We start from the raw sequence: 65228 nt of genomic DNA, 5'->3' as shown, positions 1-65228 counted from the left end.
GAATCTGCTAGACTTACAATTTCCTATACCTACCGGAATAGCGTGAGTCGGATTCTGAGGAACGTTGCATCTTGCCGTCTCCTGGGTGGCTTATCTCGCTATTTGCGTTTGGAGGACGGACTAATCTCTTTTTTTTTTTTACTATGGAGTGCATTATCAGGTATGCTTAAAAACACTCACAAATACCCTACGTCCTGTAACGCATTCAGAACTACACGGAAAGAACCCAGAAAATCAAATATAAGCATGCAATCTTTGGCATTCGCAAGTGGAGTCTTTCATTAATGCTCCAGCGTTCCATACTAATATTTTTTATTAAATTATTCCGTTGGTACGGTGAACTAATGGTATCGTGTTATATGAGACAAATCGCTGTCGAGAATTACACATGCTGATGACGTAACGACCGAAATATCTGTTTCCTTTCCGCTGTTATTCGACGGTCCTATAGCTTGGCATCCCGCACAATTGTACTGCTCCAACTGTTCGCGTCATTCACGCCGTCTGCTCGAAACTGCGCCACCAAAGCGAAGCAGACGACAGTAATTATAAGGGCGAAAGACTATCATGGAAGAAAAAAGAGGGAGGGGGGGGGGGAGCTTTTACACGCCACCGCGCGGATAGTCGACCATCCATAATCCGGTAAAGCGTGTCACGGCCAATCAAGGGAATATACTCGCATACGAGGGGCGCGGCGCTTAAAGGGCAGCTCCCCCAAGCGTATCCGTCACGTCCGATCACCCAGAGCGACCAATGAATGCGGAGGTGCGCGATATGGCATACAGAGAAGAGGGCGCCACCGTCACTCACTCCCTTCCAGCTCTGGCTGCGGCTGGTTTGCTGCGGGTGCTTGCACGAGGCCATTTAAAGGGCTCGCAATACGCGGTGAAGCACACAGATCATTCGGTTAATATGACACCTTAGTGCTCTTTGCGAGGACCATTGGGTATGCTGGATTACATAACAAAAGAGCAGAAGCACAAAGGGCAACACAATCGTACAAAAGCAGAGAGGGGGAATATACGAAACAAACAAAGCTGAATAAGGCAAGGAACGCCAAGATATACGGCGCTATAGCACAATATCTCATCACAGCTGCGCATTCTGGTAGAACCCGAAGTTGGCTTCAAAACGCAATCAGCGACCGCATTCACCAAGCTTTCTGTCGCGTAAAAGGCAGTACTGATTGCGCGGCACATTGTCTATCGCGGTTGGCCAATCGGTGGATAAGCATGCCGTCCAATCACAGAGCGCGGTTACAGGCGAACGACTTCGCGCATTCGGACTGTGATTGGCTGAAGTACGTGCCTGCTGTATCTTTCACAGCCCAGCAGTTTTCGCAAGACAGGAGGATGACGAAAACATTTACTAAAAAAAGGAATAGGGGTTGGGGCTAGGGGATAGGTTGGCCGGATCCTTAGTCCGGGACACGATTGGCAAAAACCGCCGCCAGGGCTTTTTCGCGATGAGAGCACGACGGTCTTCAAAGAGGAGGAGGAAGGAGGAAAAAAATATTTGAGGCTATAGCACTAAGGATCACTGAGCTAGAGCGCTTGCTCCGCCAAGGCCCGCTGATGATCTGCCGAGCCTGAGTGACGCCAAGCACTCCACGTAGGTAGGGGAGGGTAATGGCAGTGTTACGTGAGTAGTGTATGTGTTGTGTGTCTGCCTCGATCTCTGGACAGTTGGGACAGTGAGCTGTGTCACGCCCGACCGCTAATGCATCTTTTCTCTTATCCTCAGTGCCACGCTCAGCCAATCATTGATTTTACAGACGATGGGTTTTGCCGACACGAGAGCCTTTAAAGAGACAATGACCACAACTCCATCCAATAATTGTTCTCAGTAAAAATTGTTTCACTGGCTCTCTTTGGCTATGTTGAGGTTTGTCCGGAAGAATTTATCGGCGAGAAAATTGTATTTGAAAATATTACCGCCAGTCGATTAAAACTCATGACGTCATTACCGAGAAAGCTTCTGGGATCCGCGCTGATTACCGGTGCCAACACACGCATTTTACCTGCGGAATCGTCAAGTGATGGCGCCACCTGTATTTCGCATTTTGTTGTTTTCTAGCTTTTTATAAAATTTCTATTTGCGGCAAGAGCTGCTTACTTTGAGATTAAAACGCTGTAGCCTATCGATACAGTCCAACTTGTATTTGTCCTTAGTCACCCTATAAATGCAGCTGTTAGATGCGACCCTGCATTAAAATGCATTCAACAAATCAGTATGTGACAGAAACTGGGTGGTGGCGCATATCGCTTCGGCAGGATACTTCCAAAGTGAAAAAACTTGGGGAAACGCTTGTTGGAAGCCCGTGCCTTGCCGAAGCCTCGACTGAAACTTGAGAGGTTTTGAAGGTGTCGAGGCACATTCTTGGCGGGAGTTAAAAGAAAAGGGGAGTGGGATATAATAATAATAATAATAATAATAATAATAATAATAATAATAATAATAATAATAATAATAATAATAATAATAATAATTGGTTTTTTGGGGAAAGGAAAATGGCGCAGTATCTGTCTCATATATCGTTGGACACCTGAACCGCGCCGTAAGGGAAGGGATAAGGGAGGGAGTGAAAGACGAAAGGAAGAAGGAGGTGCCGTAGTGGAGGGCTCCGGAATAATTTCGACCACCTGGGGATCTTTAACGTGCACTGACATCGCACAGCACACGGGCGCCGTAGCGTTTTGCCTCCATAAAAACGCAGCCGCCGCGGTCGGGTTCGAACCCGGGAACTCCGGATCAGTAGTGGGATATCGGCCTTGTGCAGGTTTCTCCAAACAAGTGCACGCCTCCACCTCCTTCCACCATCACGTGTGCCCACTCTCAGGTCAACCTCGATCACTTGGCCGAACATGGCACATTTCCCAAATACGCCGGGTGAGCCACATGTAAATACTACAGCGCTTTAACCGCCACCACCATCACTATCACCACGGCATTCATATTTAAAAACCGGCAGCAAGATACATTGGTTTCAGTCAGACCTTTCATGAGGAATGGAGCTCCTTTTCCTCACAAGTCGCCGACAACTCGACAACTGTACCACTGAAAGAATACATCTACTAGACCAACTCCAGGCAATTGTACAACCTCAGGTGTGAAACGAAAAGTGCCGAAAGACAACTTTAATAGTTTGTCAGAGGGCGTAGCAATATCTGTGGCTACTTGAGACGTTAGCTTGGGGTAAGTAGAAAGGTTGCTTTGGATAAAAGAGGTAGTTTCGGATCACAGGACTGTTACCGCCTGCTTGTGAAAAGCAAAGCTTGCTTTATAGATACTTGGAAAGATTTCGCGCAAAGAGCTAGCAGCGCGTTTTTTTACTGTTTTGCCCTATGCATCATGCACATTATAGTACAGAGTCTACTAACGCCAACAGGTGCCGTTTTTGCGCGCAAAAGAATTTAAAAGCAAAGCAGTAATAGCCAAACTGCCTAAATCGCAAAGCAAAGTGTCGAGTGCCAATTGACAGAGATGGAGGGGGAGAAGGAATGTTGTAAGATCACTCACTGTACAATATAACCCTCCTGACAAAGCAGCCAGAAGTTTCCATTCGATCAGCGGTTAATGGAATTTTCCTGAATTTCTCTGTTGTTGTGGACGTGCTTGAACAAGTGTGCTCCGTGTTAGAACTTTAATACATCCAGAAATTAGCGTAATTTTAGTTTTAATTACGCAGCACATTTTTTTCTCCGCCTATTAACAATCTTTCTACTACTTCTAGATTTTACTAATCGTAAAATGAGTGAAGTTCAGAAGTTGTTTGAGCATTACACGGTTCACGATGACATTTACCGGCAGACTGCCGATAAGATTCGCGTCCGCGTGTGACGCAGGCATCACCGCTCGCTGAGAAACTCTTCGGTGCACCGCAGCCGCTGGGGGCGCTCACCGCTCCCAGCGCTGATGGATGGGACACCGCAGCTCCTCGCGCGCACGCTACGCAGCGAAGGCCGCGTGGCGGTCGAGGCCCTCGCGCATGCGCCGTGCACCCTCGGGGGCGTCAAATCTAAAAGTCGTTTTCATTTAAACGAGAGAGATCTGGGCGCGGCGCTTCGCCATCGTGGGATGCGGGGCGGCTGGAATGCTGCCGATCGACGGGACGGCAGCGCCACACCGCGGCGGACGGACGCGACGCACCAGACCAGCCTCTTCGCTGAGCAACAGAAGCAACAGCTGCTGGCGTTGCCCCGGCGCCGCTGCGTCTTCTTCGGCCCCCTTTTGTCTCTCGTCTATTAAGTTAGGTCGACCAAGAGAGCTCAGACTCAGACAAGAAGAGGCAGACGAATGCATAGAGCTTCTGTTTATTTTCTTCTCGTTATTTCTATCATCATTCATAGATCCCCGCCTCTCGATCGCTAAGCTGGATATTTCATCTCTCATCTCCGCCGCTTTCTTGTATGCTTGTTTTCATCTTCCATCAACGCAGCCGCTTTCGCGCCTGCAGTCGCGCCTCCTCGTAATCTGCTTTCGGGAGCCGCCGCCTCGGCGTTCTTCGCCAGGAGAGGCGAAGTGCTAATAGCGCCCGGGCACATCCTCCTCCTCCTCCTCCTCCTCCTCCTCCTCCTCGGAAGGCTTTCGTCCGACGTCCGAAAGAAGGCCCGGTTTCTCCCTGCCCACTCTTCTTGGTTCGTGTCTTCTTTTCCTTGCCTTACACTCTCACCGATCCAATCTTGCACCCAGCCAGCAACATCGCCATCACCGCTGTCCGCCGCTGCATGCCCCTTTGGTGCCTCTATTTCGACGCGGCCCAGCTTTCCAGAGGCGTGGCAGACAGAAACCTTTCACTTGTTTCTTGACCATCTGCTCCGGGCTCGCAGATAGAGTAGAAAGAGCGGAGAGGGTATCGATATATAAATGCAACATTATCTTACGCTCCGTCTCGCGCCATCCACGTAGTGCTGTAAACGCTATAGCCGTACTCCACCAATCAGCAGCCCCAAAATTCGCAAACCGGCCACCCCGTAGTAAGACCGCTCCATGACTGGCCGGCACTTTGTCCGTTAAGTCGAGGACCCCTGTTGTACCGCGCGAAACAAATTTGAAAATTCCGCCCCTTATTAGCTGCCAGCGCCTCTCGCTAGCTCAGGCTTTGCATGGCTTCAGCTCTCCACTCTCTCCACTTTCTGGGCCTCTCCCATCTCATTTTCTCTTCACGCACCCTCTTTCCTAAGCATCGCGCACCGCGGGAGAGCGCGCAGCCGGTTAATAGGCGGCGAGAGAGGCATAGGGCACCGTCGGAAAATGCGGATGACAAGTAGTGGCGACTGAGCGTATGAAGCATCGAAGAGCGGCCGCACCCAGGGCTCCTTCGCGCAGGGGCGCGGCCGCGGCGGCGGCGTGCTTGTCCTCGAGATTGGCAGCGTCATCTCTACGGTGTATTACCACGGCTCTGCCCCTTTCTTACGTCTATGGGAAGAGCCACTGTGGGAAATTCCTGCTCCATGCGCGATAGTAACGACCGCCGGCGCGTCGCAAGTGCATGACGCGAGCGCGAGGAAACAAATAAATAGAGAAACAAAAAATGGAAAGGCAAATGATGCGCGGCTACGCAGAGCAGACGGCAGCATTCTTCCACCATCATTTTGCTTTGCTCATCCCGCATGCGTTATGGGGAGCCATCTTTGCAATATAGTGTAGCTCGCTGCACCAAGGCGGGGTACAGAGAATAAGATCCCCTTCAGCTGTATGCATATCAGCTGCCCGTAAGAAAGTAGTACGCACGTCTGCTAGCACGCGCAAACAGCGCGCGGCGCAATGCAGCGGCAAAGCTTATCGGAGCTAACTCGGATCGAGATTATAGCTTTAAATTACGGAATACCAAGACCACATTAGATCACCTCCGGCAGCGTATGCTGAATGAAGGGAGTGTTTCCTGCCTGTAGGGTTCGCCCCTCCTACGGGCAGGGGTTTGGGATACGGCCAATGATTGTCCGTGCAACTTTATGCTTATTTGATGTACTTAAGCATTATAAGCCATCCGAGATTTAGGTTTTTCAAGTGAGAAGTCGATGAGAACCGATCACCGCGTTATCATCGTCGTAAATATGGCGATAAGCATTTGTTTGTATTTTCCTGTTGCCTTGTACGCGTGCGCACGCGCAAAGGTTTCGGAAGGGTATATATGTCGGTCGTTTCCACCTCATTAAACAGCTGTGAGCAAGCGCCCGTGTTGTCTTCTTTCTTGTGTGTTGGGCGTCTTGGCGCTGGAATCCTTTTATTATGTCTTACAACCAACTAGCCCCGCAACTAACTCTTTTATTGCATGGTTTTTGATGCGGGGAGAAAACCGCTCGTGACTGCTAAGCGTAGGATACAAGAGAAATGTAACTTGCTCCCTCTTCTTGTACACTCTCGTGTTTGTGAAGTTTAGGAGCGACCTCTTCAGCAGCACGCTTGGCAATGCTGATGTTGCCTTGATCAGCCGTCACGCTTTTGCATGAAATTGCAAAAAAAAATATCCACAGGGTATGTCTCAATTCAAGCAAGTTTTATCCTGCCAATTTGCATTGAGAAAGCGTCTGTAAAATGGAGCAGAATAGGAAACAGATAAATAGAAAACAAAGCAGGGTAGAAAAAGCAGTATTAAACTTGCGAAAGAGGCTTGCTTTATTGCCTGGCGTCACTATCTGGAATCCTGTCCAGCGGAAAGCCCGTGTGCACACAGTTACTCGTTATCATCTCTTAGTTTTGGACCTGCCCCTCTTTGCGTGCTATCCGACATAAACACCTGCTCCGGTGCGGACCGCCCCCGGGCCGTTTACCATATGTAATAATAATTGGTTTTTGGGGAAAGAACGAAATGGCGCAGTATCTGTCTCATATATCGTTGGACACCTGAACAACGCCGTAAGGGAAGGGATAAAGGAGGGAGTGAAAGAAGAAAGGAAGAAGAGGTGCCGTAGTGGAGGGCTCCGGAATAATTTCGACCACCTGGGGATCTTTAACGTGCACTGACATCGCACAGCACACGGGCGCCTTAGCGTTTTTCCTCCATAAAAACGCAGCCGCCGCGGTCGGGTTCGAAACCGGGAACTCCGGATCAGTAGCCGAGCACCCTAACCACTGAGCCACCGCGGCGGGTTTTACCATATGTAGAAGAATGAATTTTTGGACCGCATCACTGGATGCTACTGGGCTTTCTTCGAGAGTCCAGTGTGTACCTACATTTGTAAATAATACTTTATGCTAACAGGCACACTGTCGCAATAAAAAAAATCTCTTAGTGATCTCTCTGGTTTGATGACGGATATAAAAATAACCTGTTTTATTGAGCCCTAACTTATTGTGAGTAATATCTGTCATTTAATTAGGTTCGGCTTTTGTCATTACCTCGCTATAACGGAATGGTTTGCAACGAGGTGATGGATATAACGAAGGAATTGCTGTTCCCCTTGTAAGCTACCTTAGAAGCCCGCGTATTTGAAACCTCGTTTTTGTAAAGTAAAATTTTTCGGCATTATATCGAAGCCCAAGCGAGTCCCACTTCGGCCTCGGCGCTGAACTATGTCACTGAGAGTAGCGCGCGTGGGCCCTCGGGCCGCGACAGATTTACCAAGATGATTGGATTTCCACCAATCACCAACCTCCTCCAAGCCCCCTTCGAGCGCGGTGCGCTTCACAGGTGCCGTGTGCAGCGTGGATTCGTTCAGATGTGTGGTACTAAGATGAAACTTCTCATTCTCCACCGCAAGACATTTGTGTCTTGCGGTGAAGCTGTGTAGTAGTACAGCTATGATCAGCTTGATTTCGCGTCATGTGAGGAAGCTATCAAAAACGAATACTCACGATGCAACCGCCACTGCTCGTCCGTTTTCACCGCGGCCTGTATCAGCTTCAGCGGCGAGAAAAAATTGGCTAAAAATTCGAAAAACACCCTTGTACACGTCATAAATGGCTTCTCTGCATGACGCAAGATCACTGTGGCCAAAACGACACCAGCACACACAGGCGGCGGATTAAATACCAGCAATGTGGTTCTATGCCTACACGGCGTCAGCTAAGCCTGCTGGCGCTCCATTTTTGGCAGGGGTCACCTACACATATATAATGAAGCAACGCAATAGCGAATAAATCGCTGGGCCCCTTCGATCTCGTTATAACGAGGTTCAACTGTACAGACAAAGTGGAACGCTGCAGTTTACTGGGAGTGTACAAGAGACTGTATGCTGTGTGCTCAACTTCTACGTACAACATCGTGTTGCTAATAAGTACCATGTTGCAAAGAAAGGAAAAAAAAGCCGCTGTGTTTCAGTGGCTTTGGCGTTCAGCGTGCCGTAATGGTGTTTGTGGAGTTGCGAATATGCTAGGACTTAAGCGACTTTTAACGCTGTCGCATTCGGCTCCCCAAGGGTTGGTTAGAGTATTGAAATTTTGCTCCTGACGCTTCTAATGCCACCAGGAAAAATTGATTACACTCGGAGGAGGATAGGGATAGCACAGGCTCTCGCCAAACATCTTATCCCTGCATCCTACGTGAGCTGGGACCGTATTCTTTAAGGATCCATTACCCGTTTTCCATTTCATCTGGCGTGACGTCATCGTGACGGCAGCATCAGACGAAAGCAGCAAGCGGCCAATCGCAGAAATCAAAACGTAGCCTGTGTCCACGTATAGATGGCGGCGAAAGAGTTCTTTAAAGAACAAATGAAAATAAAATAAATACACAAATATAAAGTAAAAAGAAACGAAACAAAATAGGAAACTACACGAAAGAAAATAAAGAAAACAAAGAAGAGAATTGACCATTGCCGGCGATATGCAGCCAATGATCAGGTCAGGTCGCCAGCCAGCCAATGGTTGCTTCCAGGGACGCTTGATAGCCGGGGCTACATCATCGAACAACACTGGCCACTGCCAGTTCAATGACCAAATGGATTCGAAATGGTCACCGCTGCACCACCAGATCCATTTTTTTTTCCGCGGTCATGGCAGCCTATAGTTACTTTTGGCAAAGACTGTACATAAGCTATACAACTGTGGGGTAAATTTAAGCGGCAATAATGGCCAGTGTGCAGCTGTTAAGAGGACTGTCAAGCGGAAAGTTACTACCTAGCGATCTCCTGTCTTATCTCTCATCTTCAGCATCATATGGAAAGAAGCCCGCCGCGTTCAGTGACTCGCAACACCCTGGAACAAGGATTATTCCCGCTACACGTCTTATCAGCGCCGCTGCAATTTGTAACGGCCCAAAGATGCCGTAAAGGCGCCTTCAGCTAAGCGAATGGCTAAGAATTTCCCTCGAGCAGCCGCAGCGAACGTGGGACACACATTATAGAGAACGAATGATGAAAAATGATGGAGAAAAAAGTGCAGCAGTTCGGTGAAGCCTAAATGGCACTTTTAAAAATCTGTTAAGAGTGCATTGGAGAACTGTTTTAGCAGAAAATGCTGTGCAGTCCAGGTTTTTGCCGGAGGTTAAAATATTCGATCGTTCTGTCGTTTACTCGGCATAGGTATATGCTTGTTAAGGCTTGCAATATTGGAAACACAAGGTAGCCAAAATTTCTGCTTTAAACGACAAATATGCGGTAGGGCAAAAACTAAAAGGTAAGAAAAGCAAGAAGAAAGAAAGCACAGCCACAGGGACTCCGAAACCTTTTTTAGGAGGGGGGGGGGGGGGGGGGGGGACTGCGAGTTTGTTTTGTTATTCATTTAGTTCATATTTTACTTATATAATAAATTTTGCATTTCTGTTGACATTTTTTTTTATTTTGCACTGTTGAAAGGCGTCTTTGTTAATACACAGTAACTTGTAATAGGCAGCTATTGATAGGATGGGAATACAAGGAGTGATCGATTGCATTAAAAAAAGTTTGCGCGTAGCCTGTTTCAATTATGATAATAGCGCTTATGAACGGGGGTTAGTCAGTCAACGGCTTCTGTTGGGACGTGATTGGTTTAGGCTGCTCAAACGAAATGCTTTACGACTGGCTACGAAGCCAGCTAGCTCGGCTCGACAGTTATTTACATTAATGACGGCCAAGAATTGAAGCATTTGTAAGCAATTTAATTTGAGTGCAGGAACTTAGACACTGAGGCCGGGGCACTGACCAGTCTAGAAAAATGTTAAGGAAGCAACCCCCCCCCCTCCCCCCCACCCCTGTTCCGGGGTCCCTGCAAAAGCCACGTTATCGGTTTATTTAAAACTTGGGTAGGAAAGAATAACTCACTGAACTGTCGGCTTCGTCCGTAACAGCGCCTGATCCTGAATACTGAACGGTGAATAAAAAATTGCTGAAGATCTCGCTTACGAGGTAAGGAGAGGCGCGAATGCTGTCGCGTCTAGGTGGACACCCAAACGTGCCGTGATGTATAACGGACGGAGAAGGGGGCAAAAGAGAGGAGAGAGTTTTAAGAGCGTTAGCTCACGCTTTCTAGATTTCGTGGGGTCTGCTACCACCCTGAGATCAGCGCCATCTGTGGCAGTAACTACTCATCACGTTTCACCGCATCTCGCATTGTTTGCAGCGTCATCTATAGAATTGTAGAAACAACCACCTGCCGCGTGCCAATGATGACGTCACGGTCAAATATGGTGGACAGAGGTGGAAATATGTGATTATGACATCAGGGGACTAAATGACGGCATAGTTTCGATGTCTGGAATCCAAGATGGCGGCTAATAAAATTGGCTGTGCCCTCCAATCATTTTCCTCCATCACCCCCTCACCCCTCTCCCCCCCTCAAATATTCTATAAAGGGTAGGAAAACTGTCTAGTTTATATATATAATTAAACATTTGTCCTGCTTTATATATTCCGACAACAAGGGGCACCCATCCGGGGAAAGTTGTGTACCGAATATGGAAGGCAAATAAAACCCATGGGTTGTGGTATAGAAACAAAACAACAATTGAATAATAGGTAAACATTGTATACATGCAGTTACTACTTGAAGCGTTACCATATCGCACCGCAAGCCTAATTCTAGGCCCACCTTGACCCCCCCCCCCCCCCCCCCCCCCCCAAACGAAGCAAATTCCGTTTGGGACGTGTCTTGAGGAGGTGTAACTGACAACGGGTACATGTGCGTCGTAATTTCTCTGATAGATGGCGCTATTCGTCGATCGCTCCGCTAGGTGGAAAAGTTATGTTACTTTTCCGAACCACTCAGGGCTTTCCTCACTGGCCCCGCTGGATGCGGAAACACTTTCGTTTTACGCATCGTCAATAAAGCTGACGCTCGTTACTTCAACGTCTTCCAGACGGTGGCGGCCTTTTTCTCTGTCTCTGCTTCCTTCAGCCGCGGTTCGAACTCGACCTCAGCGGCTGCGTTTTTATGGAGGAAAAACGCTAAGGCGCCCGTGTGCTGTGCGATGTCAGTGCACGTTAAAGATCCCCAGGTGGTCGAAATTATTCCGGAGCCCTCCACTACGGCACCTCTACCTTCCTTTCTTCTTTCACTCCCTCCTTTATCCCTTCCCTTACGGCGCGGTTCAGGTGTCCAACGATATATGAGACAGATACTGCGCCATTTCCTTTCCCCAAAAACCAATTATTAATTATTATTACTCCTTCAGTCCTCAGCACTCCCTTCGCGGCTGTGTCCGCCGCTTAGGTTGGGAATAATAGTGTGCCTTTCCTCCAAAATAATTCTCATCTTTACGGCACGGTTCCAAGTCACTGCAACTTTCCTGTATTCAGCAACAGTTTGTTCTCATTTTTTTTTCCGTTGCTTCCTGTCACAGCTGGGTTCAACTGTTCGCCCACAGCATTGCAGGAATACCTGTGCGCTCTCTTTTTCGTAGGGTTTCATTGCAATGTTGTCCCATTATTTCCTTCGTTTGCACACGGTCCTCAAAAACAAAGCCGTGCTATATCCCAAATGGCATGTCGTGAATGAGGCAAAGTGGGCGGCATTTGAGTGCTTTCAAATATAAGGGAAAGTAAATTGAAGTATACTGCCTACTTTCTAGTGTGTTTGTGAAAGTGGCATTCTTCGCCTGAGTGTAGCGCAATCGGCACTAACGCAGGCAGTTCACTCCATTCTCAAGCATAGGCGACTGGAAGTCGCGCGTAATTCGCAAACACGTATGTGCGCAATATGATTTCGAAACGACGCAATGCCAATACGAAATATTGTGTGAAAGCACGGTTTTCTTAAAGCGGACACCACCGCCACACACCTGATAGCGCGATTGAGGTGTGTACTGGCCTGGTGTTATGCACCTTAATTTGCTTAAAATGTCGACGAAAACGTGTCCCCAAAATGTGAAAGCAAAATGTAAAAGAAGACGAGACCTTACAGCTTCTGCGCCCTTGCCTTTGCTCAAAAACATTTCGTTTCCTCAAAACACATGCTTCAATACACATGCTTGCGCAGGGTTGAGGTGTCCACCGATATGTCGAGATCTGAGAGCTGCTGCGCCCTTTCCTGTCGTCAAAAAATTGCTGATGGTTTAGCCCTGGTTAACCATGGTCGAAAGAAAATCTATATATTGAATATTGGCTTTTGGGGAAAGGAAATGGCGCAGTATCTGTCTCGCATATCGGCGGAGACCTGAACCGCGCCGTAAGGGGAGGGGTAAAGGAGGGACTGAGAGAAGAAATGCAGAAAGAGGTGCCGTAGTGGAGGGCTCCAGAATAATTTCGACCGCATGGGGATCTTTAATGTACACTGACATCGCACAGCAAAGCTGCATCTCCCTGGCTGCGTTTGTGGTCGGGCGACTGGCGGTCTCCACGGCAGGCGTCGCCTCGAACACACCTAGCGTTACGCTGAATGCATCAAAGTGCACCAGCGTTTTATGCAGAACCCACTTTCATGCCATGCGCATGCGATTTTACCCGCCGCGGTGGCTCAGTGGCTAGGGCGCTCGGCTACTGATCCGAAGCACCCGGGTTCGAACTCGAACGCGGCGGCGGCTGCGTTCCTGTGGAGGCGAAACGCAAAGGCGCCCGTGTGCTCTGCTATGTCAGTGGGGCACGTTAAAAATCCCCAGGTGGTCGAAATTATTCCGGAGCCCTCCACTACAGCACCTCTTCCTTCCTTCTCTCAGTCCTTCCTTTATCCATTCACTTACGGCGCGGCTCAGGCGTCCGCCGAGGTGCGAGAGAGAGAGATACTGCGCCATTTGTTTCCCCAAAAACCAATTTTCTTTCCTTTTTCCTTCTTTCTTTTTCCACCAACTCCTGACCCTGACCCGGCGCGGTGGCTCAGTGGTTAGAGCGCTCGTCTACTGAACCGGAGTTCCCGGGTTCGAACCCGGCCCCGCCGCGGTGGCTCAGTGGTTAGGGCGCTCGACTACTGATACGGAGTTCCCGGGTTCGAACCCGACCGCGGCGGCTGCGTTTTTATGGAGGAAAAACGCTAAGGCGCCCGTGTGCTGTGCGATGTCAGTGCACGTTAAAGATCCCCAGGTGGTCGAAATTATTCCGGAGCCCTCCACTACGGCACCTCTTCCTTCCTTTCTTCTTTCACTCCCTCCCTTATCCCTTCCCTTACGGCGCGGTTCAGGTGTCCAACGATATATGAGACAGATACTGCGCCATTTCATTTCCCCAAAAACCAATTATTATTATTACTCCTTCAGTCCTCAGCACTCCCTTCGCGGCTGTGTCCGCCGCTTAGGTTGGGAATAATAGTTCGCCTTTCCTCCAAAATAATTCTCACCTTTACGGCACGGTTCCAAGTTACTGCAACTTTCCTGTATTCAGCAACAATTTGTTCACATTTTCTTGCGTTGCTTCCTGTCACAGCTGGATTCAACTGTTCGGTGGTGGTGGTAGTGGTTTTATTAAAAATAATAGTAAAAAGGAAGGAAAAGATTTTTGCTAGCCCCGGCATCTGCCATCGATACTGAAGCACCTGAGCTGGGGCAGCGGAAATAAAGGACAGCAGGCAGAATGGAGAAATGAAATGAAAGAGGTGAGGGGACAGGAACAGAGGACAGGGGGAGAAATAATATGTACGAACTATTTACACAATAAGAAATGTGTCCAGGTTGTGCGCGTGATTAATTCATTTTAGAGGAATTAAATCACACACGCGCACAGCACTGTGTAGGTTACAACTGGAGTGGGGCGTCCAGTTATTAATCGTTCAAGGTAGAACTCGCGGAGCGTTCGGTCACTGCGTGTAACTACCTGACGGAGAACAGACGGGACGTCAAGCCCGTGTGTTCGAGGAATGCACAGAGGCTCACCAAAGTTCGCTCACGAGTGCGCGCACTGCCCTGCGGCCACAATAGCGTCTTGATGGAGTCTGGTAGTATGCCCTGCGCCCTATAGGCCGCGAGCATATCGCGACGAGCATCGGCGAACGCCCACAGCATTGCAGGAATACCTGTGCGCTCTCTTTTTCGTAGGGTTTCATTGCAATGTTGTCCCATTATTTCCTTCGTTTGCATACGGTCCTCAAAAACAAATCCGTGCTATATCCCAAATGGCATGTCGTGAATGAGGCAAAGTGGGCGGCATTTGAGTCCTTTCATATAGAAGGGAAAGTAAATTAAAGTATACTGCTTACCTTTTAGTGTGTTTGCGAAAGTGGCATTCTTCGCCTGAGTGTAGCGCAATCGGCACTAACGCAGGCAGTTCACTCCATTCTCAAGCATAGGCGACTGGAAGTCGCGCGTATTTCGCAAACACGTATGTGCGCAATATGATTTTGAAACGACGCAATGCCAATGCGTAATATTGTGTGAAAGCATGGTTTTCTTCAGGCGGACACCACCGCCACACATCTAATAGCGCGATTGAGGTGTGTACTGGCCCGGGGAGCCTGTTATGCGCCTTAATTTTCTTAAAATGTCGACGAAAAGGTGTCCCCAAAATGTGAAAGCAAAATGTAAAAGAAGAGACCTCACAGCTTCTGCGCCCTTGCCTTTGCTCAAAAACATTTTGTTTCCTCAAAACACATGCTTCAATACACATGCTTGCGCAGGGTTGAGGTGTCCACCGATATGTCGAGATCTGAGAGCTACTGCGCCCTTTCCTGTCGTCAAAAAATTGCTGATGGTTTAGCCCTGGTTAACCATGGTCGAAAGGAAATCTGCATATATATATATATTGAATATTGGCTTTTGGGGAAATGAAATGGCGCAGTATCTGTCTCGCATATCGGCGGAGACCTGAACCGCGCCGTAAGGGGAGGGGTAAAGGAGGGACTGAGAGAAGAAATGAAGAAAGAGGTGCCGTAGTGGAGGGCTCCAGAATAATTTCGACCACATGGGGGTCTTTAATGTACACTGACATCGCACAGCAAAGTTGCTTCTCCCTGGCTGCGTTTGTGGTCGGGCGACTGGCGGTCTCCACGGCAGGCGTCGCCTCGAACACACCTAGCGTTACGCTGTATGCATCAAAGTGCACCGGCGTTTTATGCAGAACCCACTTTCATGCCGTGCGCATGCGATTTTACCCGCCGCGGTGGCTCAGTGGCTAGGGCGCTCGGCTACTGATCCGGAGCACCCGGGTTCGAACTCGAACGCGGCGGCGGCTGCGTTCCTGTGGAGGCGAAACGCAAAGGCGCCCGTGTGCTGTGCGATGTCAGTGGTGCACGTTAAAAATCCCCAGGTGGTCGAAATTACTCCGGAGCCCTCCACTACGGCACCTCTTTTTTCCTTCCTTCTCTCAGTCCTTCCTTTATCCATTCACTTACGGCGCGGTTGAGGCGTCCGCCGAGGTGCGAGAGAGAGAGAGATACTGCGCCATTTGTTGCCCCAAAAACCAATTTTCTTTCCTTTTTCCTTCTTTCTTTTTCCACCAACTCCTGACCCTGACCCGCCGCGGTGGCTCAGTGGTTAGAGCGCTCGGATAGGATAGGATAGGAAAACTATCAATATCCAACAGAAAGAGGGTAGCCAGAGGGCTACCCGCCTAGACGACGGCCGAAAGGTCTTGACTCTCGGCGGCGGCTTCGGCCAGTCGGACGAGTTGTAACTGAGTCGCCGGGTCGGAGCTCAGTAGTAAGGTCTCCCATTGATCTTTTGTGTTAATACCTCGTCCCTCCCGGGGAGCATGAGGACATTCCCATAGTATGTGGTCCAAGGTGGCCCTAAGTTCGCAGTTCGCGCATTTTTTCTGAAAATTGCCCTGGGTACATAAGACTCCAGAGGGCCGGGTTTGGAAATGTGTAAGTTTGTAACCGGCGCCAGTTGATGGCTTGGTATCTGGACAAGGATCTATCCGCTGGAGGAAGTCTAGCTCGTTGCAAACGATAGTGTTGTGTAATTTCTCTGTAGGTCACCATGCGATCCCTGTCTGTAAAGACCACCTCGCTCGGGTCCGCCCGGAAAGAAAAGCCTCGGGCGAACTCGTGGGCCGTCTCATTACCAGGCAGGGATGCATGTGCTGGTGTCCAGACTAGCATAATTTTCCGGTCTATTACATGACGGCTTAGAATTGTATTCGTTAGAAGGGAGACCCGGCCCCTGCTGAAATTTAGTATGGCAACTTTGGAGTCACTGATGATGTATCTCGCTTTTGTGCCTACACAAGCCAGTGCTATGGCAGCTTCCTGTGCAGTCTCTGGGCTACCCGAGAGTATGGAGGCACTTATTTTGAGGAGTTGTTTATTATTGACGACCGCGACGGTCATCGTGTTCTTACCATACTCAGCGGCATCCACGTAGACCACGTCCTCGTCTTTGTAGGAGCGGAAGCGTTTCTCTAGCGCCTCTGCCCGCTTGGCCCGCCGCACTGAGTGATGAATAGGGCGCTCGGCTACTGATCCGGAGTTCCCGGGTTCGAACCCGACCGCGGCGGCTGCGTTTTTATGGAGGAAAAACGCTAAGGCGCCCCTGTGCTGTGCGATGTCAGTGCACGTTAAAGATCCCCAGGTGGTCGAAATTATTCCGGAGCCCTCCACTACGGCACCTCTTCCTTCCTTTCTTCTTCCACTCCCTCCCTTATCCCTTCCCTTACGGCGCGGTTCAGGTGTCCAACGATATATGAGAGAGATACTGCACCATTTCATTTCCCCAAAAACCAATTATTAATTATTATTACTCATTCAGTCCTCAGCACTCCCTTCGCGGCTGTGTCCGCCGCTTAGGTTGGGAATAATAGTTTGCCTTTCCTCCAAAATAATTCGAACCTTTACGGCACGGTTCCAAGTTACTGCAAGTTTCCTGTATTCAGCAACAATTTGTTCTCATTTTTTTTTTGCGTTGCTTCCTGTTACAGCTAGGTTCAACTGTTCGCCCACAGCATTGCAGGAATACCTGTGCGCACTCTTTTTCGTAGGGTTTCATTGCAATGTTGTCCCATTATTTCCTTCGTTTGCATACGGTCCTCAAAAACAAAGCCGTGCTATATCCCAAATGGCATGTCGTGAATGAGGCAAAGTGGGCGGCATTTGAGTCCTTTCATGTAGAAGGGAAAGTAAATTAAAGTATACTGCTTACCTTTTAGTGTGTTTTCGAAAGTGGCATTCTTCGCCTGAGTGTAGCGCAATCGGCCTTAACTCAGGCAGTTCACTCCATTCTCAAGCATAGGCGACTGGAAGTCGCGCGTAATTCGCAAACACGTATGTGCGCAATATGATTTCGAAACGACGCAATGTTAATACGAAATATTGTGTGAAAGCACGGTTTTCTTCAGGCGGACACCACCGCCACACATCTGATGGCGCGATTGAGGTTACTGGCCCGGGGAGCCTGTTATGCGCCTTAATTTTCTTAAAATGTCGACGAAAAGGTGTACCCAAAATGTGAAAGCAAAATGTAAAAGAAGACGAGACCTCACAGCTTCTGCGCCCTTGCCTTTGCTCAAAAACATTTCGTTTCCTCAAAACACATGCTTCAATACACATGCTTGCGCAGGATTGAGGTGTCCACCGATATGTCGAGATCTGAGAGCTACTGCGCCCTTTCCTTTCGTCAAAAAATTGCTGATGGTTTAGCTCTGGTTAACCATGGTCGAAAGGTCGAAAGAAAATCTATATATTGAATATTGGCTTTTGGGGAAATGAAATGGCGCAGTATCTGTCTCGCATATCGGCGGAGACCTGAACCGCGCCGTAAGGGGAGGGGTAAAGAAGGGACTGAGAGAAGAAAGGAAGAAAGAGGTGCCGTATTGGAGGGCTCCAGAATAATTTCGACCACATGGGGATCTTTAATGTGCACTGACATCGCACAGCAAAGCTGCATCTCCCTGGCTGCGTTTGTGGTCGGGCGACTGGCGGTCTCCACGGCAGGCGTCGCCTCGAACACACCTAGCGTTACGCTGAATGCATCAAAGTGCACCGGCGTTTTATGCAGAACCCACTTTCATGCCGCGCGCATGCGATTTTACCCGCCGCGGTGGCTCAGTGGCTAGGGCGCTCGGCTACTGATCCGGAGCACCCGGGTTCGAACTCGAACGCGGCGGCGGCTGCGTTCCTGTGGAGGCGAAACGCAAAGGCGCCCGTGTGCTGTGCGATGTCAGTGGTGCACGTTAAAAATCCCCAGGTGGTCGAAATTATTCCGGAGCCCTCCACTACGGCACCTCTTTTTTCCTTCCTTCTCTCAGTCCTTCCTTTATCCACTCACTTACGGCGCGGCTCAGGCGTCCGCCGAGGTGCGAGAGAGAGAGATACTGCGCCATTTGTTTCCCCAAAAACCAATTTTCTTTCCTTTTTCCTTCTTTCTTTTTCCACCAACTCCTGACCCTGACCCGGCGCGGTGGCTCAGTGGTTAGAGCGCTCGGCTACTGATCCGGAGTTCCCGGGTTCGAACCCGACCGCGGCGGCTGCGTTTTTATAAAGGCAAAACGCTAAGGCGCCCGTGTGCTGTGCGATGTCAGTGCACGTTAAAGATCCCCAGGTGGTCGAAATTATTCCGGAGCCCTCCACTACGGACCTACTTGTTCCTCTCTTCTTTCACTCCCTCCTTTATCCCTTCCCTTACGGCGCGGTTCAGGTGTCCAACGATATATGAGACAGATACTGCGCCATTTCCTTCCCCCCCCCCCCATAAAAAAACAGTTATTATTATTCGAACCAGACCGCGGTGGCTGCGTTTTTATGGAGGAAAAACGCTAAGGCGCCCGTGTGCTGTGCGATGTCAGTGCACGTTAAAGATCGCCAGGTGGTCGAAATTATTCCGGAGCCCTCCACTACGGACCTACTTGTTCCTCTCTTCTTTCACTCCCTCCTTTATCCCTTCCCTTACGGCGCGGTTCAGGTGTCCAACGATATATGAGACAGATACTGCGCCATTTCCTCCCCCCCCCCCAAAAAAAAACAATTATTATTATTCGAACCCGACCGCGGTGGCTGCGTTTTTATGGAGGAAAAACGCTAAGGCGCCCGTGTGCTGTGCGATGTCAGTGCACGTTACAGATCCCCAGGTGGTAGAAATTATTCCGGAGCCCTCCACTACGGCACCTCTTCCTTCCTTTCTTCTTTCACTCCCTCCTTTATCCCTTCCCTTACGGCGCAGTTCAGGTGTCCAACGATATATGAGACAGATACTGCGCCATTTCCTTTCCCCAAAAACCAATTATTAATTATTATTATTCCTTCAGTCCTCAGCACTCCCTTCGCGGCTGTGTCCGCCGCTTAGGTTGGGAATAATAGTTCGCCTTTCCTCCAAAATAATTCTCACCTTTACGGCACGGTTCCAAGTTACTGCAACTTTCCTGTATTCAGCAACAATTTGTTCTCATTTTCTTGCGTTGCTTCCTGTCACAGCTGGGTTCAACTGTTCGCCCACAGCATTGCAGGAATACCTGTGCGCTCTCTTTTTCGTAGGGTTTCATTGCAATGTTGTCCCATTATTTCCTTCGTTTGCATACGGTCCTCAAAAACAAAGCCGTGCTATATCCCAAATGGCATGTCGTGAATGAGGCAAAGTGGGCGGCATTTGAGTCCTTTCAAATAGAATGGAAAGTAAATTGAAGTATACTGCTTACCTTTTAGTGTGTTTGCGAAAGTGGCATTCTTCGCCTGAGTGTAGCGCAATCGGCACTAACGCAGGCAGTTCACTCCATTCTCAAGCATAGTCGACTGGAAGTCGCGCGTAATTCGCAAACACGTATGTGCGCAATATGCTTTCGAAACGACGCAATGTTAATACGAAATATTGTGTGAAAGCACGGTTTTCTTCACGCGGACACCATCGCCACACATCTGATAGCGCGATTGAGGTGTCTACTTGCCTGGGGAGCCTGCTATGCGCCTTAATTTTCTTAAAATGTCGACGAAAAGGTGTCCCCAAAATGTGAAAGCAAAATGTAAAAGAAGACGAGACCTCACAGCTTCTGCGCCCTTGCCTTTGCTCAAAAACATTTCGTTTCCTCAAAACACATGCTTCAATACACATGCTTGCGCAGGGTTGAGGTGTCCACCGATATGTCGAGATCTGAGAGCTACTGCGCCCTTTCCTGTCGTCAAAAAATTGCTGATGGTTTAGCTCTGGTTAACCATGGTCGAAAGAAAATCTATATATTGAATATTGGCTTTTGGGGAAAGGAAATGGCGCAGTATCTGTCTCGCATATCGGCGGAGACCTGAACCGCGCCGTAAGGGGAGGGGTAAAGGAGGGACTGAGAGAAGAAAGGAAGAAAGAGGTGCCGTAGTGGAGGGCTCCAGAATAATTTCGATCACATGGGGATCTTTAATGTGCACTGACATCGCACAGCACACGGGCGCCTTAGCGTTTATATGCAGAACCCACTTTCATGCCCTGCGCATGCGATTTTACCCGCCGCGGTGGCTCAGGGGCTAGGGCGCTCGGCTACTGATCCGGAGCACCCGGGTTCGAACTCGAACGCGGCGGCGGCTGCGTTCCTGTGGAGGCGAAACGCAAAGGCGCCCCTGTGCTGTGCGATGTCAGTGGTGCACGTTAAAAATCCCCAGGTGTTCGAAATTATTCCGGAGCCCTCCACTACGGCACCTCTTTCTTCCTTCCTTCTCTCAGTCCTTCCTTTATCCATTCACTTACGGCGCGGCTCAGGCGTCCGCCGAGGTGCGAGAGAGAGAGATACTGCGCCATTTGTTTCCCCCAAAACCAATTTTCTTTCCTTTTTCCTTCTTTCTTTTTCCACCAACTCCTGACCCTGACCCGCCGCGGTGGCTCAGTGGTTAGAGCGCTCGGCTACTGATCCGGAGTTCCCGGGTTCGAACCCGACCGTGGCGGCTGCGTTTTTATGGAGGCAAAACGCTAAGGCGCCTGTGTGTTGTGCGATGTCAGTGAACGTTAAAGGGAAGCTGAAACGGTTTTCAAATCGTATGAAACGCTGTGGGTGGGAAGAAGGGACCTTGAAAATCATGTGTGTGATTTTTTTGCAGAGGGAGAACTGGTGGAAGTGACGCCATTCGCGGAGAGAGGGCCGGCCGTCCGGCTGCGCGTGCTTCGCTGCGGCCCGGGCTTTGGCGAACCACAGATCAACGTAATCTTCTCCTAGTTTTTATTTATTTAATTTAATTGGTTTTTGGGGAAATGAATGGCGCAGTATCTGTCTCGTATATCGTTGGACACCTGAACCGCGCCATAAGGGAAGGGATAAAGGAATTAGTGAAAGAAGAAGGGAAGAAAGAGCTGCCGTAGTGGAGGGCTCCGGAATCTCTTCTCCCAGTGCCGTTTACTTTCTCTCGTTCGGGCGTTCCGTGTAATCCTCGAAGCCTGTATGTAAACCAGGAACTTCTTTCGAACAGCCCACAGCACACAGCTTGGTAGAATCCGTCGGTTGTTCTCCCCCAGCCTCTTCCACGTTAACCAGACAATCTGGCGGTACGCAGCATGCCGAAACTGCCTGCACAAAATATGTGCATCAATATTTCTCTTTTCGTTATATTGCTGTCTTACCTGTTTGTGAATTTTTTGCCTTTTCTAGCTGGTTCAAATCCATGCTGAGCTAAAGCCACTTCCAGCACTGCCTTTGAGCTCTTGTACGCCCAGTGCGTCTCTTTGTTTCTTCCCGATTTTTTTGCACCTCCTGGCAGCACAAGCAATCCTTTTAATCTTTCATCAGCGCGCAGCACATGCAGCTGCACCTAACTGAATAAAAACTGGTTATATCAACCTAGTATACTTGAGCAATGCAAACATTTGCATTCATGAACGGACCCGCCGCGGTGGCTCAGTGGTTATGGTGCTCGACTACTGATCCGGAGTTCCCGGGTTCAAACTCGACCGCGGCGGCTGCGTTTTTTGTGGAGGCGAAACGCTAAGGCGCCCGTGTGCTGTGCGATGTCAGTGCACGTTAAAGATCCCCAGGTGGTCGAAATTATTCCGGAGTCCTCCACTACGGCACCTCTTTCTTCCTCTCTTCTTTCACTCCCTCCTTTATCCCTTCCCTTACGGCGCGGTTCAGGTGTCCAACGATATATGAGACAGATACTGCGCCATTTCCTTTCCCCAAAAACCAATTATTATTGTTATTCATGAACGGTTTGTCATGAATGACGATCTACAATGGCGCCAAAATTCATGCAAATTAGTGCTTGAGTCAGAACGGCAAAGTCATCGAGCCGCAGTGCGCATATATCTGCCACAGTAGTTCTGCAGGTTATCTCGATACGCAACAGCAGCAACTATATCTCGCAGTACACTAGTTTTGATGAGCAGCACTGCGAGCTCCGAAACGCAGGCATAATTATTGCTCAAAAGCGTGTTCAGCATGCAAAAAAAAAAGAAAAACAACGCAAGGGGGTAAGTGCAGAAGTTTCATGTTTGAACAGTCGGCCGAACATGCGACAGAAGGAAAGCGCACACGGGAACTTCCTCTCGGTCGCCTCGTCTCTTCGCGCTGCAGTATATACAGCTGTGAACCCACTCCAACTAATCCAGTTTGGCATTCTTTTGTAGTTCTAAAATCCTTTGGGAGTAATTAGGCAAGTAACTATAAATAAATGAACAAACTAATGCTTTACCTCGCGCGACTCTTGTAAGTGTGCCGGTGATATGATTTAGATCATGTTTACAGGCGTTACAAGAAGTTGGTGGCCAGGCTTTTATGCAGCAGCGGTACACAAAAACGATTCGGCGCAATTTACATATTTGTTATTGCCACTTGCACATGCACCCACACAAAAGATATGCACGCGCATGCACCTAGGCAAAACATACATATCAGTCGCGATTTGGTTTTCGTGTTACCCTGATAGGACGTGAAAGGCCCATACTGGGTTAACGAGATTTCCGGCTTGCAAGCGCCGCCATGCGGTCGCTTCTCTATTACTTAGCTTCTTATCAGGCGGTGGCACCAGTTTTCTGTTTAGTCTGTAGTTCTCAACGATTTCGGAATAGGTTTGCGCGCGCTCGTCCAGGTTCCGACAGTCCGGCGGTTCCACGGTTACCCGGAAGCAGAGAAAATGGGAATGCGCCGACTACCCCGGAGTCGACGAAGATATTGATAGCAGAGAAAGCTGGGAAGCCCTGCTGCGCAGCGAAGAACCCGCTAGGAAGAAACACTGGAAGAACCCGCTCGGAAGAAAAAATCTTTTTGTTAGCCTTTAGTCACGGAGGCTCCGTCCCCCGCACCACAGGCCTGCGTGCCGGGGGCGGTAAGTAGTAAGGGGTCTCCATTTACGGTGGAAATAAATGCTGTCATCCACCCATACATCCAGTCGAGATTTTCAACGCGTGAAAATGTCGCGACTTGACTTTCTCTGCCGGTGCACTCCGCTGCGTAGTTGGTTCCGCCGTTTTCTGAAGCTGCTGATGGCTCGAACATGTACGGTGAAAGTCCAAACTGTTCTAAACTGCTTGAATTATCCATAATTTCCAAAATGTAGTCCTTAAAAGCCAGCTGAAGCGACGCGCTATACACAGCAACGCCGTCGATGCCGGCTGGAGATCCCCGTGGATGACGTCACGACGGTTCCGTCCAATCGCGGTCAAGAGCGGCGTTCGCTCGGTGCCCTGAGACGATGGGGCGCGTTTTCTTCCAAAAAGCAGCTTTTTTTCGCCTATTTCCGCTCTTTTTGCATGAGATATTCTTTTTCAGCGGACTAAAAGCTATAAAATGACGTAGAGAACTCATTTTTTCTTTCGAAAAGTGCTTCAGCGTCCCTTTAAAATCCCCAGGTGGTCGAAATTATTCCGGAGCCCTCCACTACGGCACCTCTCTCTTCCTTTCTTCTTTCACTTCCTCCTTTATCCCTTGCCTTACGGCGCGGTTCAGGTGTCCAACGATATATGACAGATACTGCGCCATTTCCTTTCCCCCAAAACCACTTATTATTATTAAGAACTGCAACTGCTCTTTAAGTTACGAACTACGTTTTCCCCTTCAAGTCGACGTTAACTCGACTCGTTTGGTTTCTGTTTTTTCAGGCTTGAGGACATTCACCATGACATGGCGGAGCAGTCCAGCCAGCCCCCGAGGTCATGGCTGCACGCAGACAAAATGAATAGCCAGTGAAGAAAAAAGAATATGTAAAGACAAAATTGTGAGAAAGGAAAGGTCGAGGTCTGCCAACGACCGTCTCCATGCAAGGCCAGACTGCACATCATCCAGGGAGCGCCAACTTGCAAAAGCGGGCGCAGAAGCAGACGACAAGTCCGCAAAGCTTTGCAGATGGCGCGCCGCCGTCATCTTCGCAGACGACAACCAGAACGAGAAGGCGACGGCGTCGGCATCCGCCAAAGAGACAGAAGCCCTGCGGATTCGCGGAGACACCACACAAAATGGCGGCCTTGTTTTTGCAGGTGACGCGTCGCGCGCCACCCCTCTCCCGCACGCACACATCTTCGGCGACAGTAGTGGGGGATTGTTTGTTTGAAAACTCTTTCCCAGAAGTCACACCTCCCAACGAGTTCCCCCTCCCTCGCGAAGCTGGCTGCCTCGCTTCATCATGGCGCCCACAGCGTGGTCGGGCCCTTCGCGCTGATGGAAGCGCGTTCTTAGAAGGGCGAGAGGAGGGCCGAACACGCGCATACACACGGAGTCCTTTTTTTTTGTCGTTTTGAACTCCTGTCTCGCGCTGTCGCGTCGCGATGTCACCCCACAGTGCACGACGCGATCTAGCAGAACGCGCCTTCGTAAACGTCAAGCGCACGGATTCGGTCTTTGACGCGAGGTGGCATCGCATTCGCCTGCACGACGCCGACGGACCGGGGGGTGGGGGGGGGGGTGGGGGGGGAGGGGGGAGGTTATGTGCGCAGGCGTAGTAGGCGTCTCGGTCCGACATGTTTATGGCGCGTGGAAGTGACGTCCCCGGTACATCCCCGGTGTTGTATGCGCGCATGAATTTTCTCCAAGCATCGCCGCTGCGGCGAACGCAGTGCAGGAACGTACGAAGAAAGTGAGTGGGACAGCAAAATAAAAGAGAAAGGGAAAATAAAAAGTTGAGGAACTCTCCGAGAGGTGATCCCCACTACTCTGGGAGGCTGATTAAGTTCCGCTGGCATTCGGAGCCGTGTATACAGTACCTCGGGGGGACAGCTACTTTTTTTTCAGGCTTCTGTTTATTTATTTTTTTCCCAAGTCGTCGTAACGCACCACAAGCGAGAAAAAGCCCGGATACAGGCCTGAATGATGTTCCTGCGTCGCGACTCTAAATCACCGCGACATTATGCGTACACGCACACGCACAATGGGTTCACAGAACCGACGGTGAGTCTTTTTATCGGTAAGACAGCCGGGAACACCGCTGCCTCGATTTGTGTGAATCTTTTTATTTCCCTCCCGGAGTCGAATGTGAAACTCTGTATGCATTTTCAGCACTGGAACTACCATGCAACGCCGTCCTTCACGTCGCTGTGACAGTCATCCCCGCCGATATCGTTTTTATCATTCTCCGACTTCCTTCAGTCGGGACCCGCTGTACTGTGGAGTATATACTATACATTATGCACCGGAGCCCCCCGTTCAAAGCCGTTTGTTTGAAATTTTTCGAGCCGCATTGTTCGGGAAGAACGGGGTGCGGTCGATAAAGAAAAGGCGAATGGAAATAAACAATGCCGCATAAATATAGAGTAATAAATACGCCTCTCTTGTGTCGCGTTCGAATGCAAGCGATGGTGCTTTGTGGTGTTGCTGCGGTTCCTTTGTTGCGACACCTTTGTTCCGATTTTCTTTTTTTTAAGCACGTGAAATTACCCGCCGCAGTGGCTCAGTGGTTAGAGCGCTCGGCTACTGATCCGGAGTTCCCGGGTTCGAACCTGACCCCGACGGCTACGTTTTTATGGAGGAAAAACGCTAAGGCGCCCGTGTGCTGTGCGATGTCAGTGCACGTTAAAGATCCCCAGGTGGTCGAAATTATTCCGGAGCCCTCCACTACGGCACCTCTTTCTTCATTTCTTCTTTCACTCCTTCTTTTATTCCGTCCCTTACGGCGCGGTTCAGGTGACCGCCGATATGTGAGACAGATACTGTGCCATTTCCTTTCCCCAAAAACCAATTATTATTATTATTAAATTTCGCTAATCGTCCTTGCACCAGTTTTATTTTATCTTTCTTTCGCAATGTACACGTGCGATATTTTGTTACATTATGTTTTCCTTGCTCCATATATATTATTCTTCATCCGCATGCTCTGCACCAAAACTCTTCTCACCCCAACCCGCCTGCGGTCTGACCCTTTCTTCCCCTAACCCTATGTCAACGTGGAGCATTGTCTGTCTGTGTTCCCAGCAGCCCCCCCCCCCCCCCCCCCTCCCCCCCTTTCGTATACCCGGAGTACCCGGCTGGTGTCGTACCAAGCTGGACGACCAGTGCCCCTTGGTGCTCCATGCCCAGAATCGTTCGAGCAGTTAGTCTGTCGTTTAAATAAAGTGATTTTGTATCTATGTCTGTTTTCTATATACAGTGGCTTAGGAAAACAGCAGTCATTTCGCGCAGTTGTCAACTCTGAATCTGTTTCCGTTAACGAAGAGAACACTGTAACTTGCGCTTCCCTCGATTCGGGTGGATTTTTCAATCGCAATTTCATTCTGCAGTCGCGATTATGAAAAAAAAAAAAACGCAAACTCCGAGCATTTTGTTTACACCTTGTAAATCCCTTTATTTTTATCCTGTTGCTCTTATGCAGTTTACTTCTGCAAAGAAGAACTATGGTGCCTCATTGACTCTTCCATATTTTCTATAATAGCTGTCAGCCAGCAGGAGGTCACACTGATATACTATATACCAGCTGATGCTGTTTATTTTTCTACACATTTTTTTTTGCAACCGCCTCAAGCAGCATTCTGATATTGTACTACCGGCGGATCCGGACGCCGAAAAGCAGATAAGGCAGGTTAAACAGCAAGCCGGCTAATTAAAATTCGATAGGTGTACCGAGTTGGAATACCTGTACCACCGAAATCTGACACTGGTTGGCAGCATCCCACGTCTTGGAACTCGACTCATACCACGGAGAAAAGGTTGGAAAAAAAAGAATGTCCCGAGCCAAAAAGTGTCACTAATCAAATATAAATGTGCATGGAGCAAGCAGAACGAGTACGTGCTTCAACATTATCACTCTATATATGCTTCACTAACAATTAACCTGGAGCGCTTGGCTAGATAACCAAAGAGCTCTGGCCGAAAAGGCGAGACGACTTATCTTCTTCAAGGCGGAATACTCTTTAGCACACCATATAAAGGGGACAAGACAGGCGCTGTCTTGTGCCCTTTACATGGTGTGCTAAAAAGTATTCCGCCTTGAAAATATGAACCAGTTAGCCCCCAAGCAAGCACTACTGAAATACGCATCGTTTTGGTGTTTGATCGAGGGAACGGAAAACGGGAGACGTAACGCAGCGTGCGCATCTTTCGTAGTATTGCAGCCTCTCTCCAGCATTACTTTGCATGTGTTACATTGTTTTATAGATCACCTTGCGTGTGTTCTTAGAAGTGTCTAGAAATTCCTCAGTATCGTCTCTATGTTATATAAAGTTTGTTTTGTTTGTGAACCTTTGGCTCCGACCCAGGCACGATAGCAAGTTTCATGGACATGTGACGAAGTGTGGCTCTGCGTTGCAGATTCCCAAAAGAGCGGTCATGGGTGGATCATCTAGCACAGGCTAGTCGGGCCGCGGCAGCTCTGAGAGCCAAGCCCGAACCTCTGACATCAAAAACAACGGCAAGTTAAAGACTTGAACATAACGAGTTGTCGAGGCAGTTGGCTTGACATCGTTTCCGTAGCAGCATGAATAAACACGACTTCAAGACAAGGACTACACAGACGTACGCCACAGACGTACAAGTTCAAAGATGTGTGGTGATTTTAGCACATTCAGCCTCAATGGGATATTTTAGGATAATAGGGGGAGATGTTTAGTCGAGGTTCCAGGTGCCTTGTCGAAACCACTCTACCTTCTCCCCTGCCCTGAGAACAGAGCAAAGGGGTCACCATTTTTTTTAGCATTTCGGGAATTTCACGTTTAGAAAGTTGCGCGAGATCACACTCGCAAAGCTCAACAAAGCTCAACAAGCCTGTCTTCGCGCAGACAAAATTTATTATAAGAAGCTTCTGCTTACAGTACACAAACAGAAATTATTCTCTAAAACATTCAATACAGATACATCTCGGCACCTTCTACGGCGAAACATCCGACACAAGCCGAAAACAAGAACAAATTATGGAAAGCAAACATTTTTATACCAGTCAACTGAAATATTAAACAAGGTTGAGGAACTGTTAGACTTTAGCGCTCCATTGGGTACTTTCTAAAAAGCGTTCTACTAGCCGATGTTGTTTCCTTTTCTTGATCAATGTCATTCTGTTCAATTTCTGCTTGTTTGTATGTACGTACATCCCGTCACAAAAGGAATATATACAGTGCAGTTGTGATATGTGTGCATTGTGGCTGTGTAGTGCGTATTAGAAGCGTAATATGTTTGTAATTGTGTAAATTCTGTACTTTTGCCTTCTCTATGTATTTCCTTCTTTTATCACTGCTGTCGAAACTGTTTGCTGTAGGGGGCTGGGACCTTTCGTCAGGTCATTGGTACCTTTAGTCCCAGTCTCCACTCGCTATGACGAGGAAATAAAGTTCATTCATTCATTCATTCATTCATTCATTCATTCATTCATTCATTCATTCATTCATTCATTCATTCAAAGCAGGAAAGTCACCGAATGACCCAGTGTTGCTTACATTTAGTGCAGGAATGCGCTTTGAGTACGCCAGCGGGCATTCATGTACGTCGGTGCTGTCAGCGTTTTTTTGTTGCCTGCCACCGCATTATAATAATTAACTGGACATGCTCGGTAACCGTACTCTGTACCGAAAAGGTGGCGACGCCTCTTCTTTCATGCCGGCTTACTCAAGCCTGAGAGCTGGTCACTGCATGAGAGCTCCTCCAAATCTGTCCAAACTTACCAGCGCAGATCAAAAACGCGAAGCTTTCCCACTGCTTTGGCCCTGAATTATAATCAGATCAAAACCAGATTTACCTCAACGAGTAATCAATCATTCGCGTAATCGACTGCGACGTGGCCGCGTTTGGCACCTGTGCTGATGTTTTCTCTTTTTAGAAGCAAAATTAAAATCAGTGTTAGCATAGCAATGGACCACGTGAGCATGCTGCGCCCAATCATGAACGCGCAATACAGAGAAACTTTAAAGTGAATGGCGACAACATGAAAGACGCTGCCTTCCCAGCAAAAAACAACGTTAAAGAGACACTGAGGGCAATTGTGCGTGAAGTTTTCGTTCCCAGTAAAAATCCATTCAATGGCTCTTTCTCGCCATGTTGCTGCGTCTCCGACGAAGTGGTCCGACGAAGCGGAGAGGCTGTGTTTACAGAACGGGAAGGGGATGGACACCTAAATACGGAGATCGTGCGCATGCAATGGCACACGTAAATCACGCCACGCGTCGCTCTCCTGCAGTATGTAGTCTCGTCCAGCTATTGTAAATATGACTGCATTTTTAAAAGCATGAAATGCTTTAAGCTTCCTTTGCCGGCGCGCGGGTGCGCCGGAAGGGAGGAAAAAGAGCGCGGAGGCGAATAATTCTGGCGAAACTTTTCGACCGCCTAACTACACGCTGCGCTGCTGGCGGATCGGCGCATGCGTCAACCACAGCGTCTCCCTAGCCCCATGGTGGCCGAAGACAGCGCTCGGTGCAAAGGAGCCTACGCTTTATCCCGCACCCTGAGCGGCGCACGCTCAGTACTCGAGACGTGTGAACGAAGCGAGAGCGCCGCGCGTGTTGAATAATTTGCACGCCCGCGGTCGACTGGTCTCGGGAAGGAACGCCCGACCATGGCGGCATCTTTCGGCGCGGCGCGAAACTCGCTGTGCACAGTCACGGCCACCTGGATCGGCGTGCGCCGCGAGCCCCGCCGCGCGCGCGTGATCGAGGCGGCCGTGGCAGTGATGGAGGCTGCTGAAGGTAGTGGTCCTAAACGCTGCGCTCTGTCGCCCGAGTGACGCTGCGGACGGATTTTTCTGTCTGTCCCGGACAAGACCTGGCAACGAGGTTCAGACTCAAGGATATGCCACGCCGATACACTGTACCGCATTCCATGCCACTCCAAACACGAATACGCCTGTATGGACGCAAAAAAAGAGTAAGCTGTCCTTTAGCGCGCACTGGAGGACACCTTACTCTCTTTTTACTCCTTTCTGTTTATAGTGTACGTCTACTGTCGCCCACTAGAAGGTGTGCATTTTTTTCTTCTCGCTGCAGCTCGTTAGAGAATGCCTGATCAATGATTAATTAGTCACTTTAGCAACTTTATAGCTATGTCTCATGGTGTTTATGAAGCATTTACCCACTAAGAAAGGTGAAAGCATTCTGCTTGGTTTACATGGTGTTTTACAGTGATTCACATGAACGTGCACGGAAATTTCGTTGATCTTGACGAGGAACTAGCAGGTTCCTTTGCCGAAGCCTAGCCTCAGAGGACCATCAGGTTTTACAAAACGGCGAGACGTTTTCGTACCATCGAATTGTTGGGCGGTATACGAGAGTTTTGAAACATACCATGTTACGATTCACCTCGGCACTTGCAACGAATACGGCCGAGAATGGCTACGCGGCTCCCCCAAGTCACCACCGATAATTTTTCACATTTGTCTAAAATTCTGCAGTAAACTTTCCTATACCTTGTGCTTGGCGCATGATGGCCTTAGCTGCCTATGTGCCATTAAACCCTACACAACACAACACGCTCCTCCAAGCCTCCCCCACTCTTTCTTACCCTTTAAATCCTGCCCTGCCACTGAAATGTCATCTTACTGGCGCCGGTATTATGCAGCTGTTCTCGAGGACATCGCAGAAGCCTATCTCGTCGAGTCATAGAGGGAATGGTTGCAAATCGCAGCTTTCCCCCATCTATCTTACTCTGTATCTTTACGAGATAACGCGGGACGATAGAAGCTTTGTATGGAGAGGCATCTGGCGAGAACGTAACAAACAAGCTGTGATGTAAGCACTTCAACATCTGCGCCGTTTAACGGCAGCAGAGGGATAGGCTGCACGTAAAGAATTTACTGCTTTCACAAAGGTCGTAGCAATTAACTGACGTTTGCCCGTGTCAATGGCAATCCGCTTGCCTAATTATCTCCGGGCTCTATTTCTGCGCGTGTTTGAGGAAAATGTGTTGCACCGTCGTCTGGTGAGCGAAATTTTCTCTTGAACAACAGCGGTTCTTCCTACAACTTCGTGACCCACGTGATAAGAGACATTATAGTTCTCTAAAACATAAATGGTCGGAGCAAATTGCTTGATCTATTTTATTTCCAGTTGAAAAATGAAGCTAATGACAACCCTCTGGTGGTGCAAAGCGCAGATGTCGAGAAAAACGCTGTCGTGTCCGTCAGAGTTATAAATACAAATTCTTGTCGTACCAGAATACCAGCGATGAGTTCTTCTATGGATTGCGAAAGGGCACGTAATTTCAAGTAGATTGGTGACAACGGCAACGACAACGTACTTTTCACAGCTGGCCCAGAATTACTGCTCCACTCATAGGTTGAATGAAAAACGTTTCTTTTATGCCTTTTACGTGTATTTTCCAAAAGGCATCAGTGCTGTCGTATGGCTGCACCGTAGCCGCGATAGCCAAGAGCACCTTCTATCATTTTTCCACTTGCGGAGCGAGGAAGCAGTGAACCATCCTAGAGCCCTCAGGCATCCCCTTAAAGGGGCTCTGAAACACCTTCCGAGGAAATCACATCAACTCGCTTAATCACTGCATTGTGTTGTCATGAAAACCTGAGCCAAATAACACGCTTCTACACGCAGCAGAGGACCCACAAACACGCACGAAAGTTGGCGAGCCCTTCCCGGCGACATTTTCATGCTCGCACCCTCCTCCGTCGCTCGCATCTACGTATACATGTTGAGAGACGGCTATTGGTTAGATTCTTTCAGACGTCAGGCAGCTACCATGGCCGCGGCCAATAAGCCGCGTAGCTCCGGCGGGTCAGGAAGTTCTCCCCTGGAGGAGGGGCCGGCGGAGGAGCGCCGACATTCCAGAGTGAAAAAAGTGACGAGAGGAGAGGAAAAGGCGCGAAGACGCTGAAATTCAAATTTTGACTGCAGATAACTCAGATTCTACAAAGCGCATTAGAAGATTTCATGCTGGACAGTATTCGTGAAGAGGCGTGCTTTAACATCCCAGCCATACTGAAACTTTATTAGAGCCCCTTTCAGGGCCCCTTTAAGCTCGGAATGATCTCGACCGTAGTAAAGTAGCCATTTGGGACCTCAGACCAACTATACTTCTAAAAAAGAAAAGAAAGTTATGAGGAGATGAAAGGTACAACAAATGTTCGCAAAGGTCGAAATCGTCTTAACAATCCAGCTAATCCACTTGGTTAAGCAGCATCGTTTCTCTGCGAACCAACTTTCCTGCTGAGCAGCCAATGTTGTTCGACGCAAATATTTATCTGTATTCCTAAGTACGAATATGGCTGCTGTACGACCAGCGCTATGGCTACGGCCCCACACATTGGTGTAGTTTCTTCATATTCAGTAGAAAATGGGCACGTTTTCTTTTTATTTTTTTTTTCTGGCGGGGATAGGGGGACATGGTGGAGAGAGATTGATTTGGCCTCAAGCCCTGCGGGCAGCACTGTTCGAGCTGTGATGCAAGTTAAAGGTTAATATTACATGCTTGAAACTGTCTTTGTTGATGCCATTGCAGGAGAAGTGCCATATGTCCCGGTAATGCAGCTCATTCCAAGATAGTCTTATGATGAGAGCACGTTTTGCAGCCCAACTCCTTTCAGTAAACGGTTGGGATCTGGGAAAATAAAGAGGTGAAGAAGTATGTGCATGCACACCTTGCGCGGGTACCCGTGATGATGAGGTCGAGCGCCAGGACCGGTAAGGCACTTCGCGCTTCCGAGCGAAGGCCTTTGAAGCCCACCGTGCAGTTCGCACAAACACGCGAAGAACGCGGCGGGTCATCGCAGTTTACACGAGATTGCTTCGCGGGGCATTCAGTATATGGCAGGATGACGGCGGGGCGGGAGGGCACTTTCCAGAGATAACGGGGCACCAGACGCGAGTCTGCGGAAAGCAAGGGAGATAGGCGCACAGACGTCCTTGTCTTGTGGAAAAGCGGAGGAGGCTCGTCGCACCCCCAACAGAAGGGTTCCGCTACTTGCTAGGACGCATCTCATCTCGGGGTTTGGACCAGCGGCGGACAACGGCAATGAGCACGCTGAAGGAAATATGCTCGGGACTGCCCCTGGACCCTCTGCCTGAGCCCAGGAAGAGGAACCCTGAGCTTCCTCACGCCCCGATCAGGAACGTCCCGCTTACCGCGGCGGAGACCGAGGTGGGTCGTGACCTCGCGACTTTCATTTGTCATTGCGGCACCCGGTCTATACGTGTGCACACCTACCCGATATGCTTCGAACACCTCGTCAGCTCCGACCATTAGTTAATCTAGGTAGCACAGTATGCACGTTGACACGTTAAAAGGAAACAAAAAAACAGTAACGTGGTCGATGACGCGCTTTTAGATGCTTTCTGCAGGACGGTATGAATAGCGACAGATGAAGAAATAGGAAAGCATTCATGAAAATAACAGGTTTGCGTATGCTAAAAAGGCAGCCACTTTTTTAAGCAGTTTTGCGTTACAGTAACGAAAAAAGCAGCATATTTTGGTGCTGGAAGGATTTTTATAGTGGATCAAACACATGTAAAAAAATAGCAACTCCCAGATTACGTGAAACTCAAGATATGTAGGTTTTAACGGCGGAGAGAATGGAATGTGGTGGTTTAGTAATCAGCTATTAACAGAGAATTAAGAAATTCCCGTAATGAACGATCCAGAAGTTGAGTTGCAGCGCCACGTCCTGCGATGTGTTGGTGGAACGCACTTTAAATGACGACTTGGAGAAAAGCATGACCATCAGCAATCTCAGGACCATTTGTTGTTTCATTTATTTTCAGATAGCCATCAAGAATGCTCTGAGGTATTTCCCAGCGAAACTTCACGCCCAGCTTGCGCCCGAGTTCGCGCAAGAGCTGTCGGATTACGGCCACATCTACATGTACCGATTTATGCCCTCCATAGCTATGAAGTAAGTTCTTGTTTGAAAACATCGGATAATAGAATGGAACATGCATTACAATAGGTGCTACCAACCAAAACTTAAAGCATGCCAATTCGTGCTCAAATTCCTCTCTAGGCTAGATATGTTTGGGGATGATGGGTGGAGCCCTTGTGGTGGGTGGAGATAGGTGGGCTGGTGGTGGAGCTTCTGGAAGGTACAATTCAGTAGTTGGAGGGTGGATGGCGCTTCTGTAGGGTGGATGTGGGTTGTGGGCGGATGAGCTTATCCCTAGCTGCTTGGGATGTGGCTGATGTGGGTTGTGCTTCTGGAAAACGTAGGCTAGCTCGCTTGGGCTGGAAGGCTTCTCTTCATCAGATATCAGATTCCCGAGGGGGGAGGTAAGAGTTCATTTTTGGGACGATCAGGCCGATTAAAAACCAGTTTGGTTGCAGTCTGCATTAAAATGGACAACTGCTCATACAGAACCGTAATAATACATTGATATGTTCTGCAAAGAGTCGTTCGATTGGTTACCAAAGACCATCTGAAAGGTTGCCCCATTTTTGATTGGGTGTAGAAAACCAAAACGTGCTGTAATGGCGCTGTATGATGGTCCAAGTTGAAGTCCTCGACTGCACAGAGGACGTGTCTGAGCAACACGAAGTTTTCGTTGCGCGCTACTGCGCTGTCTACAGCACGTTTCCTGCAGCCCTAAAGTGGAGCCGCCCCAACAGGGTTCCGGCTCGTCGATGCGAACAAAGCCGCTTTTCTTAGTAAACATCTCGTGTGATCCCAGTTCAACATCGCGACCACGCGGTGGCGCCACCGTCCCGCTTTGCAACGACATTGGGGCTTTCAAGCTTTGCTTCGCCGCTATGGACCTCCTTCATCCCGCGACGTCACGAAGATGCGGTGGCGCTGATGTTATCAGCGACTTTCGCATGGTAGGCTAAACAGGTTCCGCTTGCCCGTGCCTACCGCAGCTACCGCAGTTACCGGCGGCTGCTTCAAGCCTGTGCACTGCAGAAGCAGCATGTATTGACCAGCTGCGTCACTGCTGGATCCGCGTAGTAGCATAAAAAATATTAAATTAGCCTCGGTAGGTTTCTCGCGCATAAATGCCGCATTCGGAAACTGGCTAACAGGCATTGGGCCACGGTAGTAAAGCGCGAAGTCTGGGAGTCGATAGGCACTGCCACTCAATGCACTTAATAGCATGCAAGTTACTGCGTTCATTCACCTGAACTTCAGGATAGTAGGCTGATAATTGCTCAAGGAAAAAAAAGACATATGCAGCTGCACACGTACTTATCACCTTGAGCCGGAGTACACGGGGCACCGACAGGTTCACTGGCCCCCAAGAATGCGTTTTTTTTGTTAATAGCACACCATGTTTTAATGGCGCGTTTTATGACATTTAATATTTACTTGAAACTGTTTCTTGATATGACGACGTAATTATTTCATTCGAGTAGAAAGAAGTCTGGTAAGTTGTGTCAATCTTGCGCGGTCGCGTTGGTGTGCTTAGAATAGCGTACCCTAAGTGTGCTGAACGCCATATGCTTTTTCATTGCATCATGCATGTGTCATGTTTCATGAGGTAATACATGATCGCGAAGCTTGTTTGGAAAGAAGCAGCCGCAGGCGTGCTACTAACAGACACGTGGCGAGATTGAGAGGGGACGCGGCAATGAAAAGTGTTTTCGTTATTCATGCATGCGATATGTAACTAAACTTGGTGCAAATATGAAATTCCTACGCTAGTTTCAGTAATTCCTTTTATTTATAGCTATACCTGGTGCAGTTCTGGGTAATTATAATTAACACCGTCGTCAAGTCCCCCCAAGGTCTCAAATAATTGAGTAGATAGTGCGCAGTTTTTTTATGCCAGCATGTACATAAAGCCTTGTTCTGTATGATGACGCGATTAGTTCTTTTTCTAGATGATCAGTACTTATGCATGCATAGTTACATGAAAACGTTTCTTACAAAAAATAACTAACACAGTACTGCACGTGTAGGGAAAAAAATCGAGAGATTTATTACGCTCCTCAACGTCTCAGGAATAGTTTGCGACAAATGGAATCATTTGATTTTCATGCGAATTACGAAGGTGAGTGATCCAGTCGCACAAAATGTGAGAGGTCAGAAAACGAACCTTGAAATTTATTTCCTCGTTTATGGCATCTTCGCTTTCGCTTTGGTCAAAGAAATGCGGCACTGAATCAAAGAAATTACCTCACAATTTTTGACGACCACACTTCTAAAAAGCGTAATTTATAAATTTGTACTCAATATTTTGCTATAATTTTTCGTCACGAAACTAGACTTCAGGGCTAGGAAAGAAAATAATTCTAGAAACCAAAAATTTTCACCAAATCGACCAGCTTAACAAGAAGACAAGTCGGCCTGGCTGGTGCGTGGTCATGCGGCTAAAAACAGCGCTAAGCGAGACAGGAGATCGGGGACACGACGCTGTCCCCACTTTTCGCGCAGCGCGACACGTACGTATGTCAGCAGACGATGAGCGCGCGTCTGCTCCGACGAAACAACGCCAGCACTTCCCCTCACTACTGTCCCGAAGTAAAATCATTCCGGCTAGTGCAGAATGTCAAAACTTGTTTTATTCAATGCCTAGCGCATAAATAAACGGCAGGAACGCTTTCTACATGTTTACTACTAACCATATATACAATACACAGTGGCAAACTATTTCTCTTTATAGGCCGCACGTGGACAACGCGAGCTCGTGTGCTTCGACAAATTACTAAGTTGCAAGCATCGACCATTGCTTTGATTCGCAGAAACTGTAAACGCGCCTACAAGCCTTGAAAACCCGCGCTCAACACCTATCCGCGACGCCACTCCCCGACCTTTTGCCTACCACGAGCTCGCTAGCGACTGCAGCGCCACCTCGTTTGTTTACAAACATGAAGGAGGTCCATACCCGGTGAGATGCAGAGAAGCAGCAAGCACTGTCACCACTCGCTCTCCTGACAGATGCTGATGGAAAGAGGACCGAGAGGGAATAAACATGAATCTCCACTCTGCGATTTCGTGGGCTGCTGATGAGGATGATATCCCGGCTGGAGAGGGAAAGTTCGTCTGTTTTGGGGCGGACAGCACTGCAGCACTGATTGCACGTGCATGGCAAACACCATTGTTTGCCCGTTTAAATAGCCGGCGGTGGTAGTTGCGCTGTTTGTACATACAGTAGGGAGTTTATAGACTTGCACAGCAACTGCCTGATTTCGCTCCACCTGGGACCGCAACGCCACGTAAAGATAACTGCTCTGACAATGAGACGTGAAATCCGCATTCCTGGAAAGAAGAGAAGCTAATTAGCCGCTTCGATGCCGTCCCTCTGTTCGAGGACCATATCAAAAGGAGTTAGTTGCAGAGTTCGCTGCCAGGCACTTCTCTTTCAAGGCGCGAACACTTGTCACGGTGTGCATGGAAGAGCAGAAAGGCTGTAAGACTACTTTGATTATCCTGTACACTGGGAGGCGACTACTGAGAGAAATTGACTGCACGCAATTAGACAGCTCATAAACATCGACATCCTTATCATCTATCGACTTAGAACGATTATAGTATACCGAAATAAGGGGCAAACTAAACAGAAAGTACGCTTTAGATTCACCGTTATGTTCTCCCATGAGTTCGCCACGGTTCCCGCATAATGTTCGCTTGCACTTGCCGAGAACGGGAGCTAAGAGCATTTCATGCTTAATAGGGTCTATTAAGAAATAAAAAGCGGGCTTAATTGCATACGCGGTCGATTTACTCAGACGTCACGGATGACTCCGAATGCCTTATTTTCAAGCTGTAGCCTCTTCCCGGTGTACTGTTCATTGCTTGTTCTCCCCACTGTGCCCACAAAGTACAGCGTTGTCTCCTTGTGAGCATTGTTCTCCAGCCTAAACACCATATGTGTGCGGTTGATTCTTCGTGTACAGGGCGTACCCGATCGACGATTATCCGGCCAAGTCGAAGCAGGCCGCCGCCGTGATGTTGATGATCATGAACAACCTGGACCCACAAGTGGCCCAGTTTCCGGAAGAGTTGGTCACCTATGGCGGCAATGGACAGGTGTTCTCCAACTGGGCGCAGGTAGAGAACCCTCTGGGCTGCATGCGCTGAGAGCACTAATAGGTCAAAAGAAAACAACGCGCGGAACGAAGACCGGTTAAAGTTGAACAGAAATGGTAAAAGTTGATGCAAGGCGTAGCTAGCACTATTCCAGTCTGCTAACAATTCTGTCAAATCGAGCTAAGAATAAGAAACCCGGAAATGAAGGCTGAGAATTAGAATGTGCTGGGGCTTAACGGAAGGCAAATCAGTCAAAATAATCGCCGCTGTCATGCATTATTTCCCCAATATGTCAGCAGTCAAGCGACCATTGAAAGAACCAGTGAGAAAGATTTCGACTTCTTGTTCTTTACTTGCTTATGACCCCATGTTTGACTCTGATCATGAGCAAAATAACATCACCCCACATGTCCACCCCCGCACAGCCTCAATTTTAGTTCAGAAGCATTATAAAGTTGATTATTTGACGAATGAGTATACTTGAAAAGCTCAATTTCGTATCGACCATTTTGTGTTCGAAGGTTTCTGCGCTTGAATTGCAATGGATTTTTAGCAAAAGTACAATGACAACGTTTCTGTAGTATTCATACACTAGTATATCTACTTTATACGCACTGTAAACTGGACTCTGTGCAGTGCGGTATGGTTCTTAATTATGACAAGACTACAGTTTCGAACCGCGGTTTCTTATTTTAACACCTGCTAATAGTCAGCGATTCCTTCTTGCCATTTACTGACGGCTGCGGTCATGCACGCTCTTCTGTGAACCTGGCGCAGTTCCGGCTGGTGATGAAGTACCTGTCCCAGATGAGCGAGACCCAGACGCTGGTCATGTACTCAGGACACCCGCTCGGCCTGTTCCCCGGACTGCAGCCCAGTCCCCGGGTGGTCATCACCAACGGCATGGTCATCCCGAACCACTCGTCACCCGAGGACTACGACCGGATGTTCGCCATGGGCGTCTCCATGTAAGGGCTCACCTACTCTACACAGGCATGGCAGAAACTAGAGGGGAAACGTAATTTAAAAAACTTTCACGTTAATTTGTAATGTAATGAATTAATTTTCATGTCTACTGATTGAGTAACCTAATGGCTAAGTTTTAGCTGTAATTTATTTATTTATTTATTTATAAATACTGCAGGCAGCTAGTGCTGCCCAATCAGGAGGGTATTACAATGCATCGATAACAACTTCAACTTTGTTCACGTCATAACGTTCAACAATGGAGGAAAGGAGACAGTTCCACTGTTCAATCGTGTGGTTTTGGTTTTTGGGGAAAGGAAATGGCGCGGTATCTGTCTCATATATCCTTGTTACACCTAAACCGCGTCGTAAGGGAAGGGATAAAGGAGGGAGTGAAAGAAGAAAGGAAGAAAGAGGTGCCGTAGTGGAGGGCTCCGGAATAATTTCGACCCATCTTTCTATCCCATCTTTCAACTCTCCTTCTGTCTGCACGTGGTAGCGATTGTGGCTCGGCTTGAGCCAGTGGGCAGGCCTGTGCACTACTTTCCTTTTCTTTCTTCCTGGCAGCAACTTCTCTCTCTCTCGACCACCTGGGGATCTTTAACGTGCACTGACATCGCACAGCACACGGGCGCCTTAGCGTTTTGCCTCCATAAAAACGCAGCCGCCGCGGTCGGGTTCGAACCCGGGAACTCCGGATCAGCAGCCGAGCGTCCTAATCCGGAGCTCCCGGGTTGGGGAAAGAACGATTTCTGAAATACTGTTGTCACTGCAGGATATGGTCTTATTATTGCAGAATGATTCAGCCTGAAGGACCGAAGTGCCAGTAAAAAAAACAACAACAACATAATTGTCACGTGATAGACCAGTTTTGTTATAGTACAATAAATGCATAAGTAATTACTTACTGTCCTAATTACTTTTATTACAAATGCACCACTGCTGGTTGGGTCGGCAAAGATTTGGCCTCTCTTTTTGTGAGTCAGGCACCTCAAAAGCAGCAGCGACGCGCGAAAAGCCTGGGCCAGTAAGCCAGCGTAGCTGCGCACGCGGACGAGTGGCGATGTGTGCGCATGCAGGGCCTTGGACACCACTCTGAAACTGAGATAAGGGAAAGCCGCATCGCTTCGGGAGCTTGATACGAATAGACATAATGACACGGGACATAGTTTTCCTAAATAGCGTGAGCAGAATGGCTGTTCAGCATGGCGAAGGGGACCCTATCTTCAAAGCAAGGCAAGCATTTCGGCGTCCAGTTGGAAGCTCAGTTGCTCCCGCGATGCAGTGAATTGAGATACCTAAAAGGTTGGACCTGCATCCAGCGTATTTTTTGATGCTTGAAAATAAAGAGTAATTTAAAAATAATTTCAAATAATTTCCGCAAGTAAATATAGTCTAATGCCATTAATTTTGTAAACAGTAGGTGGTAATATAATTAAATACATTTTTTCAGTTTTCATGCTAGTAATTATGAATGCAATTCAATTGCGATCAAAAAGTAATAAAAAAGCTACAACACTAGTTGCAACTGAATAGCATGCACAGATAGGCTTTGACATTTACCTGCTATTACCTTACTTACAGTAAGTGAATGTTACTTTGTTTCTTTTTTTTAAAAGCGAAATTTATTGCCCCAGGGCATCAATGATGGGTGAAGGTGTGATGAATGATGTAGTAGAGATTAAACTTTGGCTGTTAACTTACGTGATCTTGGCCTCGGAATTTATAAGTTCCTGCATAGGACAGCTGCGCACGCCGTAGGCCGGCGGCTGAGGTAAATAATGAAGGAGTGCACTGAGCCTTACGATTGTAACTGTTTCCTTTACAGGTACGGCCAGATGACTGCCGGAAGCTACTGCTACATCGGACCTCAGGGCATCGTGCATGGAACGACGGTACGCGTGTTGCCATAGCGACGACACGCCTTCTTGCTTAACTATGTATACGACGTCCATGGCTTTGTGTGTCATGTGGTCTGTCGAGACTCTCGCGCAATTTCTGTCACTCGCCACTGTTACTTTTTTTTTTGTAGATTACTGTGATGAACGCCGGGCGGAAGTACCTCAACCTTCAAGACTTGCGCGGAAAAGTGAGTGAGATTATCCACTAACATTGCTTAACGAACAGTTAAGTGCGATTGCCGCTTGAACCGTTCAACTATTTAGTTTGCAAAAAGAAAAGGGCTACGGGTAGCTACTACTATGTGCACTTCAGGAAGCAAGAGTGCGAAAACACAGTCATATCAGATAACAAAGGCTGTGACGCGAAATGCGTTGCTACTGAAAACTTGCTTTGAAGTGCGCCACCTGAATATGGATCGAAATTGCTTTGTGGATGTTCATTAGCGGCACCAAATGTTTCCTTCTTGACGCGGATAAGTTATATGGATAAATTGCTTTCGGCCCTATGTGTCTGTCCGGGGCTGACACCCAACCGCACATTTGAGCTTCATGCTGGAGTCGTTTAGTACAACTGAATATAAGTTTGGTGCTCAATATTTCCAGGTATTTGTGTCATCCGGTCTCGGAGGAATGAGCGGTGCCCAGGCGAAGGCAGCGGTGATTGCCAACAGCATCGGTGTCATCGCCGAGGTACGTGAAATGCAAGGACACGTGGCTCATTAATTCATACCTTGCTGATCGGAAACGCCGTTATCAGGCATGCGCTGACGGGATCGGAGACGGGCGAGATAAGGGGAAAGCAGACGTACATATAGATGGGATTGATATAGCGCTTACTCACTATTAGGCCTGAAATTGAGTTTTTCGGTCGCTTAATCAACTAGGAACAGGAAAATAAATTTGACGGCCACATTTCCTAACGTGATTTTAGAGTGCAAAATGAGTTAGGCAACATAGATGAAGCATTCGCGAGTGTAAGAGGCATTCAGTGGCTCCATCTAGATGACAGATGTACTGACAAAGAAGAGACTCCGTACGCTGCCTACATAGATATCGAAGCCAAGCGTTATTCTCGCTTACACTCATCAGTGGTCTGTTCCTGAATACCCAGGACAGGAATGCAATCAGCGCTTGAGGGCGACCGTATAGAATTAACAGTAACGTGATTATTCATAACCAATTCATAGGAAGGCTATTACACGGCAGTGAATCCAGTAAACACTAGCGATTCTGCTCTCGAGAGCCATTGGGCTGTGAATTTCCTTCTGATTTAAAATTAACTAATAACTTCTTTCTCTTACTCTTCTCCCTCGAACACGGCAGGTGTCCCGGGAGGCGACCTACAAGCGTCACAAGCAGGGCTGGTTGGATGAAGTCATCGAAAACATTGATGAACTCATCCAGAGGATTAGGTAAACGACCCGCCTAGAACCTCGAGTAATAACAAAAATAATGTACCAGCGATCATACGATGTGATGCGACAAATCTGTGTTAGCAGCATTCGTTGCACATTTCGCTTTTACATGCATTGATCGCCATCCCATTACAGTTTTGAATTGGACTTCGCCTTTGATTTTTCGTTTTGGTGCAGCGAGGAGGCTTCTGGAAGGTGGGGATGGGTGTTACAGTCATGAGCGAAATGAGAGGGAACAAAATTTTTGCGCAAAATTATGACTTTACTGGTTATCTCTCAATTAAATTTGGGAATAACTTTTGAACATTATACGCTGGGAGGAAAACTAGATAGAAAAGGGAAAAACTGTGCTTGTCAAACATAATGAGGGAGTAATAAGAAAAAGAATGCCCAAAATCTGTTCCCTCTCATACTGCTCACGACTGTACATCTGGAGGGTGGATGCTCATTGGTGGACGATGCATCTACTGCGCTAGCAGTGTAGTCCTCTTTCGGCTAAAAAGCCATTGTGTGCGTGTGTGCGCACGCGCGCCTGGAAGGAATGGAAGTGCGATCATTGTAAAAAAAAAAAATCGGAAAGCGAAAGCACGAACAACGGTTTTTCGCGGAAAGAGGACCTAACACAGTAAAAAAAGAAAAGACGCGAATTTGAAAAAGCTTATGTTAACATACAGCTTTCCGTGAAAGTAACCCAGATATCGACATGGGAAGAGGAGGTAGGTAAAACAATCTCAGCAAATCTCTTAAGTGATCATGTCATTGCTATCCTCTGTTGATTTTTGTAAACTCAATATATTCGGATTAGTTCGATCTCGGCCGCGGCGGTCGAATTTCGATGGAGGCGAAATTCTAGATGCCCGTGTACTGTGCGATGTCAGTGCACGTTAAAGAACCCTAGGTGGTCTAAATTCCCGGAGACCTTCACTACGGCGTCTCTCATAGCCTGAGTAGCTTTGGGACGTTAAACCTTCATAAACCATACCAAACCAAATATATTCGTATTAGACACTAAACGCGCATGCAATACCAGTGCAAAAGACAGCAAAGCACTTAACCACGAAGGTTTTTTTTTGAAAGACGAGCAAGCCCCAATGCGTAAACCTGCACTCTTTTTGCAGGAAGGCAAAGAAGGCGAAGGAAGTCGTGAGCATCGGCTACCTGGGAAATGTCGTCACACTTTGGTAAGTCCCATCGCAGGTCCAGGTGGTTGCGAATAGCTGCATTCTACGAACAGTGCTTCTTCACTTGTATGTTCTCCAAAAGAGCATGAAACATGTATGTGGTCCTGTTCATGGAAGAGGAGCCACGACAGATTCTTTCTTTCTTGGTGGCGCTCTTTCTCTCTTTCATTATTCCTCTTTTTTTTCTTCATCTTTCCTGCTTTCTCTCTTCGCTCCATTCCTTGCTCACCTTACCCCGTTTGCTTTATTTTAGTTTTTACTTTACTTCACGCCTAAACTACTCATTTCCAGCATCACTTCTCTCAAATGACGCTGTGGAGGGTTCTGAATAGAACTTAATCCATACTTAATCCATAGATACCATACTTTGCATCATGTTACTCGTTTACATATCCACTCCACTTTTGCACACTTACTTTACACTTGATTTAGTTCCCGACCCGACATTGCTTACCAGCTTGCTTCCTTCCTTTAGTGCTGGCGCCACTTTCATCTAGAGTGATGTCTTGTGGAATTCGTTTTCTAACTTCCTTTTTTTATTTTGCTTCGGGTGCTGCAGTGGTAGGTCTATAGAGTGGCATACACGTTAGCAAGGACGCATGTTTGCAGAAAGAGCGCTTACCTCTGATGGCTCTCTTGCCAATTATAGTTGAACTGTCTCGCTATGCACGTAAAAATGCAAAACCAATATCAAACTTGCAAAATAATGTAACCTAATGTACTTCATTGCATTAGACATCTCTGTACAGTGTATACAGCCGACGCCACAAAATATTCGTGCTAAGGAAACGAGGGCAGCAAGTTTAACACGTTGAACCCATAAGCATTGTCATAAATTAGAACAAGAAAGGCTTTGTAGTAAGTACCATTTATGTTGGTGCCTGGAATTTCCAGCGGAACTTGCAATACGACGGCCTTCGATTTGCGCAAGCGCCCTCATTTATACGATCTTTTCTTAATGGTGCAAAACTCGCTCCTGTGTAGCAAATTCGCTTTCGGATGCAAAACGGCCTCTCGGATGCAGAACAGATAAAAAAAAATCAAAGCTTATTTCTTTTTTCCTTGCAGGGAACGCTTGGTGACTGAGATGGAGACGACAGGAGAGCTCTTGGTCGAGTTGGGCTCGGATCAGACGTCGTGCCACAACCCCTTCAATGGCGGGTACTACCCCGTGCAGGTTAGGCATCTAAACGTGCATGGTTATGGTATCTTACCAGTAGTCACCAACGGGGAAGAAACGTGGACGCTAACGAAAAGCAGCGAGCTATGGAAAGAAAAATGATAGGTGTAACGTTAAGAGACTGGAAGCGGGCAGAGTGGGCGAGGGGACAAACGCGGGTTAATGACATCCTATACTCGAAATCAAAAAGAAATGGGCATCGGCAGGGCATGTAATGTGAAGGCAAGGTAAGCGATGGTCGTTAACGGTAACAGAGTGGATTCCAAGAGAAGGCAACCGTAGCAGGGGGCGACAGAAGGTTCGGTGGGCGGATGAGATTAGGAAGTTTGCAGGCATAGGGTGGGCGCAGCTGGCAAAGGACAGGGTTAATCGGAGAGACATGGGAGAGGCCTTTGCCCTGCAGTGGGTGCAGTCAGGTTGATGATGATGATGATGCCAGAGGCAGTGGTACCGAGTAAATGGACGTGTCGCGGGTAACAAAGACAGAAGTCGAGAAAGCTTCACAAGCTGTACAGAGGGAGAAAGCGGTAGGAGATAAAAAAAAGTAAGTGGAGATCTGCTCAGGAATGGAGGAAATTTTGTCTCATAAAAACTTGCCGCCTTGCATACGCAATGCCTCATTGCCTCAAACGTACCGGGAACATGGAAGAGTGCCAAAATTATAATAATATATAAGGAAACGGAAGTAAAAGACTTCATAATTTATAGACCGATTAGCTTGCTATCGGTTGCTTATGGCGTTGCTAGTAGATTTAGAGCAACATTAGACAACGGTCAACCAAGGCATCATGCTGGCTTCCTGAAAGGGTTTTCGACACTGGCTCATATCGACGGTAGAAGGAAGGTTATATAAGAATGAGCAAAATATAACTGATCCTTATAGTATATATCCTTCATAGAGTACGAGAAAGGATTTGGCTCAACAAAAATATCGCAGGCCATCCAGGCATTGCGCAACAGGGGTGTGAACGAGGCATATGTCTGTCGGGACTGCAGAGCGGCAATGCCTTGCCTCAGTTTTGCTTTTTCGCGGGAAAAAGCACCGGATTTTCTCGCACTGTAGGGTTTAGAAAATGACTTTCTTCGTGTCAAAACCTGTTACGGCGTCGTCTTGGCCGTGGCTAAAAACGCCATTTGTACTAACCACGAGACAGCGCAGTAAAAAAAGCCGGTTACCTAAATCATTTAGTTATCTAGGTTTAATCATGTGAGTCCTTAAATGATTTACGTCCACCATGGCTGACAATTTGTTCCTGAAAAGAATTCCTTTCTGTTTCAACCACACAATCTGTAGGAATATTGTGAGGTGCTCGCTGAAGCAGCCGGTATAGTCACAAGCCTGTTAGGTAGCCAACCACGCACGATGGGGAATTTTGTGCGTCTCGCAGAATTTAAAAAAGGCTCACATTTCACACTCAGGAAGATGACAATCATGACCACGACCTTGTGATAGTGAACAATGTCATGTACTTCTGCGAGGTCATGATTAGTCCTTTCTCGGGACGCTGGAAATTGAAATTGAAAATTGGTTTTTGAGAAAAGGAAATGGCACAGTATCTGTCTCACATCTCGGCGGACACCTGAACCGCGCCGTGAGGGAAGGGATAAAGGAGAGACTGCAAGAAGAAAGGAAGAAAGAGGTGCCGCAGTGGAGGGCTCCGGAATAATCTCGACCACCTGGGGATCTTTAATGTGCACTGAAATCGCCCAGCACACGGGCGCCTTTTGCGTTTCGCCTCCATCGAAACGCTGCCGCCGCGGTCGTGTTCGAATCCGGGTACTCCGGACCAGTAGCCGAGCGCCCTCACCACTAAGCCAACGCGGCGGGTGGGGGCGCTGGGAGAGTTTGTGATTCCTCCCGCTCGTGGACGAAGCGAATGACGCGAGGCCCAGCGCAAACGAGCTCACATTACTGATGGTATACACATGCTCCAGAGGTTTAGAGCCTTCCGTTCTACTCACTTTCTCGACTTAGCTTCCGACGCGAGTTTGGGAGCACGTAGGCCAGACAGATGGGCCTCGAAGACGGAGAGCTGGCACGGGGCACACAAATCATTCCTGCGAACGCTTCATCACTGCGCCGGCCACGATTTACGCCCCGTACGTGTCTACGCCACAAGAAAAAAGACCTGCCGACACTCGTGCGTTACTCCCCGTTCAACTCGCTTCCTTCTCGGTCTATTTTCGCTCCGTTTTCAGCGAACATTCCGTCTTCGCTCCCTTTTCCCACCCCGTTTCTCGGCGTCGCCTTTTCCTCGCTCGTTTCCTCGCCGACCCATTGTTGAGGTAAGGCGCGCCGTCCCGCATCTTCGCGCACTACTTGCATGCCGTCGACTCAGAGCAAAACATTGTCATTTCCCATCTCTTCCCCACCTCCTTGTCAATCTCAACATGTCTCGAGAATCGCCGTGTTTCGGTGGCAGAGATGCGTGTAACCACGAAGCAATACTTGCAGAGTGGTCTTATACCCCTGTCACACGGGACTTGTTCTCGGCCTTTGCCGTAAAGTTGTCTTATTGCACTAAAGGAGGAAAACCGAAAAGGAGCAGCGACGCTGCTACACGGCAAATCCAAAGGAGCTAGAACTCGGCCTCCGTGAATGCCAAAAGTCACCGCTGTGTGTGCAGCGGCGCTAGTAACATTATGAAATTAAAGCAGACGGTAGCACTTCAGCTAAGAGTGCTTTCGTTTATGCTCGAAAAAGTAGCTATCACGATAATAAACGAGCGTTCTGACGGTGAGAAACGGATATTTTGAAACAAAGTTTCTTCTTTTTTTTTTCATCGTTCTCGGTCCGACCACGGTAGGCGCACTTTTCCGTTCGGCTCCTCGTCGTGTTCGAGAAGCGTGCTTTATTGCTTGTGTCTTTGTGCACACAAGTAAACTCAAAACACGCACACAACAAAGAGCAAACGAAGAAAAAACAGCAAAGCGAGATGCGCAAGCACGTGTGTGTCGATGCGGCTGCTGAAAAGCGTTCAAGTCCTTTCTTAGCAGTGTGGATGTCTTTAGTCGTAGCCTCCTCTACGGTTAAGTGCACTATAACGCAAAATTAACCATTAAATAAGATAAATTAGATATTATTTTACGGTTTCAAAACTAAAAATTGCGTCAATTTTTTATTCTTTGAGCTCGCTAGCTGGCGCTGCCGTCTGGGTTGCTCTTTAAGCAACTTTAAGGCCGCTGACGGCCGCCTTTATTGCTACGGACCTTTATCGCAAAGGTCTCGACGCTTAGCCGTGTAGATGAGCGTCACGCGCCTTTGGGGCAAAGTACCTTAATTTCTAAGGCCTTACAAGTGCCCGTGTGACAGGGGTATTACACTCTAAACAGAAAGGAGTAAAAGGGAGTAAGCTGTATTTTAGTGCACTCTACCCTTACAAAAATTTCCTTAGACAGTCTGTACACTGTCCACAGACTTCTGTCTGTAAAGATTATAGACTGTCTATAGAAAAGTCTAGAGAATAAATAGTCAATAGTCAATGCATATCCTGTTTAGACAGTCTGTATAGACAATGTATGCATTTATGGTCATACACTTTTAGTAGACTATAGGCAGTCTATAGACTATGAATAGAAAAGAAGAAATATTTATATGAAGGTCATATAGTCAATAAGAAGTCTATAGACTATCTGTACGCCATTTTTATAAGGATATTTAAAAAAAAACGGAGTGCCTTAGGAGACAGCTTACTCCCTTTTTACTCCCATATAGGCGTATTAGTGTTTAGAGTATAGATTGGATGCGTCCTCGCGTCGGCGAGAGCATAATATTCTCACTATTAGAGAACGACAAACTGCAACTTTGTGTTGATGCGATGGTGGCTGTCATCTTGACAGGAATTTAAATAATAATAAATAATAAATTGGTTTTGGGGGAAAAGAAATGGCGCAGTATCTGTCTCATATATCGTTGGACACCTGAACCGCGCCGTAAGGGAAGGAATAAAGGAGGGAGTGAAAGAAGAAAGGAAGAAGAGGTGCCGTAGTGGAGGGCTCCGGAATAATTTCGACCACCTGGGGATCTTTAACGTGCGCTGACATCGCACAGCACACGGGCGCCTTAGCGTTTTTAAGTGAGATTTTCAACGCAGCCCAAAGTACGCATACACGAGTGTTAAAAAAAAAGGACAAGAGAGATGATCATGGAATGTTTATAGCGCCTTAACTGGCAACCGGTGCTGAAGTAGGGCGTCAGGGTGGACACCCATTGAAGGTAAATGTAATAAAGAGCTACCGAGGATGGGATAAAGTGACTAGCTCAGGGATTGTAAGGTGGGTTGACACTGAGCCGGTTGTTGCACGCATTGTGAAACTTCAGATCGAAAGCAACACAAAACACGTGAAAGTAATGCGCAGGATGACGCTAACAATAGGTTGACTGACAAGAACAAGAATATATATGGGGGCACGACGATAAAAAAACAAACAATAAAGCGCAAGAAGATATTTCATCTTCTGTCAAGTTCACGGAAGGGGCACTGATGCATGCCTGCCCGCAGTCGACAGTCATCAGTCAGCATCATCATCAGCCTGACTACTTTTACTGCATGACGGAAGTCTCTCCTATATCCATCCATTAACCCCTCCCTGCGCAGCTGCGGCGCCTTTACCCGTCTTGGGGGGGGGGGGGGGGGGGTGTATGTATGAGCGTACGCAGGAACCCATTTACTGTTTCATGGCGACTCACCACATAGTACATGAACGCAATGTTGTGACCGAAATCTCCGTGGAGGGTATACGATCGACGAGAGTTAATAATATTTTTATTTGTCTTCGTTCATGTTTTTTTTTAGCTGAGTTACGACGAGGCCAACGCCAAGATGAAGGACGACCCCCGAAATTTCAAGATGCTGGTCCAGGAAAGGTGAGCGCATGCACAGGCCATGACCCTGCAGCGCAAGAAAAAACATACAAGCGCGCGCACGCACACACACACACACACACACACACACACACACACACACACACACACACACACACACACACACACACACACACACACACACACACACACACACACACACACACACACACACACACACACACACACACACACACACACACACACACACACACACACACACACGCGCGCGCGCACACACACACACACAACACACACAACACACACACACACACACACACACACACACACACACACACACACACACACACACACACACACACACACACACACACACACACACACACACACACACACACACACACACACACACACACACACACACACACACACACACACACACACACACACACACACACACACACACACACACACACACACACACACACACACACACACGCACTCTCTCTCTCTCTCTCTCTTATGTTCATATGTATACAGTATGGAAGTGTATATGTATATAGTTTATTTACTTATTAATTCAGTCCAATGCCTCAGGCCTCACCGGCGGTCGAAGAACGAGCCTTCGTGCGAAACCACTGATATGAGCGCGAACTGCTCTGTGAATTGAATAAACATGCTGCATTTGAAAAACTCAATTTCAGTTTTTGCCTTGAGTTATACCTAGGACCTCAAACGCGAAATGCGCGTATACTGTCTTAAAACACGCTCCCACACCTATAGTACGCATTTAGTACGCATATAGTACGCATATAGTAGTTTTGTGGCAGGGGCTTTCGTCCAAAGCCAAAATCGACGCTCACTAATTTCAAAACTGATGCATGCAGCCTCCGAAGGCAAGTGGCGGCCATCAACAAACTGGCAAAGAAAGGGATGTTCTTCTGGGACTACGGCAACGCCTTCCTCCTCGAAGCCTCCAGAGCAGGTGAGGACCGTACGGCGAATAATAAGCCGATAAAATGACGTGCAGCTCAACACAGCCAGAGCTCTGCACGCGCATCTGAAACCCCGACCGTGCCTGAACTTCACGGCAATCAAGAGCCGTCGACACAGTCACACCACGGAAAAATGGCATTTCTCAAAGCGAACGCTAAATGCATGCAGGGAGTCGCCGCGGCGGCTCAGTGGTTATGGCGCTCGGCTGCTGACCCGAAGGACGTTGGTTCGATCCCCGCCGCGGCGGTCGCGTTTCGATAGAGGCAAATTCTAGAGGCCCATGTATTGTGCGATGTCAGTCCACGTTAAAGAACCCCAGGTGGTCCAAATTTCCGGAGCCTTTCACTACAACGTCCGTTATAGCCAGAGTCGCTGTGGGACATTAAACCCCTTAAACCAAACCAAACCAAACCAAATCAATGCACCAAGAGTGAAATTTCGCATGCACACTACTATTAGTTGTGTGCAACAATGGGCTGCAGTGAAACCAGCTCCGTTAAATTGACATAAAACCGTGGTATGGGTGGCGAGATGCCATGCTGAGATGTGTATCAAATATTCAAGCAGCTTAGCAGTATATATATGTTTCGTACTCAGAAGACAACAATCATTAAGATAGCTAGCACTCCTATTCACGCTGACTATACGCTCGCACCCAAAAAGTATCATACGTACCCAGCAATTCTGGACAAAAGCATCTTTGAGCGGGAAAGAGTTTCTGAACGCAATTTTTCCACACATAGCAAAATTTTACTCTAACAATCATATTATCCACAGATCTCCCGTCGGCAGGCTTCCATTTTTTTTTGCTATTAACGTTTTTACTATCTTACAAAGCGTTCCCTGTTGGTTTTTTAAGTCAGTCTTAACTGCTCGATGCGAGCGATGGAAAAATAACTTTAAAATAAAGATGTTGCTACAAATCGGAAGAATGGACCATTTCCTTCAATATTTCCATAACAGTGCCTTACAGTTTTCCAATATTAAAAATGTTTATCCAAGAATGTTGGACATGTTCACCACCATGTGAACAATGTCACCAGTGGCATCACTGGGGGGCACGGGGGCTGCGGCCCGCACTGGATGCAACGCTGAGAGGAACAAACAGGTTTGACCAGGGTTGGGGCACTGTGCGTCCAACTCGAAAATTCTTGTTTCAAATGGTGCAGCTGGCGATGAGATCGCGTTTGCATTTCATTTCCGCGCGGTTTGCAAGAACATTGTCATGCCTATCGGCACAGTCGTTTTGACATGTTCATAGAGTGGTCGCATTTACCGGCAATTTATTGCCCTGTTAACTTTCACATTGTCAATTCCGACATTGATCCTTATCACAAAACGTTCGCGGTATCTATTAGGTTATTAATAATTATTTCGAAAACAAATGTCAAGGCCTTGTTTTTCTGCTCTCATTTACAGCAATAAACCTTCAAAATGGTCTGGAGGGCCAGAATAAACATTTAGTTTCCAGAAAAGGTAAAGCTTGAGTCTTCTCGTTGCAATCCTTTCTCCAGAATCCCATTGAAGACCTCAATAGTAGTTGCGTAGTGAAACTCAGTGTCTCACGTGCCCGATTCTGTACCGGTTTTGCTAGACGAGCTTTAGAAGATTTTTACCGAGTATGGTTCCATCACTGCATGCACCTATTTTTATGTAACCTGGTGCTGGAAACCGTGCGCGAGACCTACTGCATAGTGGCAAAATTGATAGACTGAAAACTAATGTAGTCCTAGCTCTCAAGTAGTTATCAGGCAATTTTTGTATAGTGTAGCTTCCGCTTAAGCTCCCACCAACAAAGATGTTACAGCGCATTGGTATACTCCTTGTCTGCGGTAGTTTAATTGGGGACCGTCGTTATTGCTTCAACCATGAAATCAAAAACACTACGGTGTAATTTGGCCACAACAACTCAAAGCTCTTCATCGGGCATGAGAAGAGATAGGTTTTCGTTGAAGGGCGCAAATGAATAATATATAATTTTCCGCCGAGGTATGTTCACCTGGCGGGATACGCCATTAGAGGCAGACACCGCAGAACGTCGCTTCAACTTGTTTTATGAGATTTTAAATGAGAAATTATAATTTCGAATTCTTCGTTTCTTTGATATAACAGTGGTTAATTTTTTCATTATGAGATGAACATATTTCAGGTCTACCGCAGTCTCATGATGATTTTTGGTCATTGTATGTGCCTTTAAATATCGTCATGACGATAAGTGCAATTTCATCTGTTGATCTTGGCTCTGGTCATTAGCAGGTCACTTTAAATGACATGGACCGCTAAAAGGCTGCAGTCGGTCTGGCTGATGGTCTGTTATTTTAAATTCATGCCCTTCGATTTATGTAATGCTCCGGCTACTTCACAGTGGACAGACGCTCCTTCAGGGCTTCAAGTACTACAGCACTTGTCTATGCTACCTTGACGACGGTGTGGTCTTCTGGCCTATTCGTTTTCCGCTGTTTCAATGATTTGCTAATCTTCTTACAGTTTTTCGTCAAGCGGGCTTCCAGCTAAATTTTACGAAATGTCACTTCAACCACCTCATTACAACGCTACATTTATGATATATTTTACGATTTATTTTTCGGGCAATGCAGGTGCCGACGTTGGCCAGAGCGGTATCAAATTCCGCTACCCGTCCTACGTCCAGGGAATCATGGGGTGAGGCTTCTAGCACTTACAAGGCACTCCTTTAAGGCGCCTCTGATGCGCAACCCACTGACACATTGCGATGTTTTCCTTTGGCTTCGCAGGGACATCTTCTCGCTGGGCTTCGGACCGTTCAGGTACATCCTATGCGCCCTTACCACCGGCGCATTTTCGCGCAAAAAGAAAATGCTAAGCCTTCTCTGTCACGCGAATCATAACCAGCGCTTCGGTTCTCGGCATTCATTCGCTCATACGCTGTCAACGAACAGGCTGAACGCAGAAGGAAGAATCCGTATAATTTCACGCGTTTCGGCAAACAGCACAATCTCCGGAAGATCCGTTCTTTCCTTATATTTTTGTAGCTACGCCATTATCTACAAGCGATACTGTAAGCCAAGCACCTCTAACCTTCTACTGAAGAAAATATTTTAGGTACGTTTTTGCATTACAGAAGGACTACGCCACACTGCGTAGTAGACAAACCTTTGAGGACAGATACAGCGCCACAGACAAGTTCTTGTGCTTCCTGCCATTATCATCGTCAGCTGGCCACCAACATGAACATCAACCCCAGTCCTACACTCTATACCACAGTTGTGGGTAACGCGTTGCGATTAAGTAATTGATTACTTGTAATGAATTAAATTTTCTTGTAATTTCGTAATTATTCGATTTTTTTTTCAAACAGTAACGTGCCATGCAATTGAATTACTTTCTCCTGTAGTCTACTACTGGTAATCAGTTACTTTTTTTCAAAAACAAGTGGATACCACCGGGTCACCGCCGTCTCCAACGGCATTTCCTAAAGGCACGGAAAGCAAGGATCCTTTTGAAACCCACACAACTGCTAGAGTGTTTTCTAGTACCACAAGGAAAAATATGTGCACCACGTGGGCTTATATATAGTGGAGAAAATAACAGCGCAGCATAGACGAGGATGAAAAGACGCATACAGGACATGGACACGGAGCTGTGTAAAGCTAAATGGGTGGCTACGAGAGGGCGGTGTCAGCATCTCCACTAGCTGTTGGCCGACGAACTGAACCGTCCAGCCTATGGTTCCACCTCATATGCCGCATCCGATGATCACAAAAGATCACCTATATACAGACGGTTTTTTCAGCTTTCCCTTGGCCTTACCCTCAGCGCTTTATCAGAGCGTCAACAATGAAGCGCGGCGCTTCATAGAGGACTTAGACAACGGCATCGAAGCATGCGCAACTGCGAGCTGCTGCGTGAGATGGTCACATGTTATGGACCTCACTTCCCCCCAGCGTATACACGGAGAGAGTGTCGCGTAGGAGCTCATCTTTTGCGGGAGGATTAGCGACAACTTCAAAAAACAACTCCTTTTGAAAATTACCAACGTGTAACAAAATATCGGACTAGTTAATTGTATAGTCCGAGTAAATCTGCGCTATGGCAACAAAAATTGAAAGGAAAAAAAAACGCAGTAGCAGTAGTAATCGATTATTATGTAACTGCTTAGTTACTTTTCTGGTGCTGTAATTGAACACTATAATCAGTTGGATTTTCCATAGAGTGATAGTAATTGTAATAGGTTACTTATTTTGTGTAACGTGTACAAGTGTGCCCTATACCAATAGCGATTTGTGTGTTGTGGTTTTAACACTGCCCTAAAAAAGCTACGTCCTATTTAGATCGTCACTTCAGGCTTAACTTGGCAGCCGTTGCTTCTCGAGCCTTGTGTTCCAAATTCATGGCACGGTATGGCCAACCGGGCAGGGTGCTGTGACGTCACTGGAGGAGTGCAGATGACTTTTGTTTCGAGGATTAAAGCACTGCTTCAGTGCATGCACTAGGCAACCAGGTTCAAACTTTCGCAGGTGGGTGTGCACGTCGGGATGTAAAGAAGACCTGGCACTGACGGACAAACTGGCCGCTTCGGTGCTCAGGGACTTGCAGAAGACAAACGGTACGTGACGCCCTTCGGGAATAGCGTAAGTAAAGACGTTTTCTCCAGAGAGAATAGACGTCTTTAGCATACCGGAGACGTACTACCGGAGACGTATACCGGTTTACTGGAGCCCTCTTGCGCACGCGAAGTGGCTCCCCCTCACCCCAACAATGCCACTGGCGCGTGCGCAACAGGGGTCCGGTTAACCGGTATACGCCTCCGGTATGCTAAAAACGTCTAATAGACGTCTTTAGCATACCGGAGACGTACCACGGGAGACGTATACCGGTTTATCGTATACCGGTGTACGTCTCCGGTATGCTAAAGACGTCTATTAGACGTTTTCAGAATTCTCTCCTGCCGGCAATAAACTTGGGGTCGCAATGAGCACAGACGAATGCCATGACATTAGACGTTTTTAGCATACCGGAGACGTATACCGGTTTACCGGACCCCCCTTGCGCATGCGCAGTGGCATTGTTGGGGTGAGGGGGATCCACTGCGTGTGCGCAAGAGGGCTCCGCTAAACCAGTATACGTCTCCGGTATGCTAAAAACGTCTAATGTCATGGCATTCGTCGGTGCTCATTGCGACCCCAAGTTTCTTGCCGGCAGGAGAGAATTCTGGCAGACTCTACCGAATGTGTGCCCTGTAGATGAGAAGAGACAATCGTGCACTTATTTTGCCACTGCCCTCCTTGAACAGTCGCCAAGTGTCTCTGAAGGCAGCACTACGCCTCTTGGATTCATGCATGGAGGCTAAGATTGGGGCACCGTGGTCTCAACCTTCCTCAGCTAGGAAAGCTACCAAGGCGCTCCTCACATATTTCAGGGACACCGACTTGAGCGCCAGGCTATGTACAGACTGTGGGCCTCCCTTTTTGTTTCAGACAGAAAGGAAACATGGGGCATGTTCCATACGACGCATTGAACTTTTACCCCCCCCCCCCCCCCCATATGTAGATATAGACAATCATGCATTGCTGCATGGTTAACCTCCCTGCCTTTCCTTCTTTTTGTTTCTCTTTGGGCGGCACAGTGAAAATGACGCAGGCACTGCAAGCAGAAGTGAAGAGAAAGCTATCTGGAAAGGACATTGAAACCAGGGAAAAAAAGAGAAAATTTGATTTTCAGTCCCGCGCTATTGCAATGTTTTTACCAGTCCTGTACTAGCACACCATGAATGTGCTGTGTTAGGAGCGCCAATAAATGGTTTTTGGAAGGTATACATACAGGCAACAGTGATGAGGATGTAAACTGATAATAAGGACCCGTTCGTCGTCTGACGTACTCGACAGTTGGCAACACTTAAAACGCCATACGAACTGCAACCTGGTTAAGTTGTTGTTCAAGCATGCATGGCCTGTTGGCCGCAATGATGTGAAAGGTTTCAGTCAGACAGGCGTTAGCATTATTAAGGGCAAAAGCACTGGCCGCATCATATCGTCAATTGCGTGTACAGGAGAACAGGATACATTATCTACAGAGTGCAGAGTCTTCAATGTGGTGTGCGTTGTTTCACACTGTCCCTGCCCTGTGAGAAAAGATGGCGCCAATACAGCCGTAACTTAGTTGTGAGGCAGCATGCCGAATTTACTGCCTTTGCATTCTGTGCTAACCTCCGCTCGTGCTTTTCTCCACAATGGTTTGCAGTGCCGGAGCACGTGAAACAGCAGTACAGGGACAACATCAACTGGATCGAGAAGGCTGGAGAGCACAACTTGGTGAGCGACGCCCGTGCTTTGTGCTCCAGCTCCTCGTACCGCAGATGATGCCCACCGTAGGCGGCATGAGTTCACGCGCCCCATGAGCACGTTAAGCAATTTCAGATAGAGCTCTGGCGGTTGCAGCGGCTGCAAATTGACTCGAATTAGCAGGATGCTTTGAGAATCACTGCCATGTATAAGTATTTCCAATGTAAAAACAAGAAACCAGTTTGCACAAAATGACAGTTTTTTTAGTTATTTGTCGACTGAAGTCGAAAATAACTTTTGGATATTATACGCCAGGCAGAAAACTACTTTACACGTAAAGAAAGCCAAGAGTCATCGATACGAAGGAATGCATAGGGAGATTGTTTATTATTTTTATTAATTTTCATTTTTAGAAAAGAAAAGTTAAAACTAAAAGTTAGAAAAGGGAAAAAAGAGTGCTTTTCACGCATAATTATACAGTAAGCATTACTCGAATGTTCAAACTTTGTTCTCTTTTTAATGGAGGGACTCGTACGATTTATAGCAAAATTAAGTTTACGTGATGCTGGAGTGTGGGAAAAAAATTATTTTGGCGTAGACCCACAAGGCGTCAGGGAACTTATATGTTCCATCTGCTGACAACAATTCCAGTAGACAGGGTCGCGAGGCAGCACTAAATTTTTTTTTGTTGCAAGAACACGCATACCGTTAATTTTTGCTGGTGATAGTACCTAGAGTAAATTTACGTGTAGATTTGCATGTAACTACATTGAGAAGCCCACAAGACATAGGCCGTTATAAACTGTGTTTGTTTTATGTACGCCTCCCCCTTCTCCTCCCCTTATGTGCAATACATCCGCATCCTATTGCATACTCCGGAGCAATTGTTGCGACGCATGCCTTGCTGGGAGACAATGAAATAAACAAATCGCTATGGATTCATTCATTGCCATTCGGTGCGAGAATTAAGTTGATAGCCTCCATTAAATGACCTGTTATTATTTTCATCACGTGAGTACTTCGGCGGAGACTACATGGCTGGCCAGTCGCTTAAGCGAAGATCTAACACTGGCAAGAATTACCAGCGGGCGATGGATAAAACATCGACAATGGATAAAGTGTCGAAGAGCTAACAGTTACGCTGATCTTCACTGTCCTCTCTATTGCCTCTTTTCGCCTACCGCCAATAAACCTCTTTGTTCAGGAGTGTTAGAAAATCTTTAAAAATAATAATAATAGCAATTGGTTTTCGGGGAAAGGAAATGGCGCAGTATCTGTCTCATATATCGTTGGACACCTGGACTGCGCCGTAAGGGAAGGCATAAAGGAGGGAGTGAAAGAAGAAAGGAAGAAAGAGGTGCCGTAGCGGAGGACTTCAGAATAATTTCGACCAACTGGGGATCTTTAACGTGCACTGACATCGCACAGCACACCAGTGCACGTTAAATATCCCCAGGTGGTCGAAATTATTCTGAAGTCCTCCGCTACGGCACCTCTTTCTTCATTTCTTCTTTCACTGCCTTTATCCCTTCTTTTACGGTGCGGTTCTGGTGTCCAACGATATATGAAACAGATACTGCGCCATTTCCTTTCCCCGAAATCCAATTATTATTATTTTTTAAAGGTTTTCTAACGCTCCTGAACAATGAGGTTTATTGGCGGTAGGCGAAAAGAGGCAATAAAGAGGACAGCTGTTCCTTAATTTCATTGCGACCAGTGATTGTTGCGCACCTCGGCTGGATATCGCATGGGCCAGACTCCAATGACTGGTTTCTCGGCGGACTGCGCGCTTCGCAGGTTGTCGGCTCCCAGGCCCGCATCCTGTACTCGGACAAGATAGGAAGGACGCAGATCGCCCTCGAGTTCAACAAGGCCGTTAGGGAGAAAAGGCTTAAGGTGAGAACCTTAATTGACAGCCTTGTCAGTACCGATGTTCCACATTTTCGATGGCTTCTTCTTAGCAAAATACAAACTACTGTAAAAGAAAAAAATGCACCCAGACATGTCTGTTGTGATGACTCCCTTTCACAGACAAAAGCCTCGATAAGTCATTTCACCTCCAGCCCTTAATGGAGTCTGTCAGCAAGCGTGTAAGAGGCCCAGCCCACCTTTATTCCGAAAAAAAAAATTGGTGGTGGTTTGGCTCTGGTTAAACCTAGAGTGATGCGATAGCTACAGCTGGCCGAGTAGAACGTGGTCACATGACCAACCACGTGACAAGCTACGTGATCAGCCACGGCGCCGCGCCGCAGGCAGCTGCTCCGCACCACGTGACAGCCTGGCGGCGCAACCACGGGGTGGCGGCGCCGCCACGCTGACGGCTGGAGGTGCTACCGTAATGTAGCTATCGCTACAAAACGTGCGCATCAAAAAGACAGCAGAGTAGCCAAAAGGCTTCAAAGAACTCGTTTAAAGAAAGTGCGTGGGGCAAGTCTTCAAGGGAAGAGTCTGTGTGACTGTGTCGAGATATGCCACCCCTCGACCACGTGACTTGCAGGACAGCCATTAGCCTCCAGGCTGGCCCTTCTCTTTGACTATGATTCAGACAATATTAGCTTCACAGGTAGCACTTAATCATTTGCATGTCTTATCTTACCTTTACTAAAAATCTCTCTTGAAGCATTTTCTCAGAGACTGCCCTTATTTCAAAAGCCACGCGATGTTCTTTCGCGCAAAGTACGGGCACTAGCAGCATAAAAGGATGCACTTCGTTTGTACTGAAGCGCCAAATTCATTTTTGCTTCGGCCACTTGGCTCTTCCAGCTCAGGGGAAAAACACCTCTAAGACATTGCAGTCATTTTTCCCTCTTTCTATATTTACTTTTTTTGCATAGCACTTGAAAGAGGCATAAGAGGTTCCAGACATCTGAAAGAACACTACTAGCGATACAAAATGTACATACAGACGGGAAGAGAGAGACGAAACGTTTATACATCGCTCATAGCTTCTTGGGAGTCTTTGAGGTCCCTAGTCCAGGACTCCTGCGGCGGGTGCGGCAGCTTGGGCCCATTCTACCAGTGAAAGCTGACTGCCGGGTTCCCAGCTGGACCGCGCTACCTTCCACTGCTCCAGCGTGGCATTGTGTATATACAGGCGGGAAACGCTGGGTGCAACCGCTGCGGAAATGTATTCCTACTGGTTGCCCATAGAAGCCCTTGCATTCTATTGACGCCTTCTCTCCTTCTTTTTCATCCGCTATTTATTCCTCTTCTTTCTATTCTTCCGAGCTCACTTGGAGGACACGCATAACCTATCCGGAGTTACGAGGGGTGCGGAGCTTTGGTACCAACGCTGTCGGCAGCAAATAGCGTCCATTTTCTCCCCACAGGGGCCCGTGGTGATCAGCCGAGACCACCACGACGTGAGCGGGGCCGACAGTCCCTACAGGGAGACCTCGAACGTGTACGACGGGTCTGCCTTCACCGCAGGTAAGCACCAGAGGCCGCGATCTTCTCGGGAGCACCTCTCTCTCCCCTCTCTTTTGCCCCACTTCATTCCTTCTGCCGAGACGTGGTATGCATCCACACAGTGCGAGACGGTCAGCGTGGCCCTTCTTTCGCCATCGCCTCCGCTCAGGAGCTGTTCAATCCGTTACTCTATCAAAGCAATAGCTGTCTAGGGGGAGGATTTTTGTCGTAGGGACGTAACTGTCGCGGAAGAAAACAGTGACGTCATCACTTTTGGGTTACGCCTAGTTTGTGTACAGTGAGCGTGTGTTACTGCTGGTCACGAGATAGAAGCGGACTTGAGCGAAGTGTTCTGCAAGAAAGTGTGTGGCAGCATTCCTTGTCTTTGTCTATCAAGGTTGGAAAGCATGAAATTCGTGTCTGAAATGCTTGTTTTTATTCTACGTTTACTTATTTACTTGTTTCATTCTTCAGATATGGCGGTGCAGAACTTCGTCGGAGACGCACTCAGGGGAGCGACGTGGGTGGCACTCCACAACGGTGGAGGCGTTGGCTGGTCAGTGTGCATTGCCGACTACACATATGACATAGACATGCAGCACTATATGATTGCGTTGTGCGAAAGGCTTTTAGAGAATTGCATGGAAACGTTGAGGATTCCCTAAGCACGTCAATCGTTTCGTTTTAACGTGACAGTATGCGCGAGTAAAATATCAACACTACAAAAACAAAGTCCAGAAGGGGGTCCCACCAGAATATGTGGTGAATAAAGCTCAATTTTCAGCACCGCTGTTAAGCCGTGTGAATAAACGAGCGCTCGGCTTATCACCGATGAGTTCAACAGGATAGATAAGCGGGCGAGTTGGTGATACATAATGCAAAAAAACAGCGCGAACAAACGGGGACTAGACGAAGAATACGGCTTAGCGGCCTATCACAGACGTCTTTTTACTTCTTCTTTTGCAGGGGCGAAGTCATTAACGGAGGATTTGGCTGTCTTATTGATGGAACCAAGGCGAGTGTGAAGTCATTTACTAAACTGAAATTGATAGGGAGAGAGGGTTTAATGTTGTGAAAGCTGGATCAGTTTTCCAAACAGATCGCACAAAATCAGTTCGACCGGCAAGGAAGTGACACACTAGAAGAATTTAAAGAAAAAAGCTTGGTCTCTGCCGAACTGAAATCGTACTTTTATAGTCGTAATTTTATTTCTGGTCATCCGGTCGTGTGGTCAGAGCTGCGGAATGGTTTTACCTACATTGCTGTATCTTTCAGTGCGGTAATCACTTGTTGGGACAAATGTTTATGCCGCAAGTTCTTTCGAAAACACTTGAGCATCAGATGGCGTTGCACAACAACTCTTCTCCCAATCCACTCTCTTCCACCTACTATCATTGGATACTGCTTCCTGTAATATCAGTGCTGATGGCTAAAAAGCCATCTATATCGCCAGCTCTGGTATCTAACAATCTGGTGACCAGTGGCAACCAAGCGAATTAATACACTGAAAAATAATGATTGCGGAATATAGCCGCTTTTATCGTGAAAAGCGAGTTTGCGAAAAAAACATTAATTTTTTGCTTCTTTTTAAATAAGTGTCGTCACAGGATCCTCCAGATAATCGCCACCCTTTCGGAGAGCGATTTGGATGTTGTGTCTCGATCTATAGACACCACTTCTAAATCCCTCGATATGCGATGTCATTGCTGACCAGGTAACGCTTAACGGCGTCCAGTAAGCACCTTTAGACTACGTAGTAGTTCATCGTCCGTTATGATTAATGGACTATTACAGCGTTAATGCACGAATCTTCAGCGGTGAACAACGCTCGATGAAGTGTCGAACCGTGCACTGCTTTGTGCAACCATATTTGCATCAGCCTTCCTCGGACGACGCTTTTATGAGGACTGAAACCACGTGGTCTGTGTTTCAGGAATCGGACGCCCGTCTGACAGCGCTGCTCTCCTGGGATGTCAACAATGGCGTGAGTATATACATGGAGAAGGCGATGATGCGAACGAAAAAGTGGCGTCTAGTGAGGCGCACTGTTTCTGCTATCTTCGCAGCATTGAGACAAAAATAAAATAGAGGGAACAAACTAGTGAGCGAAGATATACAGGGTGTTTCAGATTATTTGCAGAAGACTAAAAAGAAGACTTTAATTGTAAGAGAGTACCGGTTTTGAGGCCGGTTTATCTGCCCAAGTGGACACTTAGACATCCTTCAGATTCTGTGTTCAGATGTTGCGGGCAAAGAAAGGGTTTTTGCTACCGCAGAATCGCTGCTGTGTATCACGGTTAATAAAAGCTCCAAGCATAGTAGGGGGCTGAGAGCAACCCGCGCAACTTTATGAAAATATGCAGCATATAACGAGAACTAAATGCCATTTTACTGTAAAAACAGCAGACAATACATAACAGACGGAGAACGAAAAATGGTCCGGTTATTCGAGAAAAAAAAAATTTGTCGAGTTCACGAAAATTTTAATAACGAGGCTTTAACTTGTATTTGAGAGAAATACCTGCCAAGAAACGAGCTCAGCGAAAATGACGCCGTCCTCAAATTAGCCTCAGGGTAACTCTCTCTATTTCTCGTGTGAACTGTCCCGTGTTCCCGCGATGCAGGTGTGCCGCAGAAGCTGGTCGGGCAACAAGTACGCCTACGAGACAATCCAGCGCGCCATGAACGACGACCCCTGCCTCCAGGTGACGCTGCCCAACGAAGCAGACGACCAGCTCGTCAAGAAAGTGCTCGCGCAAAAGAAGGCCTAGGAAGAGCAGCTACGGGCGTAGATTCTGGTTTTATTCTATTCCAGTTACAGCAGGAGGACCGCGCTGCTGTACACGTGGAATCACATCCAGTAAAGGAATGTGGCCGTATAACGTGTGGCGTTGTTCATGTACGGTCGGGGACAAAAGTCTCTGGACCACGTGTTCCTCAAACGAAGCCCGTAGTTCTGCTATTAGCCGGCGGCTGGAGACCACACTTGTGGAGATGAAACTAAGAATTTTGTTCTTTAATCTCAAGTGTTATCTCCAGCCACCGGCTAATAGTAGAGCTGTCGGCTTCATTTGAGGAACGCGTGGTTGAGAAACCTGCTACTCGTAGAGTCTCGTACAATTCTCTGCCTTGATCTCCCCCTTGGTTTAGCGATTGGATCGAAGGCGTGCCAGCCTGCACACAACGTACCTGGCTAAATCTACAGCGGCAAAATCACGAGTAGTGGCTCAGGCAAAAAAGTTTGGTCCACATATGGGCTCAAACTAAATCGCACACGCCCGAGTTCACTTGAACTCATTGGAATCAAACTCGCCTAGTCTCACAGCTAATTTCACCTCACTCCGGCTCACGACTCATCCGGGGTCGGCTACTCGTTACAACTCACGACTTACTTCGACTCACGACCAATCAGAGTTGATTCATTTCAACTCGCGGCTAATTTTGGCTCGCTCTCTCATTTCGACTCCTGACTTATCTGGACTCGCTCATTTTGCTGTGACTCATCTGGACTCATTTTGACTCATGACTCGTTTGAGCTCACTCAATTCGCGACTAACTTGAGTTCACTCGTTTCAAATCAAGACACACACGGGCTCACTGAAGCGCACAAGTGGCACGTCGCCGAGCCGACCCAGACACGCGACAAGGTACCCCCGTCCACCGCGCAGCAACATGGAGGAACTCGGTCAAAGCTTCGTACACATCCTCACGCGGCTCGTTTCCGTACCTGCAACCGCGTGAACTAGCAAAGGGGAAGGGTCAAAACGCATTCTTCTTCGGCTCCGCGGCGTCCTCTTCTTCGGTTGTCCAGACGTCGCAAAGCCGCCTCGCCCTCCAGCGTTCTTGGTCGCGGCAGTAAACCTCATCGCGAAAACACAGACCACACTCTAAGTCTGAGCCCGGGCTCAAGGCTCGGATCATGATCTGCATGAGAGCGAACTTGCTCACCCCTGATATCATGATCTGAGTGTAAGCACAAGTGAGCCACGCCCATCGAAAAAGACCTCAAACTCCAGATGAACTGAACGCTCACGCACATTCGGTCACAATCGCCGTCGATCGGACGTCTTAAAAGCACAACGCTTACCATCCACCAGGGATCAAACAAAACTTGGTAATTTCTTCATTCAGAGACGAGAAAACACGTGTGGAACAGAATCTTGGACCACATAAAGGCAGGCATACTGTTACATCAGGCAGATACTCCTTGATGAATGCATCCAGAGTAGCCGAATGGCACGGCCCACGAACGCGAGAACAGTAATGTAGCAGTTCGAGCATTTCAGGCTCACTCTAATATCTGGAGGTCGGTAACAATGAGCTGAAGGCGCCGCTAGTCACGGCGAAGGCGTAGACGTGATGATGGGTGAACAATGATGATGGCAATGCGGAAACAAGCCAACAGTCGCGGCCCGGTACCCAGGCTGGGTGCCCAGTCACGCCGGTAAAGGAGTTCGCAGTTGTGACTCGTGAGTAGCACATCACTTGAACAAGCAACTAGTCTCCTTGCGAGAAGCCCAGAATCGCCTAGACCTGTGCTCACGGTGAAGAAAAAACGATGAAGAAACGCATGTCTTTCGGACATGTGAATGTTGCCGTCTCAACATACACAAATTATATGAGCACTGTTCCAGAATGCACCGTACTGGTTGACAGCTCTTTAAACATGAGTACA

At 47.8% G+C, this 65228-nt stretch overlaps 1 protein-coding gene across 1 annotated transcript; it reads left to right on the top strand.

The window, feature by feature from the left end:
• The first annotated feature begins 33342 nt into the window (after positions 1-33342).
• Positions 33343-63446, top strand: LOC144098750 (urocanate hydratase-like). Its single transcript, XM_077631602.1, has 22 exons — positions 33343-33605; positions 34226-34356; positions 38289-38442; positions 39199-39389; positions 41216-41282; positions 41420-41476; positions 41892-41978; positions 42612-42700; positions 43822-43884; positions 44953-45061; positions 49861-49931; positions 50777-50874; positions 53483-53546; positions 53639-53671; positions 55382-55470; positions 57105-57175; positions 58943-59041; positions 60475-60574; positions 61028-61109; positions 61520-61568; positions 62487-62537; positions 63178-63446. The coding sequence occupies exons 1-22, from the start codon at positions 33480-33482 to the stop codon at positions 63322-63324; spliced, it is 2028 nt and encodes a 675-aa protein (XP_077487728.1). The 5' UTR covers positions 33343-33479; the 3' UTR covers positions 63325-63446.
• Positions 63447-65228: the final 1782 nt, after the last annotated feature.

This window comes from Amblyomma americanum, chromosome 7 (assembly GCF_052857255.1).
Source record: "Amblyomma americanum isolate KBUSLIRL-KWMA chromosome 7, ASM5285725v1, whole genome shotgun sequence".
Classification (NCBI taxonomy): domain Eukaryota; kingdom Metazoa; phylum Arthropoda; class Arachnida; order Ixodida; family Ixodidae; genus Amblyomma; species Amblyomma americanum.
Note: the sequence above shows the minus strand (reverse complement) of the source record. Positions and strands in the feature narration are given on the sequence as shown.

Coding starts and splice junctions, on each gene's coding strand:
- LOC144098750 (XM_077631602.1), top strand. CDS start 33,480: ATGAGCACGCTGAAGGAAATATGCTCGGGACTGCCCCTGGACCCTCTG. Junction 39,390..41,215: donor TTCGCCATGGGCGTCTCCAT/GTAAGGGCTCAC, acceptor TTTCCTTTACAG/GTACGGCCAGATGACTGCCG. Junction 43,885..44,952: donor GGAAATGTCGTCACACTTTG/GTAAGTCCCATC, acceptor TTTTCCTTGCAG/GGAACGCTTGGTGACTGAGA.